The sequence below is a fragment of the Callorhinus ursinus genome, unplaced genomic scaffold (assembly GCF_003265705.2).
Source record: "Callorhinus ursinus isolate GAN/ISIS: 27379988/994484 unplaced genomic scaffold, GSC_fseal_2.0 scaffold34, whole genome shotgun sequence".
Lineage (NCBI taxonomy): Eukaryota > Metazoa > Chordata > Mammalia > Carnivora > Otariidae > Callorhinus > Callorhinus ursinus.
In genome coordinates, this window is record NW_027397096.1 from 2,638,545 (window position 1) to 2,694,798 (window position 56,254).

The 56,254-nt window shown below is 42.0% G+C and overlaps 1 protein-coding gene across 3 annotated transcripts; it reads left to right on the forward strand.

The window, feature by feature from the left end:
- Positions 1-27,727: 27,727 nt before the first annotated feature.
- Positions 27,728-42,166, forward strand: TMIGD1 (transmembrane and immunoglobulin domain containing 1). 3 transcript variants are annotated; one of them, XM_073879338.1, is made up of 7 exons: positions 27,728-27,813; positions 29,751-29,857; positions 31,919-32,197; positions 35,299-35,574; positions 39,702-39,805; positions 40,831-40,871; positions 41,616-42,166. In XM_073879338.1, exons 1-7 carry the CDS (start codon positions 27,737-27,739, stop codon positions 41,617-41,619), a joined length of 888 nt encoding a protein of 295 aa, XP_073735439.1. In that variant the 5' UTR covers positions 27,728-27,736; the 3' UTR covers positions 41,620-42,166. The 3 variants fall into 3 exon arrangements, with proteins under 3 accessions (XP_073735439.1, XP_073735440.1, XP_025706868.2); XM_025851083.2 differs by having other exon boundaries at positions 27,752-27,813; positions 29,754-29,857; XM_073879339.1 differs by lacking the exon at positions 39,702-39,805.
- Positions 42,167-56,254: the final 14,088 nt, after the last annotated feature.

A 56,254-nucleotide genomic window follows, 5' to 3' on the forward strand; every position in this document is an offset into this window, starting at 1 on the left:
AAGAAAGAAAGAAAGAAAGAAAGAAAGAAAGAAAGAAAGAAAGAAAGAAAAAGAAAGAAAGAAACAAGACTCAGAAAACTCAAGTAATTTTCCTAAGCTCCGTAACTAAATTAAGTGGCTCAGCTAGGAGTTAAACCTAGGTATGTCTGAATTACATATGCCAAAGGGTGACTTGTTGTGGAAGAGTTTTACCATAACCAGCCTCTCCATACTTTCCATGATATGCCCAAAGCCACCCAAATAAATACACAGTCTAAGGAAACACAATTTGTTAATGCTGTAAATGCAACACAAGACCTCCTTCCATCCTTGAGCTGCCCCAGTCTTATCCCAAAGGCGGGCTGGGAAGCATCAACAGGTCTGAGAGACAAGTGTAGACGTGATCTTGCACTGTCCTTTCTCCAACTTTGGACTGTGGACAAGTGACACGGAGAATTGGGAACTGGTTGTGATGGCTAGAGGCGCTGCAGTGGCAGAAACATCCACTTGCAGGGGCTACGGTTTTAGCAGTGAGGCAGTGTCCAGGGCCTCTGCGGAGCACGATCCAACCTGTGGAATTCAGTGGTTCCACAGTTGTAGTCACAGGATCTTCCCGGACTGATTTATAGTAATATTTAGGCTGTGGTCCTGGTTACTGCTGGAACATCCCTCATTCTGACGATTCTCAGAGTCTATTTCTCCATCAGTCCCAGCAAGATGGCTTTAGTAAATTTTCTTTCATGCTTAAATCACCTAGAGTTAGTTTCTGCTGCTTGCAACTAAGAACACTGACTGAACAATGATTAAATTTGCATTTTCATTGCCACTATCCTAGGGCACCATATTTCCAAAAAATTTTAAAAAAGAACTAGTAGCTCAGGCCTCCTCGCCACCGTCACTTGTCACTCACTAACGCCAGGGCCACCTCTAGCTTGCCAAGCCCAGCCCAAGGAGAAGGGGGGTAAGTAAGGAGGTCTTTGTACCATGGCTGGTACAAAGCGGACAGCCTGCAGATAGGACCTGTGGTAAAGCACGGAGGAAGCCACTGGCTGCAAAAGCCTCTTGCAAGAGTGTGCCCTCTACTGGAGGGGTGAAGAAACCTCATCGTTACAGGCCTGATCCTGTGGCACTCTGAAATTAGAGGTTATTAGAAGTCCATTGAACTACAGACCTGTACCCCTGAAATAAATAATACATTATATGTAGATTAAAAAAAAAGAAGTCCACTGAACTTCTGATCCACAAACTTCCTTTCCAAAGTCTGGTGTGAGAAATTGCTCAGGACTTCAAAACAGATCTGCACTTCCAGATTGTAGCAATTGGTGCTTTGCAGGAAGCAAGCGAGGCCTATTTGATGGGCCTCTTTGAAGACACCAATCTGTGTGCTATCCATGCCAAACATATAACAATTATGCCAAAAGACATCCAGCTTGCACCTAGCCTATGTGGAGAACGTGCTTAAGAATCCATTATGATGGGGGGGCAACCGGGTGGCTCAGTCAGTTAAGCGTCTTACTCTTGATTTCAGCTCAGATCATGATTTCAGGGTCGTGGGATCAAGCCCCACGTCGGGCTCTGCTCTCAGCACAGAGCCTGCTTGTCCCTCTCCCTCTGCTCCTCCCCCCACTCGTGCTCTCTCTCAAACAAATAAATAAAATCTTAAAAAAAAAAGATTCTACAATGATAGCGGTGCCTGGGTGGCTCAGTCAATTAAGCTTCCTACTTTTGGTTTCAGCTGGGGTCATGATCTCATGGGTCATGGAATAAAGCCCGGTGTCAGGCTCCAGTTGCTTGCTGGGGAGTCTGCTTAAAGCTTCTCTCCCTCTGCCCCTCCCTGCATGCTCTCTGTCTCTCAAATAAATAAATAAATAAATAAACAAATAAATCTAAAAAAAAAAAGAATCCACTATTATGGAAAACATTTCATTCTTTAAAAAAAATTCTCTTCTTCCTGTTATTGGTAATTCTGAATGTTAGATATTTTTTTTCCCATGGGATTAAAAGGTACCTAAGTATATGACTGCAAGTGGAAAAGTAGGGAGCAGAAATCAGGTATTGGCAGTTTTTCCATTTGTGTGTGTGTGTGTGTATGTGTGTGAATTTTTAATAGAAAGGCAGGGACATAAAGCATTAACGCAAGTCAAAATGTTTCAGTGAACATGTTGCAGCAGTTCAACTTTATAACAATTATAAGTAAACCTGTTAAGCAGCGCCTGGGTGGCTCAGTTGGTTGAATGTTTGCCTTCTGCTCTGGTTGTGGTCCCAGGGTCCTGGGATTGAGCCCTGATTCGGTCTCCTTGCTCAGTGGGGAGCCTGCTTCTCCCTCTCTCTCCATGCCCCCCCTTGCTCATGCTCTCTCTCTCTCAAAATAAATAAATAAAATCTTAAAAAAAAAACACAAACCTGTTAAATTTTTCTGGACAATGCCAGTATTTGGATTTTGGATTTAAAAAAAAAAACAAGTAAATTTCTTTTTTTTTTAAAGATTTTATTTATTTATTTGACAGAGAGGAGAGACTGAGAGTATAAACAGGGGGAGCAGCAGAGGGAGAGGAAGAAGTAAGCTCCCCGCTGAGCAGGAAGCCTGACACTGGGCTAGATCCCAGGACCCTGAGATCATGACCTGAGCCAAAGGCAGACACTTAACCAACTGAACCACCCAGGCGCCCAAAACAAGTAAATTTCTTCTTTTTATTTTTATTAACATATAATGTATTATTTGTTTCAGGGGTACAGGTCTGTGATTCATCAGTCTTACACAATTCACAGCGCTCACCATAGCACATACCCTCCCCAATGTCCATCACCCAGACTCCCCATCCCTCCCACCCCCCACCACTCCAGCAACCCTCAGTTTGTTTCCTGAGATTAAGAGTCTCTTATGGTTTGTCTCCCTCTCTGGCTTCATCTTGTTTCATTTTTCCCTCCCTTCCCCTATGATCCTCTGCCTTGTTTCTCAAATTCCACATATCAGTGAGATCATATGATAATTGTCTTTCTCTGATTGACTTATTTTACTTAGCATAATAAACAAGTAAATTTCTTATTGACAGCAAAACTAACTGGTGTTTATAGCATTTTTATAAGTAGTAGATTCCATCCATTCACTATACTTTTCTAACTGACTTGTTCTACGTGCGAGTACATGTTTTTAACGTTGTCTGTCTTCTGTGCTATTCCTGTAAGTTTGCTATTAAAATATATTAAACTATATGAAAAAAAGAACTAGCAGCTCAAAAGTAGTTCATTAAAATATGAATACAACACACATCTACTATTATACTTGATGGTAAAAGACTGAAAACTTTTCCTTAACAACAGGAATAAGCCAAGGATGTCTGCTTTCACCACTTCTATTCAACATTATACTGGAAGTTCCATTTGCAGCAATTAGACAAGAAAAAATAAATAAAAGGTATTCAGATAGGAAAGGAAGAAGTAAACTATATTTTTAGGTGATTTAATTTGATCTTATATACGGAATATCCTTAGTGGAGACTAATAACTATTAGAACTAATAAACAAGTTCAGCAAGGCTGTAGGACACAAGATCAGCATGCAAAAGTCAACTGCATTTCCATACACTAGCAATGAACAATTTGAAAATGAAATTAAGAAAACAATTTCAGGGGCACCTGGGTGGCTCAATCAGTTAAGCTGCTGCCTTCGGCTCAGGTCATGATCTTGGGGTTCTGGGATTGAGTCGCGCATTGGGCTCCCTGTTCAGCGGGGAGTCTGCCTGTCCCTCCCCCTCTGCCTACTCATCCTCTCTCTCTCTTTCTTTCTCTGTTTCATGCTCTCTCTCAAATAAATAAAATCTTAAAAAAAAGGAAAAAACAATTTCACTTATAATGGCATCAAAAAAGTTAAAATACTTAGGAATCAAGTTAACAACATGAGTGTAAGACTTGTAAACCAAAAACTACGAAACATTATTGAAAGACATTAAAGAATATCTAAATAACTGGAAAAACACCCCACGCTTATGAATCAAAAGACTTGATTTTGTTAAGATGACGACACTCCAAATTGCTACACAGATTCAGTAAAATTCCTATCAAAATACCAGCGTTCTCTTCTGCAGAAATTGATAACTTGATCCTCATGTTCATATGAAAATGAGAGGGACTTGGAATAGACAAAACCATCTTGAAAAAGAACAAAGTTGAAGGACTCAGACTTCCTAATTTCAAAACCTAGTAAAAAGGAATCAAAACAGGGGTGCTTGGGTCGCTCAGTAGGTTGAATATCTGCCTTCAGCTGGGGTCATGATCTAGGGTCGTGATCTGGGGTCGTGATCCCAGGGTCCTGGCATTGAGCCCCACATGGGGCCTTCTGCTCAGCGGGGAGTCTGCTTCTCCCTCTCCCTCTGCCCTTCCCCCAGCTTGTGCTCACTCTCTCTTACTCTCTCCACCTTTTTAAAAAAAGATTTTATTTATTCATTTGTCAGAGGGAGTACAAGCAGGGGGAGCGGCAGGCAGAGGGAGAAGCAGGCTCCCTGCTGAGCAAGGAGCCCAATGTGGGACTCGATTCCAGGACCCCGGGATCACAACCTGAGCCAAAGGCAGACACTTAACTGACCCAGGTGTCCAAATAAATAAAATCTTAAAAAAAAAAAGTAATAAAAACAGCGTGGTAATAGATCAATGGAATGGAATTGAGTATTCAGAAATAAATCTTCCTGTTTTTGGTCAATTGATTTTTGGCAAGGGTACCAAGATCATTCAATGAAGAAAAATTAGTCTTTTCAACAAATGCTGCCCAGGCAACTAGATATCCATATACAAACGAAGCAATGTGGACTCCTATCTCACACCATGTGTAAAAAATTAACTCAGAATGGATCTTCGACCTAAATGTTAGAGCTAAAACTGTAAAACTCTTAGAGGAAAACATAGGAGTAAATTTTTGTGATCTTGGATTAGGCAATGTTGTCTTGGATTAGGATTAGACAGGCAATAGGAAACATAAGTGACAGAAAAAAAAATAGGTAAATTAGGAGCAAGATGGTGGAGGAGTAGGAGACCTGGATTTTGTCTGGTCTCAGGAATTCAGCTGGATAGAGACCAAACCATTCTGAACACCTACGAACTCAACAGGAGATCGAAGAAAGGAATAGCAACAACTCTCTGAACAGAAAAGCAACCACTTTCTGGAAGGTAGGATGTGCGGAGAAGTGAATCCGAGGCGATATCCGGGAGGATAGACGGCGGGGGAGGGGGCCTCCGTCGGCCGCTTCTGGCAAGTGCTAGAGCCCCGTAGCACAAAATCGGAACTGTTAGAAGTCGGCTCCGCGGAGGGACGTCACTGCAGTGGCTAAGCGGGGGGTGGAACCCTCGTGGGACAGTGTGGTCTCAGGACCCTCGGGGTCACAGAAAGACCGGGGGTGCCTGAGTGCGGCAGAGCTCCCAGGGATCGAGCGGGGAAGCCGGCTGCAGAGACGGAGCCGAAGTGCGGGCTCTCAGCTGGGGGTTGCCATAAACTGTGATCGGCGGCCCAGTTGGGCCACTGCTCCTCCAGCAGGGACCCAACAAGCGGCAGAGCTGGGGAGACTCCCCTTCCTCCCCAGGGAGGAGCGGCGCGGGAGCGCACCGCAGGGATGTGCTGGGTTTGGAGACTCCACACGGAGTTGGGTGCCAGAGATAGAAATGCTCGGTCACAGGCCGGGTGAGCACAGACTGCGGCCGGAGGCTGGGGAGACGGGAGTGATTGACTGCTTTTCTCTGGGGGCGCACTGAGGAGCGGGGCCCCGAGTTCTCGGCTCCTCTGGGGCAGAGATTGGGAGGCCGCCATTTTCACTCTCTCCGCCAAAGCTGTACGGAAAGCTTGCAGGAAACAAAAACTCCCGAGAGCAAACCCGAGCAGCTTGCTTAGCCCGGACCGACATGGGCGGGGCAATTCCGCCTCCGCAAAGACATTTGGGAACCACGGCAACAGGCCCGCCCCCAGAAGATCAGCACGAACAGCCAGCAAGCCAAGACCAAGTTTACCTATCAAGGAGAAGGGCAGAACTCCAGCGCTAGGGGAATACTGCACACAGAATTCATGGCTTTTTTACCATGATTTTTTAGACTTTCAAACTTAATTTTTTTAACTATCTTTTTTTTTTAATTTTTCTTTTTCCCCTTTTCAACCAACATCTTATCAATCCCTTTTTTAATAATTTTTTATTGTTATGTTAATCACTATACATTACTGATTCTGAAACAAATAATGCAATATATGTTAAGAAAAAAAAGAAGAAGAAGATAGCAGGAGGGGAAGAATGAAGGAGAGTAAGTCGGAGGGGGAGACGAAACATTAGAGACAATGGACTCTGAAAAACAAACTGAGGGTTCTAGAGGGGAGGGGGGCGGGGGGATGGGTTAGCCTGGTGATGGGTATTAAAGAGGGCACATTCTGCGTGGAGCACTGGTTGTTATGCACAAACAATGAATCATGGAACACTACATCAAAAACTAATGATGTATGGTGATCAATCCCTTTTTTAAAAAACATTTTTATTTTTCATTTTTAGAGTCATATTCTATCCTTCAGAGTAGTTACCCTTATTTTTGGCATATATATATAAATTGTTCCCTCTTTAAAATTTTGAGATACAGTTTCTTCTAACAGATCAAAATATACCCTAAATCTCTAGTGTATGGCTTTGTTCTAGTCTCCTGCCTGATCACATTCTCTCCTCTTTTTTTTTTAATCCTCCTTTGTTTTTTCAAACAACTTCTTATCAATTCCTTTTATAAAATTTTCTATAATTTTCATCTTTACAGTCATATTCCATCCCTTCATTGTATCAACCCTTATTTTTGTACATATATAAGTTTTTCTTTCTTTAAAATTTTGGGAGACACTTTCTTCTAACAGACCAAATACACACAAAATCTAGTGTGTGGCACTGATCTATGCACCAGCCTGATCATATTTGATCATATTCTGTTTGTTTTGTTTTGTTCTGTTTTTGTTTGTTTTTATCTTTTTCTTTTTCTTTTTTTTCTCTTTCTTTTTTCTTTCTTTCCCTTTCATTTCCCCTGGTTTCAGGTCTTTTCTGATTTGTTTAGAGAATATTTTCTGGGGACGCTGTTACCCTGTTAGCATTTTGTTCTTTAATTCATCTATTCTCCTCTGGACAAAATGACTAAATGGAAAAAATCACCTCAACAAAAAGAGCAAGAGGTAATACCGACAGCCAGGGACCTAGTCAGTATGGACATTAGTACGATGTCTGACCTAGAGTTCAGAATCATGATTTTAAAGATACTAGCTGGGCTTGAAAAAAGCATGGAAGTTATTAGAGAAACCCTTTCTGGAGAAATAAAAGAACTAAAATCTAACCAAGTCAAAATCAAAAAGGCTATTAATGAGGTGCAATCAAAAATGGGGGCACTAACATCAAAAACTAATGATGTAATGTATGGTGATTAACATAACAATAAAAAATTATTTTAAAAAATGGGGGCACTAACTGCTAGGATAAATGAGGCAGAAGAGAGAATCAGCAATATAGAAGACCAAATGATGGAAAATAAAGAAGCTGAGAAAAAGAGAGATAAACAACTACAGGATCACAAGGGCAGAATTCGAGAGATAAGTGATACCATAAGACGAAACAACATTAGAATAATTGGGGGACGCCTGGGTGGCTCAGTCGGTTAAGCGTCTGCCTTCGGCTCAGGTCATGATCCCAGGGTCCTGGGATCGAGTCCCACATCGGGCTCCTTGCTCGGCAGGGAACCTGCTTCTCCCTCTGCCTCTGCCTCTCTCTCTATCTGTCTCTCATGAATAAATAAATAAAATCTTTAAAAAAAAAAAACATTAGAATAATTGGGATCCCAGAAGAAGAAGAAAGAGAGAGAGGGGCAGAAGGTATATTGGAGCAAATTATAACAGAGAACTTCCCTAATGTGGGGAAGGAAACAGGCATCAAAATCCAGGAGGCACAGAGAACCCCTCTCCAAATCAATGAAAATAGGTCAACACCCCGACATCTAACAGTAAAACTTACGAGTCTCAGAGACAAAGAGAAAATCCTGAAAGCAGCTCGGGAGAAGAGATATGTAACCTACAATGGTAGAAACATTAGATTGGCAACAGACCTATCCACAGAGACCTGGCAGGCCAGAAAGGACTGGCATGGTATCTTCAGAGCACTAAACGAGAAAAATATGCAGCCAAGAATACTATATCCAGCTAGGCTATCATTGAAAATAGAAGGAGAGATAAAAAGCTTCCAGGACAAACAAAAACTAAAGGAATTTGCAAACACGAAACCAGCCCTACAAGAAGTATTGAAAGAGGTCCTCTAAGCAAAAAGAGAGCCTAAAAGCAGCATAGACCAGAAAGGAACACAGACAATATACAGTAACAGTCACCTTACAGGCAATACGATGGCACTAAATTCCTATCTTTCAATAGTTACCCTGAATGTAAATGGGCTAAATGCCCCAATCAAAAGACACAGGCTATCAGATTGGATTAAAAAACAAGACCCATCGATATGCTGTCTGCAAGAGACTCATTTTAGACCCAAAGACACCCCCAGATTAAAGTGAGGGGGTGGAAAACCATTTACCATGCTAATCACACCAAAAGAAAGCTGGGGTGGCAATCCTTATATCAGACAAATTAGATTTTAAACCAAAGGCTGTAATAAGAGATGCGGAAGGACACTATCTGCTACTTAAAGGGTCTATCTAACAAGAAGATCTAACAATTGTAAATATCTATGTCCCTAACATGGGAGCAGCCAATTATATAAGGCAATTAATAACAAAAACAAAGAAACACATTGACAACAATACAATAATAGTGGGGGACTTTAACACCCCCCTGACGGAAATGGACAGATCATCTAAGCAAAAGGTCAACAAGGAAATAAAGACTTTAAATGACACACTGGACCAAATGGACTTCACAGACATATTCAGAACATTCTACCCCAAAGCAATGGAATACACATTCTTCTCTGGTGCCCATGGAACATTCTCCAGAATAGATCATATCCTAGGTCACAAATCAGGTCTCAACCGGTACCAAAAGATTGGGATTATTCCCTGCATATTTTCAGACCACAGGGCTTTGAAACTGGAACTCAATCACAAGAGGAAAGTCAGAAAGAACTCAAATACATGGAGGCTAAAGAGCACCCTACTAAAGAATGAATGGGTCAACCAGGAAATTAAAGAAGAATTAAAAAAATTCATGGAAACCAATGAAAATGAAAACACAACTGTTCAAAATCTTTGGGATGCAGCAAAGGCAGTCCTGAGAGGAAAGTATATAGCAATACAAGCCTTTCTCAAGAAACAAGAAAGGTCTCAAATACACAACCCAAACCTATACCTACAGGAGCCGGAAGAAGAATAGCAAATAAAGCCTAAACCCAGCAGGAGAAGAGAAATAATAAAGATCAGAGCAGAAATCAATGAACTAGAAACCAAAAGAACAGTAGAACAGATCAAGGAAACTAGGAGCTGGTTCTTTGAAAGAATTAACAAGATTGATAAAGCCCTGGCCAGACTTATCAAAAAGAAAAGAGAAATGACCCAAATCAACAAAATCATGAATGAAAGAGGAGAGATCACAACCAACACCAAAGAAATACAAACGATTATAAGAACATATTATGAGCAACTCTATGCCAGCAAATTAGATAACCTGGAAGAAATGGATGCATTCCTAGAGATGTATCAATTAGCAAAACTGAATAAGGAAGAAATAGAAAACCTGAACAGACCTATAACCCCTACGGAAATTGAAGCAGTCATCAAAAATCTCCCAACAAACAAAAGCACAGGGCCAGATGGCTTCCCAGGGGAATTCTACCAAACATTTCAAGAAGAATTAATACCTATTCTTCTGAAACTGTTCCAAAAAATAGAAATGGAAGGAAAACTTCCAAACTCGTTTTATGAGGCCACCATTAACTTGATCCCCAAACCAGGCAAAGATCCCATCAAAAAGGAGAATTACAGACCAATATCCCTGATGAACATGGATGCAAAAATTCTCACCAAAATACTAGCCAGTAGGATCCAACAGTACATTAAAAGGATTATTAACCACGACCAAGTGGGATTTATCCCCGGGCTGCAAGGTTGGTTCAAAATCCGCAAATCAATCAACATGATACAATACATTAACAAAAGAAAGAACAAGAATCATATGATCCTCTCAATAGATGCAGAAAAAGCATTTGACAAAGTACAGCATCCTTTCTTGATCAAAACTCTTCAGAGTATAGGGATAGAGGGTACATACCTCAATATCATAAAAGCCATCTATGAAAAACCTACAGCGAATATCATTCTCAATGGGGAAAAGCTGAGAGCTTTTCCCCTAAGGTCAGGAACGCGGCAGGGATGTCCACTCTCACCACTGCTATTCAACATAGTATTAGAAGTCCTAGCCACAGCAATCAGACAACAAAAAGAAATCAAAGGCATCCAAATCGGCAAAGAAGAAGTCTCACTGTTTGTAGATGATGTGATACTTTATGTGGAAAACCCAAAAGACTCCACCCCAAAACGGCTAGAACTCATACAGGAATTCAGTGAAGTGGCAGGATATAAAATCGATGCACAGAAATCAGTGGCATTCCTATACACCAACAACAAGACAGAAGAAAGAGAAATTAAGGAGTCAATCCCATTTACAGTCGCACCCAAAACCATAAGATACCTAGGAATAAATCTAACCAAAGAGGCAAAGGATCTGTACTCAGAAAACTATAAAATACTCATGAAAGAAATGGAAAAACGTTCCATGCTCATGGATTGGAAGAACAAATATTGTGAAGATGTCAGTGCTACCTAGAGCAATCTACACATTCAATGCAATCCCCATCAAAATACCATCCACTTTTTTCCAAGAAATGGAACAAATAATCCTAAAATTTGTATGGAACCAGAAAAGACCCCGAATAGCCAGAGGAATGTTGAAAAAGAAAAGCAAAGCTGGCGGCATCACAATTCTGGACTTCCAGCTCTATTACAAAGCTGTCATCATCAAGACAGTATGGTACTGGCACAAAAACAGACACATGGATCAATGGAACAGAATCGAGAGCCCAGAAATGGACCCTCAACTCTATGGTCAACTCATCTTTGACAAAGCAGGAAAGAATGTCCAGTGGAAAAAAGACAGTCTCTTCAACAAATGGTGTTGGGAAAATTGGACAGCCACATGCAGAAGAATGAAACTGGACCATTTCCTTACACCACACACAAAAATAGACTCCAAATGGTTGAAAGACCTAAATGTGAGACAGGAGTCCATCAAAATCCTAAAGGAGAACACAGGCAGCAACCTCTTCGACCTCAGTTTCTTCTTCCTAGAAACATCGCCAAAGGCAAGGGAAGCAAGGGCAAAAATGAACTATTGGGATTTCATCAAGATAAAAAGCTTTTGCACAGCCAAAGAAACAGTCAACAAAAGCAAAAGACAACCAACAGAATGGGAGAAGATATTTGCAAATGACATATCAGATAAAGGGCTAGTATCCAAAATCTATAAAGAACTTATCAAACTCAACACCCAAAGAACAAATAATCCAATCAAGAAATGGGCAGAAGACATGAACAGACATTTCTCTAAAGAAGACATCCAAATGGCCAACAGACACATGAAAAAGTGCTCAACATCGCTCGGCATCAGGGAAATCCAAATCAAAACCTCAATGAGATACCACCTCACACCAGTCAGAATGGCTAAAATTAACAAGTCAGGAAATGACAGATGTTGGCGGGGATGTGGAGAAAGGGGAACCCTCCTACACTGTTGGTGGGAATGCAAGCTGGTGCAACCGCTCTGGAAGACAGTATGGAGGTTCCTCAAAAAGTTGAAAATAGAGCTACCATACGACCCAGCAATTGCACTACTGGGTATTTACCCCAAAGATACAAATGTAAGGATCTGAAGGGGTATGTGCACCCCAATGTTTATAGCAGCAGTGTCTACAATAGATAAACTGTGGAAAGAGCCAAGATGTCCATCGACAGATGAATGGATAAAGAAGAAGTGGTATATATACACAATGGAATATTATGCAGCCATCAAAAGGAATGAGATCTTGCCATTTGCAATGACGTGGATGGAACTGGAGGGTGTTATGGTGAGTGAAATAAGTCAATGAGAGAAAGACCTGTATCATATGACCTCACTGATATGAGGAATTCTTAATCTCAGGAAACAAACTGAGGGTTGCTGGAGTGGGGGGTGGAGTGGGAGGGATGGGGTGGCTGGGTGATAGACATTGGGGAGGGTATGTGCTATGGTGAGCACTGTGATTTGTGCAAGACTGTTTAATCAGAGATCTGTACCTCTGAAACAAATAATGAAATATATGTTAAGAAAAAAAAAAGAGGATAGCAGGAGGGGAAGAATGAAGGGGGGGAAATCGGAGACAAACCATGAGAGACGATGGACTCTGAAAAACAAACGGAGGGTTCTAGAGGGGAGGGGGGTGGGGGGATAGTTTAGCCTGGTGATGGGTATTAAGGAGGGCACATTTTCCGTGGAGCACTGGGTGTTATGCACAAACAATGAATCATGAAACACTACATCAAAAACTAATGATGTAATGTATGGTGATTAACATAACAATAAAAATTTAAAGGAAAAAAAAATCCACCACAGACCCACGGGTTAGAAATAAATGTTTGTGGTACTAGGAAAAAAAAATAGGTAAATTATACTTCCTCAAAATTAAAAACACTTGTGCTTCAAAGGACACTATCAAGGAAGTAGAAGGACAACCCACAGAATGGGAGAAACTAGTTGCAAACCAGATACCTTAGAATATATAAAGAATCTTATAACTCAACAATAGAAAGAAAAATAACTCAATTGAAAATGGGCAAGGGGTGCCTGGGTGATTCAGTCAGTTGAGTGTCTGACTCTTGGTTTCGGCTCAGGTCATGATCTCAGAGTCGTGGGATGGAGCCCCATGCCCCATGTTGGGCTCTGAGCTCAGCAGGGAGTCTGCTTGAAGATTCTCTTCCTCTGCCCCCCCCACTCATGCTCTCTCTCTTTCTCTCTCAAATAAAAAAATCTTTAAAAAAACGAAAATGGGCAAAAGATTTGAGCAGACATTTTTCCAAAGACCATGTACAAATGTCCAATAAGCACATGAAAAGATGTTCAATATTATTACTCACAAGGGAAATGCAAATGAAAACCACAATGAGATTGCTAAAGGGCATGGAGTTTCTTTTGAGGATGGTGAAAGTGTTCTAAAACTGAATTTGCTGATGGTTGTGCAACTGTGAATGTATGAAAAACCACTGGAGGGTATGCTTTAAAAAAATATCTTATTTTTAACTAATCTCTACATCCAATGTGGGGCTTCAACCCACCACCCCGAGATCAAGAGTCACATGCTCCACCGACTGAGCCAGCCCGGTGCCCCTGGGTTGTACTCTTTAAGTGGATGAATTGTATGGAGGTGAATTATATCTCAATAAAGCTGTTAATAAAAAAATTCACAATGAGCTGCCACTTTAAGCTTATTAGGATGGCTAAAATAGAAAAGACAGACAATAACAAATGATGATGAATATGCAGAAAAATTGCAACCCTCATACATTGCTAGGGGGATTGTAAAATAGTGCAGCCAGTTTGGAAATTTCTCAAAATGTTAGACATAGAGTTACCATAAGACCCAGCAACTCCTCTCTTATGTATATACACAAGAGAAATAAAAACACACGTCCACACAAAAACCTGTACATGCATGTCCGTAGCAGTATTATTCATGATAGCTAAAAGTGGAAACAATCTAATTGTCCATGAACTGATGAAGAAACAAGCAAAATGTGTCATATCCATATAATGGAAAAATATTTGGCCATAAAAAGGAATGAAGTAATGATAGATGCCACAGCATGGATGAATCTTGAAAACAACATGCTAAGTGAAAGAAGTCAGACATAAAAGACCACATGTTGTGTGATTACAGTTATTGGAAATGTCCAGAATAAGCAAATCTGTGGAGACAGAAAGCAGATTAGTGGTTTTCAGGGTCTGGAGGGAAGGGGGGAATAGGGAGTGACTACTAATGGGGGGGAGGGTTTGTTTTGGGGGTGATGAAAATGTTCTAAAATTTGATAACAGTGATGGTTGCACAACTCTACGAATATTATGAAAACCACTGAGTTGCACACTTTCAAAGGGCAAATTTTATGTGAATTATATGTCAATCAACCTGTTATTAAAGCTTTTTTTAAAAAATCACGAATAAGGGTGTCTGGGTGGCTCAGTCGATTAAGCGTCCAACTCTTGATTTCGACTCAGGTCATGATCTCACCATTGTGAAATCGAGCCCCACATCAGGCTCCATGCTGGGCGTGGAGATGGCTTAAGATTCTCTCCCTCCCTCTCCCTCTACCCCTCCCCCTCCCTCTCTAAAAATAAAAATAAAATAAATAAAATAAAAATCACAAATATAGGGCGCCTGGGTGGCTCAGTTGGTTAAGCGACTGCCTTCGGCTCAGGTCATGATCCTGGAGTCCCGGGATCGAGTCCCACATCGGGCTCCCTGCTCAGCAGGGAGTCTGCTTCTCCCTCTGACCCTCTTCCCTCTCGTGCTCTCTATCTCTCATTCTCTCTCTCTCAAATAAATAAATAAAATCTTAAAAAAAAATCACAAATATAGTAACGTGAATACCACAAATCAAAATAACATTATAAAGTTAGTGAATAGGACTCTAGTGAAAATATAGAGCATGACTCTGTATGTTATAGGATAGACATCTGAAAATGTAATTATTTTGCACAAGTAGGCAAAAAATAATAGTGCAAATAGCAAAAAGGATAGTGGGTATCTGAAAATTAGATATTACTGGGCTAGCAATGTATTCATCTCTATTCCTTAGTCTATTGATTATTATGAACTCGTTCAGATATAAACATAAAGCCACCCATGACTTTTTATTGTCTTTTTCAAACAAAACAATAAAGAAATAAATTTTTTTCTAGAATAACAAATAATGCTTTCCAAATTGATGAATTTTGTTTCTAAAGGCAGACAGAAAATATCATAACTATAGCAACATTATTGAAATCTACACTTCTGCAGTAAAACAAGGCTATAAATCATTCTATTGCCAAAAAGGTCTAAATCCAATTATGCAGCTAATGACACATTTTATGCTTGAAGAGAAAGCAAACAAAAGTTGTTTATCTAGTGATGTTCTAGGCTGTTGCAAAAATTCAACAGCATACAATGTAAAAAAGCAATTACTATGTGTGCGCATCCTAAAAGATATTTCCCTTCACATAGGAATGAAAAGGCTGATGTTCTATGTACAAAACAGCCCTTGGTATATGTGCACTACATATAGGAGGCAAAAATGCTCCATGACATTTTTTTCTATTCATTGCTACAGATTCATGCTATGGGAGAAGAGAGTTTTCATCTATAATAATTATTTTGTGAAAAAATAGATGTTGGAGTCGATACTGATGGAAACCTGGCCATATGCTTGGCAAAGAAGAGTGTTATTCTAGGAATAAAAGGTTGCACTAGAATGCCAATCCACGCACTGCTTCACTCATGGAGAATAAAGCAAAGAACAGGTGCTCTGACCTTGACTCAGGGATGAAGGAAGGAGAGGAGATTGTAAATCTGCAATGCGACCAATGAGTGAATGCCTTTTCAGCATGTTGTGAGAAGAAACAAGACTCTGCTTCTCTAAGCAGAGGCATGTCGTCTGCTGCGGAAAGGCGCTCCCACACATTTTTTTAAATAAAGAAAGTGATTTATAGTATTTCTTCGTGACACTCACTCTGCTTGGAGAGAGATTTCTCTAATTTCAAGGGGATTATCTCAGCTCTGTGTTCACATTCTTGCATGGCCTGAACCTGGCACTTCAAGGTGAGATAGCAACAAGTTTTAAAAGTTGAGAATGGGAATAAATTCGCAGAATTTCTTAAGAAGATTTAAACAACCTATATTCATTATTTATTGCTGCCTAAATAATTATCCCAAGACTCCACAGTTTGCAACAATAGACATGCTCTCACAGTTTCTGCGGGGCAAGAATCTGGGTGCAACTTAGCTGGGTGACTCTGGTTCAGGGTTCCTCCCAAAACTGTGGTCAAGCTACTGGTGGGAGCTACAGTCATCTCAGGGCTAGACTGGAGAAGGATCCATTTCCAAGCTCACTCAGGTGGCTGTTGGCAGGCCTCAGATCATCCTTGGCTGTCAGCTGGAGACAGCAGTTCCTTGCCATGTGGACCTCCCCAAGGGCATACCACAAGGGCAACTGGATTCCTTCAGTGAGTGCTCAAACGGAGAACAAGACAGAAGCCATAGTCTTTTTGTAACCTATTCTCAGCAGTGATATCCCACAGCTTCTGCCATATTCTCTTTGTTAGCAATGAGGCAGTGAGTCCTGCCCACACACAAGGAGAAGCGACTACACACAGGTATGGATAACAGGAAGGAGGGATCATTGAGGTCCTCTCAGAGGCTGCCTGCCACAGTATCCATATACTTCCACGGGTGTGGCTTTACCTGGATCAGGGGTGCCCCATGATTGACCAGGTCTTGGTCAGTGAAGCTCTCTACTCCTCCATCTGGCATGGCCTGAATTCTCAGTGCTCTGTGATTCAGGAGGCATACCTTGACCGACCATGTTAGTCATTGGAGATAGGTGCAAGGTCTAAATCAAACCCTAATTTGGAGTCCAATGCCCTTGGGTACACCTCTAGTAGAGATGTTTCCCCCTGCTTCCCTCAGTTGGCATGGCTTTGTGTTGGGACAGGTCTAAGCCTATTGCTCTTCTTTCCCGTGGCAGGGACAAAGGTTATCTTTAGATAGCATACCTTCTTAGCCAGGATACACTGAGATACTAATTATCCCAACCCCTCAAATAGAGTTGGTCTGACCTGACCTGAGGGGTCAGTGGAGTGGGTGCAACCTGAGAGGATGTTTCATCTTTGTCCTTGGGAGTTGGCTCTCCAACATGTGTAATGTTTGTTTAGGCCAGTCAACCCCAAATAAGCAGATCTCTTATTGATCTGTTCCATCAAGGATTAGAGACAACTGGTTGTCCTTCAATCTCCATTTTCCTTTGTACTTAGTAACAAAATCCTGGATTATTAGCTGGGCACATGACTGCCTGGAGTGAAAACAACAATGATCAGTCTTCCTGCAGGGAGATGTGTTCACGTGACCAGGCTCTGGCCAATGACATATAAGCAGTAGTTGGTATGAGCAATATAAGTAGTTGATATGAGCTATTTCCAGGCAATAGCCTTAAGAAAGCAAAGCCCCGCTTTGCCTTTCTTCCCTTGTGGGGAAGACTATACTATGGACGCCATGACTAGAAGTCTAGCAGCCATGTTGAGATAACCTTGGGAATAGAAGCCAAGCAGGCTAAAGCAATATGCAAGAAAGATACCAGGGCATACCTTACCAATCCTGGGATGACTATCTCTGGACTTCTTAAAATATGAAAGAGACATAGATTTGCATATTTAAGTCATTTCTAGATTTTTCTATTACTCCTAACTGATTCTAGTCCTGATGATGTGGCTTTGTTCAAGTCCAGACCCTAAGTGTATACAATCAAATCTAGTCTTGCCATGACCTGCGCTCCCCCACTACTTCCTATGATATTCTTCTAGTAGGTAGTTATTGTCTCTAAATATAGGGCAAAGAGTTCAAGCAAACATTGCCAGGTTCCCACTGGCAACTCCGCAATCTGCAGAGAGGGGGACGTTCCTGCTGAACTGTAGGGATGAGGCTAGGTTAGGGCAGAGGCTGGTCCTTGGGGTTCTCTTTAGATAGCAGGACCAAGAGGTGCCTGTGGGGCTTGGAACTGAGCTCTCCTGCCATCTGTCCTGGGTGTTGCCCAAGCGTAGGTTCCAGATGTGTAGGTCAAGCCCTTGTCTAACTCAGCTATGCAGAGCCAGCAGGTACCTTTAAGAACAAGGAGTGGGACTTGCCAGGGACAAGGAAGTACAGATACAAGACAAGTGAAGCTGTCTTCTGGAAGAAGGCAGGGACTGGGCACAAACAAAAAGTCCGTATCAAGCACCAATGCGGACAGTGTTTGCGTTGTGTGTGTAATGTCAGCTAGAGGGCCCTGAGAAACAAAGGCCATGTCTGTTTTCCTTTCATGGCCTCTGTTTCTCGGTGTCAATTACTTTCTCTAATGAAACCCACACCCAGGCTTATGCCAGGGCTATGCTCAGCTCCCACTCTCTTTTTCACCACATGCCAAAGAAATAACTTGGCTCCAGGCACACATTGGCGGGGGGCATTTCTGGGGTATTTTGTGCTGATGATAGACCCCAGAGTATCTACCAGTTTCTTGGGTCCATCGCCTCCCTAATGTAAAATGCAAGTCCTGTTTTGTAGGAAGGGCAGGAATTCACCTTAGGCAATAGGAGAATTTCAGCAAATTATAACCGGCTATCAGAATTCTGGACTGTGCATATTTTTTAATGCTTCTGAACTACACTTTTCTTTAGCTTCATAAACTTCACTCCAGTATCTTCAGACCGTTCTCTGTTGGAAGATGCTGGCCCAAGAATACCTCTAGTTCAAAATCCATTTACCCAGTGCCTATTATTTTTTAAATATATTTTCCAAAATGAGGCAGAGGGACACTCACTGGCCCAGAAGCGGTCAGCAGGATGGAAAAGGTGTGCGTCCTCAAGTCAGGCAGGCCCGCCGTGAAACCAGGACCCTCACGCTGGAGTCCAAAGGTAGTATTTATAGTTGTGGAATAAGAAATAAAGGAGTATGTGCATGACTTGGAGTTACAAAGGTTACTAGCTGAGGAAGTAAACATATTGATAAAGCCTTAATGGGAAGCAGTGGGGGAGGTGAAAGGGAAATGTTTTTAGCACACCAGATCCTTATCTTAACATAGCAGGAAGCCGGGCGCCTGAATGGCTCAGTTGGTTGAGCGACTGCCTTTGGCTCAGGTCATGATCCCAGAGTCCTGGGATCGAGTCCCGCATCGGGCTCCCTACTCAGCGGTGAGTCTGCTTCTCCCTCGGACCCTCCCCCCCTCTCATGCTCTCTCTCTCTCTATTTCATTCTCTCTCTCAATAAATAAATGAAATCTTAAAAAAAAAACATAGCAGGAAGCCAACTGTTACATCAAATGATGGTATTTTTTCAACAAATCTTTACGATGTCCTAAAGCAATGAGGATACAGACATAAAACAAACTAAACAAAGTCACTACACTCATTCTACTTATAAGCCTATTGGTTAAAGATAGAGATATTAAGAAGGAATAGTAAAAGTCTAAAAAGAGTTGCCTTGGGGGCGCCCGGGTGGCTCAGTCGGTTGGTTGAGTGTGTCTGCCTTCGGCTCAGGTCATGATCCCGGGGTCCTGGGATGGAGCCCCATGTCAGGCATCCCGCTCAGCGGGAAGTCTGCTTCTCCCTCTCCCTTTGCCCCTCTCCACTTTGCTCTCTCATTCACTCACTTTCTCTCTCAAATAAATAAATAAAATCTTTAAAAAAAAACAAAAAGAGTTGCCTTGGGGAGCAGATTTAGAAGAGGCAGTGGGTGGAGAGATAGGACAAGGGATTGATTTTCCTGCAAGTTCTGCCACACTATGTATATATTAGATATGTTAAGTTACTACTAAAAAATTACACTACCTATTAGCTATATATCCTTAAATACATTACTTAAATTCCCTGGGCCTCCATTCTTTTGTCTGTAAACTGGGATAATAATGATCTCCTCAAAGACTATTTGTTACAGGAATATCTGCCTAAAGTAGACGCGAAGATGTCAATCCCCTCCTCATAGACACGAAGATGTCAATCCCCTCCTCATGTCTCCCATGCAATATTTTGCAGTTCAAGACTTTCAGCCTGAGAAGTGACATAACGTTCCTGGGTTCTGTCCATCCGACACAAAGATGCTCATCTGAAATTTCTCCAAGTGCTAGGGGAACAGGATGTACATTGGTGACAACCTGCATCTTGAAAGAACACTGACCAAATATTAACATGATTTCCACTTGGACAATACTATGCAAGTTGCTGTTATGGTCTGTACTTCTCACTTATGGCCAGCTCAGGTGATTTGCTGTTCTGACTATATTATTGCCTCAGAAGCTTCACAACTGGCTCCTTAATCCCTGAGGTAATGAAGGCCTCATGATGTAAGGGAGAGAACAACTGTGAATTCGAGAGAGAGAGAGAGAGAGAGAGAGATCACTGTCTGGGATCATCAGGATGTAAGTAGTAGAAAAATACTAAAAATGTCAACACAGAACCAGGAAGATTGCTGACATCCAAGCTGGCTACAAAGGGGAAGTGTACAGATGTGATCTTTTGTGTGTCTACCCATACACAAATACACACACACAGGTGGCATGCTTACAGGTTCTGCAATCTGTCAGTTGGGGGGGGGGAGGGACAGTGAGGGGAGGTTTTAAGGGTAAAGCAACGGCAGTGATGTGCTGGGAAATGTCTAACAACCAGTCCTGGTGGGGAGAGCCCTGAGTTGTAGCAGTTGCCAATTTCAATGGTGTAAATACTCCCAGCGTGGCTGATTTCAAGCTACCGGGTTGCAGTAGCTGAATGCAAAATGGAGAAGAAATGTGCAGAGTCAGCTCCTACCCGCGGGTATCAGTCAGTTCCAACACATTGCTGGCTGCAGGTTTCCAGCACTGTTCTCTTTCAGAAAAAACTCCCAGCTTCTAAACTCATCTGCTTCTAAAGTTGCAGATCTTGATTTAGTTTGGATTCCAGAATCCATCTATACCTCCCAAACAGCATTGTTCATTCAACCCTGATTAATTATTTACTCTTTTGTAAAGTTCATGGCCCCTCACAGCTCATAGGAATTCTGGGACTGAAGTATTTCCCCCCACCCCAAATCTACACAATGGTTGGCAAGACCATTTGTTTATTCAGAAAGCAGCCAACAGGATGCTACAGGCAGGTCAGTGAACCACCCTGCCCCTCAAGGTTTGGCAAGCTCTGGATGGCCACGGAAAGCTCCAGGCAGGCAAGAGGGAGCTCCCTCACTTCTGGTGCCCCCACAGTTACAGTTCTTTGGCAATTAAGTGGCTGCCTCGTTGTTTGACACATGTATGAACCTCTTCCTCATCCTACAGGAAACTCTCCCTCATTAGTCTCCAGGGCGGCCTCCCTTTGACACTGCCCCCAACCCCTTTCCTCTCTGAATCCTGTATCCTGGAGCCAGAGGAGCTACATCCAGGCCCTGGGAGACCTGATGTTTATAGACTTGGGGGATCACCTTCTTGAAAGAAAAGAATCCAACCTTATAACTATAAAGCTACTGGGGTCAGGGCCTTTAGAACAGGCAAATGAGGGTCTCCGGCAGAAGCTTCACTTGTTTCCAGTAAATGCGCCTCTGTAGCCAGACTATGTTCCAAAGAAAGCTGGACGTTTGCCTGGTGACGGTGAACGGGGAAATGTCCTGTGTATGTGTGTGTGTTTCTTTTTCTTTGTGGAGGAGAATGAAGCTCCAAACCCATGCTGCTTAAAAACTCTGCCTTTGAGCCTGATACCGGAAGACATCATCCAATGTCTAAGGAAGCCATTTTATGCTGTGCCACTCTTGCTGCGTCACATGGCTACTCCCCCCCACCCCCTGCTTGGCACAGAATACAACAGTAAGCCTGTAACAGGCTGTGACCTTCCCCAGTGGCCCAGGGAAACGTCTTCTCTAACCCCTAGCAGTCTAACTTCAAAACCACTGGGGATGAGAAGGACCTCTAGTGGTCAATCGCAAAGGTCACATCCCTGCCACCTTCTCCCTCGTCTCTGAAAGGTGTTCTGGTCTGTCAACCCTGGGTTGTCAGTTCCAAGAGGTAGAACAAGGAAAATGTAGACTAGATCAGAAGGATTTTTGGTTTTGATATAGATAGGTTGTGGAGGGTAGGATGACATCTCTGTATGGTGTGTAGATGACGGAGTGGATATTTGCAGACAAAATCTACTCATCTCCGAGGGACACTGGGCCCAGTGTTATGCCAAAGAGTGAAGGGATAGAGAGGAAGCAGAAATGGGACCTCAGCCAAGAGTAATAGATGTTTTGCATGAAAGAGTGGGCTTTAATCTCTTTTTTAAAATCTTGACTCCTTTGAGAAGCTAATTAAAAGCCAGAAACCATCTCCTCAGAAAATAACCATCCTCACATACATTTTTGCCTGAAATTCAGGAATGTCACTGATACTCTAAGGCACATCCACGGTGGTTCAAGAAGCCAAGTCAAACTCTGAAATAAGGCATTTGGATAAGAATGCAGTGGAGTGGCCAGGAATCTTGAATGGATTCTAACCCCTGTGTCACTTTGGACAAATCTCCTTACCTCTCTGAGCTTTATTCCCTCATCCATTAAAAAGAGGAAGGGTAGACAGATGTAGGATTTCCAGATAAAAGACAGGATACTTAGTTAAATCTGAATTTCAAATAAATACAGATTTTTTTTAGTACAACTATATCCCAAATATTGGCTTTGTTATGAATTAACAGATAGTAGTTGCACAGGACATACTTAGACTAAAAAAGTGTTCATTGTTTACCTGGATTTAAAACTTAACGGGGGGGGGGCGCCTGGGTGGCTCAGTTGGTTAAGCGACTGCCTTCGGCTCAGGTCATGATCCTGGAGTCCCCGGGATCGAGTCCCACATCGGGCTCCCTGCTCAGCAGGGAGTCTGCTTCTCCCTCTGACCTTTCCGCCTCTCATGTGTTCTCTCTCTCTCTCTCATTCTCGTTCTCTCAAATAATAAATAAAAAATCTTTAAAAAAAATAAAATAAATAAAACTTAACAGGGGTCCTGTATCTTTATTTGCTAAATCTGGCAACCCTAGACAGGTGGCCTCTGAGGTCTTGATTTAAGGTCTAAGATTTTCAGTGATGGAAGAATCCTAAAGGAGACTGGGAAGTTAGAGGATCATTAATCACTGTTTAAGCTAGAAATTCAGAAGTCCCATGACTGAGTGTAAGCAGTTTATTTTTTTTTATTTTTAAAAGATTATTACTTTTTTTTTTTTTTTTTAGTAATCTCTACAGCCAACGTGCGGCTTGAACCCATGACCCCAAGATCAAGATTCACATGTTCTTCTGACTGTGCCAGCCAGGCGCACCTGAGCTTAAGCGGTTGAGTGGACACTGTGTTGGGTTCTGGATGGAAAAGTCACCACCCTGGGTCTCTGCATTGCTCAAAGGACCACTCTATTGTTGCTAGGCTGTGACTGCCAGATTTCTAGCTTTTCTGTCACTTTAAAACCCTCAATGCATTCCCAGTGACCAGCTAGATGATCCTCCTGGCTTGCAACCCTCCAGCCATTTGCCAAGCTGCTGCCTCTGTTGCATAAAGCTTGGTGGCAGCAGATGTGAAGGCTGTGGCTTGAAGACCTTGGGGAGTGGCACTGGTTAAAAAAATGGCTTAAAACCTGTGCGTCTCAGGCCTTTCCTACATGCTGGTTGCTTGGTTCCCTCTCCTGTTCTTCATTCCCATACCACAGGAGGTACGGTGAGGCCCGTGCACCTGCAGAGTCCATCTCCCACAGACGGCCCTGTGTACACATTCTCTTCCAGGGGAGCACCCAACTTGCACCCCTAATTTATCTCCAAGTGGGTATCCTCATCATTTCTTTCTCCCTTCCTTTCTCTTCCCTCCATTCCTCCCTCCCACCCCTCCTTTTGCTAATGTTTCTGGAGTACCTGCAATGCAGTAGGCACTACGCACATTCCCCTTAGCTGAGGAGCTTCCATCTCCATCACTCTCACCAACACTTGGTCTATAGTCTGTGGTTCCCAAAATGAGAATGCTGAACACTGTGTCCATCACCTGGTAGGTTGTTAAAGATGAAAATCCTGAGTCTCATCAGAACTGATGAAGGAAAGGTGCCCAGGTGTTTCTTTCTTTCGTTTTATTTTTAAGGATTTTTTTTATTTATTTGACAGAGAGAGAGAGAGAGAGGGAGAGAACATGAGTGGGGGAGGGGCAAAGGGAGGGGGAGAAGCAGACTCCCTGTGAGCAGGGAGCCCAACACGAGACTCTATCCTAGGATCCTGGGATTGTGACCTGAGCTGAAGGCAGAGGTTTAACTGACTAAGCCACCCAGGAGCCCCTCCCCAGGTGTTTCTTATGCTCACCAAAATCAGCAGGCTCTGGCTGCCAGTTCTTGGACCCCCTTCTCTGTCCAGACGTGTACGGGGCCAGATGAGGAGCAGATTGGTGTCCACTCCCAGGAATTTCCAGATTCGAGGCTGCCTCTCTCCTCTCCCTCTGGGCCTGACCTACGTGGGGGGAAATGTCAAGTCCTAGACTACTTAGGCTTAATGGTTAACTACTAGGCTACACTATTTATGGCAGAATTGTTTCCCCTTTCTGTCAGTTTTAGGAAAGAGAAATGTTCCGGGAATGACTTTTATGACCTTGGACAAATCTCATCACTTCTTTGACTCTCCAGAAGGGGCGCCATGATATCAGTTTTGAAAAAATCTGAACTCTCTCTCAAGCACTGAGTGCACTCTACCCGGCTCCTACCCATTATTAACTTTCCCTTCTAGAACGTAAGGCCCTTCAAGACGAGGAGCTTTGTTTTGCAAATCTTTGTATCTCTCGGGGTACCCACTTAATTTTGTGGAATTCAGGGAGCACCATTCATCTTGTAGACATCATAGATTTGTGTAGTTAGTAAAGCAATTTTCCACAGATGTCAGGAGATGACTTGAGAAGCCAAGTCTTTTATTTATGCATGATAAAGACACCATATTGGCTTGGATGGCACTGGCCCTCCCAATGTTTAGAGTACTCAGCACATAGGGGATAAATATCTGCTAAATACTTTCCCTCAGATTTTAGTTATGAAAATGTCAGATATACAGAAAAATTGAAACTGGGTAACTATTTAACCCTATCTATATTCTAGATTCAGTAGGTGTGAATATTAGCTATTATTTGCTTTGTGTGTATGTGTGTGCGTGTGCATGTGTTTGCTGAATCATTTGAAAGTTAATTGCAATCCTCATGACACTTAACCCATAAATATTTCAGCAGGTATCTCCTAAGAATTAGGACATTCTCCTACATAACTGCAATTCTATCATCACACCTAAGAATAATTAACCATTATTTCCTAAAATCATTTAGAAACAGAAGTTGGTGTTGGTGCCCTGCCCACATGCCCTTGGCCTGCCTAGAGGTCATCTGCCAATAGTTCCTGTATAGCAAACAGGTGACTTCCTGAGTGTCTCCCCCTGAACCTTCATGGCTGGATCAAAACAGTGCATTCCACACTCATACGCTGAGCTAGAGATGCTGGGGAGTCAATACCCCAACAGTGTTCCTTAACCAGTGATGGAAAGAAGTTGGTGGGTAAACACCCGAGCTTCCTTCCTCTCATGAGGAAGAAGGAGTTGTGGAGCACAACTCATGACTCTGAGTTGTGCTCCACAGAGGGTGTCAAAGTGTCTACAGTGATGGTCGCCCACAGCACTAACCTGCTCAATAACACATCCTTTGTTGGTTGTCCTTCCTTCCCTACCTCACTTCCTTACTGTGCTTCCTGAGATCACCCTTAAATAACTACTTGCAGCCGAAGCTTCTGTCTTAGAGTCTGCTCTGGAGGGACCCAGAACCAAGACATTGGTTCATTGTGAAATTCACTTACAAATGATGATAGTAAAACACACTGCTCTTAGATCCACAGAGAAGCAAACTCCAAACCTGCTTAGATGGTGCTTGCAACTTAGCCACAGAAACCGCTCTTAGTTACGATTCTTACTGGAACAATGCTATATGCTGAGGCTGTGTTTATTATGTCCTGCCCAGCCTGTATTAGTAATATAATGATAGCTACTGCTAATTACGAGCTTACTGTGTGGGTGCTTCTCATACTTTACTTCACCTACTCCTCACAGTGACTTTGTAGGGAAGGCATTATTATTATTATATTATTGACAAAGAACTTGAGGCTCATGGAGGTTAAATAACTTGTTGAAGTCACATGACTAGAAAGAGGCAGATCTCTGGTATGCTTCACCACTGTGTTAAAATGTGCAGATAACCATAAATCTTCTTTTATTCTATTCTTGTATAAATAAGAACAGTAGTGCCGGCCAGATAACACCATATAGCACCATAAATGTACATAGTTTTTAACCAGTAAAAGAGTTCTCTTCAGGGGCACCTGAGTGGCTCAGTTGTTAAGCGCCTGTCTTCGACTCAGGTCATGATCCCAGGGTCCTGGGATCGAGCCCCACATCGGGCTCCCTGCTCAGCGGGGAGCCTGCTTCTCCCTCTTGCTCTCCCGCTGCTTGTGTTCCCTCTCTTGCTGTGTCTCTCTCTCTATATCAAATAAATAAATAAATAAAATCTTTAAAAAAAAAAAAGAGTTCTCTTCAATCGCTGATTCTTGAGAGTGTAACACAAGGATTCCCTAAACATGTGAGGGTCTCAAAGGGATAAAATTTTCCCTGCCTTATAGGATCTCATTAATCTTCAAAAACTTCCTTCCTTTCTGGCTTGAGATCTCCCTGGTTCACCTCGTACTTCTCCTGCCCCAGACCTGATATCAGCTGTTTCTTCAAGGAGTCCTAGTTCATTGCAGTGAGGAATGATATTAGAGCCCAGATTCTAGGTACTGGGGGGTTCTTTTCCACCGGATTGGCAGTGTTTCTAGCCATTCCAAGCTGTACACCTAGAAAAAAACTGCATTTTTAAAAATCGTTTTCAATTCTGTTTACCATTACAGTGTTTTACTTTGTTTTTTGATTTTCTGATTAGGTCTTTTTTTCTCTCTTATACTGAAATTCTTGATTTTTTTTAAGATTTATTTATTTATTTGTTAGAGAGAGAGAGTGAGAGAGAGCACAAGCCAGGGGGAGGGGTAGAGGGAGAGGGAGAAGCAGACTCCCCCGCTGAGCAGGGAGTCCAATGCGGGGCTTGATCCCAGGACCCTGGGATCACGACCTGAGCCGAAGGCAAACGCTTAACCGATTGAGCCACCCAGGCACCCCTAAAATTCTTGATTCTTAATGTTATTAACTCAAAATGTGTTTATCCTTCACTATAAGGAAAATAATTTCAAATAATAAAACCAATAATAATAATACTACCAAGAAAATGACTGAATGAAATTTAAAACGTCTTTTTAGTTCTTTTTGTCCTTGCAGGGCTCTGAACTGTGTTCTAAAGTCACTGGAAATAAATCGTTTCTAAGTGTTGTACAAAAAACCCCACAAAAAACAAACCCCCCCAAAAAAAACTTTTCCCTGTCATGCTTGGCTTAGTACAGCTTATGTACCAAGCATGAGTTACCAGTGGCAAATAATATTTTTCCAGCATGATTTAAGTTATGGAATCTTCCAATATTTTGGCTGCCATATTCAAGTTAGATAACTTTGATAATCTGACAGCCTGAAAATGGTAAGGGGTTGGTTTTCACAGCAGTTGAAATATTGGAAGATTCCACAACTTAAATAACGCTGGAAAAGTATTACTTGCCACTTGTAACCCAAGCCTGGTGATTTATCTAACTTGAACATGGCAATGTTCAGTGAAATATGTTACACATTTTTGCATAAGGTCAGGTTTTCCTGGAATAATTACATCCCTGTTAGCAATATCTGGCCCCACCTAGTAATTTAGGGACACATGAAAACTCAGATCTGAAGATGTCTTTCCTAGTTAGTGTCTTCTCTACGAATCCATAAAAAGAAACAGACTTTGAACCCAATTTATTTTGCTGACTTGACTCTACTGTCATAAAGTGTTTAAATTCAAGTAGTATAAAGATGGTAACAGGGAAGGATTCAGGGTTTCAGATGAAGGGACAATTGGCCAAGGAAGTCAGCTTTTCAGAGCTCAGCAGGTAAGCAGTAAAACTTTGTCTTGTATAGAAAGTTAAAAACAAGTCAAGTAAAGGAAATTCATTTTGAAAGGATGCTGTCTGGTATGGTGGAAGGGAAGGGTAGACATTAATCCTCCTCCTTAATTAACAGGGTCGGGTAGGGTCTGCCAAGGAGCCCACACTCTCAGTTCTTATTAGGCACCTACAGTGGACAGTGCTTGAGAAAACTCTATTAATGACCAAATTCTGAAATCATCACTGTTATAGTGTTATGATAGAAATCTGTTTGGCAAGGTTTTAAAATTACAGAAGAATTGATTTTTTTAAAAAAGATTTTATTTATTTATTTGAGAGAGAGATAGAGATAACAAGAGAGAGCACGAGCAGGGAGGAGAGGAAGAAGCAGTCTCCCTGCAGAACAGGGAGCCCGATGAGGGGCTCAATCCCAGGACGCTGGGATCATGACCTGAGCCAAAGGCAGACGCTGAACCAACTGAGCCACCGAGGCTTCCTGAAAGAGTTGATGTTAGTACTAAATGTATCTTATTGAAATATTGACATAGAGTTGCCAGTCAGAAAGGGTGAGTCTGGCAGGAATGAAGCTTGCTTCTGTCAGGACAGGCCTGGGATGGGGAGGAGCACAGCCTGTCTATGCAGGTTAATAGTCCTATGCAGGTTAATATTTTAATTATATTCCAGCTCTTGAAGGTTAATATTTGTATTAAGGGGACAAAACTTCAAGTCCCTAATGTCTGTGGAGAGGGCTCAGAAGGGATTAATGGCAGCTTCCTTTTTTTTTTTTTTAAGATTTTATTTATTTGAGAGAGAGAATGAGATAGAGATAGAGCACGAGAGGGAAGAGGGTCAGAGGGAGAAGCAGACCCCCTGCTGAGCAAGGAGCCCGATGCGGGACTCGATCCCGGGACTCCAGGATCATGACCTGAGCCGATGGCAGTCGCTTAACCAACTGAGCCACCCAGGCGCCCCAGTGGCAGCTTCTTAAAGGAGGAGAATATCAGTCTATGCAGTAGGGTGCTTAAGAGTCTGGCCTTGGGAGTCCAGGGTTCGAATCCTAGCCCTGACATTTCCTGTCTCCAGGATCTTGGGCAAATTATATAATCTCTCTAAACCTTTAGAAATGACCTCAAGAGTCTTGTTAGGGACTTCACTGAGATTGAAATAAGTATGTAGAGCGTTTAGCACAGTGCCTGTTGCATAGAAAGCATTCAACATGTGTTTCTACCATATTCGTGTGGTACTCTAGAAAGGCGGTAATACACACGTTTTTTCCAGATAGAATGGAAAGAATCTAGGGAGAGGGACAGCAGCAGCAAAAGCATAGAAGGAAAAAAAGGAGGACTTTATTATCCATTATTTTTCATCTCTAGGGGGTTAAGCAGAACACGTATCCCAAGGGGGAGGATGGTGGGGTAGGGGGAAAGCAGAGAGATTAACGTGATTTCAGACCAGAGACCGTGTTGCGACTGAGTCTTTTCTAAGGTATGAACCATTTGAGTCTATGGAATTTGGAGCAGAGAGCAACTTTTACAAAAATTGCCCAAGAGAGGCTTTCAAAATCCGAATTACTACAGCTCAGTAGAGACTGTCTATGAATGAAGCAAGTTGCTTCTCTCTTTCTGGTAAAATGACATTCTATCAATTTCTCCGGGGAAGACTGGCTCTCCTCTCCCCAGGGCTGCCCTATAGCTTCCCAATATCTTATAGCCTATTTCCTTGTGGTTTTCTTTTTCTTGCCTTAAAAAAAAAGTTCTTAATACTAAAAGTACTTTGAACTCAGTAATCAGAACAAGATTGTTTAATTAAAAACTAGGAAGAGTACTGTTACAGTTGGGATGACTCATCTGGGATTTTATTTTAAATGCATAAAAGACAAGAGGAAGGTTCATAAACTCAGTAAAGACCAAAGTACAGAAAAAACTACACCCTTTCTCCCCCAGCAGATCAGACGTAAATTTGTTAAAGATGGCGTGGAACATCAGTGGCCTAATGGGAATGTGCAGATTTCTTCTCTTAGTGATTTTGTTTCCGCCCTGTGAGGTGACAAGTAAGTTAATATTCCTTTGGTCTCTTTGTAAATAAACATTTCCTATTAAAACATGATACGTGGGCATTGGGAAAATCCAAAATCCAAATCTCCAAATACACAGTTGGTATGGCTCAGAGTAGAGGAGTCAGACAACATGATAACACGTTAAATGGAAAAATATTTTTATGGTTCTGATATTATAAGACAGAGTAAATATTCTATTCTCTCCAGAGCCACAGCCGGAGTTTTTCTACATTTTAATGCATTTCATTAGTAATGACATCCAAAATAAGCTCTTCTGTTTATGTGAGCATACCAGGTGCAGGAAAACCTTGCCTGCCTTTGTTCTCTTCCCCAACCTGGGAGTAGATCCCCTGCCCCACAAACCCCAATTTTAAAAGTAATACATAGTCCTTGTAAAAAAAAAAAATAGGAAATATATAAAAGGATAAAGAAGGCGTGCCTGGGTGGCTCAGTCAGTTGAGCATCTGATTCTTGATTTTGTGGGATCGGCCTGTGTCAGGCTCAGGCTCATAGGGAAGTCTGCTCGGGAGTCCCTCTCTCCCTCTCTCTCTCTCTGCCCTTCCCCACCCTGCTCACGTGTAAGCATGTTCTCTCTCTCCCTCCCTCTGTCCCCCCCCAAAAATAAATAAAATCTTTAATAAAAAAAAAGAATAAAGAAAACTAAATTCCATCATCCAGAGATAACCACTCAACATTTTGATATATATTCTTCCAGATTTTTAAAAAATACTAGGCAATAATCACATTGTTTTCACCAGTAGTTTATGCATTTTATTTTTTTTTTTTAAAGATTTTATTTATTTATTTATTTGACAGAGAGACACGGCGAGAGAGGGAACACGAGCAGGGGCAGTGGGAGAGGGAGAAGCAGGCTTCCCGCCGAGCAGGATGCGGAGCTCGATCCCAGGACCCTGGGATCATAACCTGAGCCGAGGGCAGATGTTTAACGACTGAGCCACCCAGGCGCCCCTAGTTTATGCATTTTAAAGGAAAAGTTCATATGTTTACAGACTGTATTAACAAATGTTATGACGGGGGCAAGTCTGTGGCAGCTAAAGGCAATTTTAGCTTCTGTTACTTGCTTCTGAACCAGGGAAGTAAGAACTGAAATTCAGGTATGTTACAGTGAATGGATCTCAGAAAATCAGAGATGAAAACCAACTGCTATACATTCTAATCATCCACTGTACAACAACTCATCTATGCTACAAACCACAGCTGTTTAAACATCAATTATTTTACTACACTGCACAAACAATATTCAAACATCAAAAATGCAAGACCAAATTTTCCACAATCCCATCACCTAATCAGAAATCTTTCCAAATCAGCTTTTGCCCATATTCAATTGCATATTCAATTTTTATATACTTATAGTAATTACTAGAGATGTAATTTACATTCTGCCTATTCACCTAATGTTGTGTCTTAAGTATTTTTCAATTTTGCTATTGTCCTTTTTCATTTGTATTTCCCCACTTCCACCCCCTTCCTTTGCTACTTTCAACCCCTTGAAGTAAACAATTTAAGTCTGGAAAGCATTTCTCTACTTTTTTCTCTATTTTTATCTACCCTATTCAGTGTACACACTGAGATTTTTCCCAAGACTTTTCCTCTTAAATGCATGTGTGCGTGCATGCATGCATGTGTGTGTTGGGGGGGGTAAACGGGGTGGTTCTGTGCATAGTAGTTCTCAAACTTCACTGCACATTAGAATCGCCTGAAGGCTTTTTGCAAATGCAATGCCCAGATTGCACTCATATCAATTAATCAGAATGTCTGGGGGTGGGAGCAAGCATCATTGTTTTTAAAGATCCCCAGGTGAGTCCAATGTGCAGCAAAATCTGGTAACCATCATTTTAACATTTTGCTTCTTTTAGTTAATAATACATTATGGAACTTTTCCCTTGTAAAATCATATGATGAATATGACTATTTTTAATTATTGCAGAGTATTTCATTGCACTGGTGTAATGTGATTTGTTTAACCTATTCCCTGTTTATACCATTTAGGATCATTCACTTTACTTTAATGGTGTCTTCCTGCCCTCCCAGGTTCTGTTTTAACTGTGAACGATAGAACTGAGAACTATATTCTGGACACTTGGCCTGGCTCCCAAGAATCTCTGAAATGTGCCGTTCAAAACCACACCAGGGAGGAAGAACTTCTCTGGTACCGAGAAGAGGGGACAGTGGACTTGAAATCTGGAAACAAAATCAACTCCAGCTCTGTCTGTGTCTCTTCCATCAGTGAAAATGACAACGGAGTCACCTTTACCTGCAAGCTGCAGAGCGACCAGTCGGTGTCTGTCTCGGTGGTGCTGAATGTCATTTGTGAGTGAGGGGGAAGAAACTGCTAGTCTGTGTTGTCTGCACTATATTAAGTGGTACTTGAAATCTGGGACTAAAGAGTGTGTGCATTTTCACATTTGCTTGGTGTTGCCTCATTGCCCTATTCATGCTCATACAAAAATGCCTGAGGGTGCCTATTTCCCCACACCCTCATGAGCGCTGAGTATCCTCAAACTCTAAGAATTTGCCAGCCTGATGTGGAATTTTATTTTCATTTTCTAAATTAAGAATGAGGGTGTCCATCCTTTCATAAACGTATTGGCTGTTCATGTTTCTTTTTTGTGAAATGCCTGCTCATGTCCTTTACCCATTTCTCTATTGGGTTATTTGCCTTTTTAAATTTGGTTTGGCTAGGGGTGCCTGGGTGGCTCAGTTGGTTAGGTGACTGACTCTTGATTTCGGCTCAGGTCATGATCTCAGGGTTGTGGGATTGAACCCCACCCCCACCCCCACCCCGACGAGGCCTGCATGGAACCCCATGTAGAGCTCTGTGATGGGTGTGGAGCCTGCTTAAGATTCTCTCTCTCCCTCTCCCTCTGGCCCTGCACCCACACACACTCTCTCTCTCTAAAAGAAGAAGAAGAAGAAGAAGGAGAAGAAGAAGAAGAAGAAGAAGAAGAAGAAGGAGGAGGAGGAGGAGGAGGAGGAGGAGGAGGAGGAGGAGGAGGAGGAGGAGGAGGAGGAAAGGAAGGAGGGAGGGAAGGAAGGAAGGAAGGAAGGAACGAAGGAAGGAACGAAGGAATGAAGGAAGGAAGAAAAGAATGCCCATCAAGTAAAATGATTAAAGAGTCCCATATTACACAGTATCAGTCTAAAATAATGAGCTAGATCTCTGTGGTTCAATGTGGACATGTCTCAAAAACATGCAAGAGAATAGAGTCTTTTATATAAGCCTCCTAAAACAATACAATGTATTTCCTATTGGTACATTATATGTATATAAAAAACTGGTTTTTAAAAAAAGATCTGCAAGGATTTACATCAAACTCATAGCAGTGAGCGTCTTTGGGGAGCCGGGAAGTGAACAAGATGGAGTCAAAGAGGATCTTAACTTTATCCAAAATGTACCAATTTTTGCAAAAGGGAATACTCACCTATAGCTGACAGACTTCAAAATTAACTTTAAGTAGTTAAATAAAAAGTAACAATAATAGGACATGTCCACAGGCCCTATGGTATATTTGGTAATTATGTTATCTATTCTAGCAGCTTCCCACATATCTGAATACCATATAACATCCTCGCTGGATATGGATACAGAATTTCAAGCTCATTCCAAAGAGCAACAAAATGTCATTTTTCTGAAAGAGTTATTAATAGCACAGCCTACCCAGGGTCTAATTATTCAGTGTGCAGATTATACAAGCTCCTTTTTTCCTCTTCTCCACCTCTTTCCTACTGCCCACTTTTCAAGCACTTTATTACTCTTCGGCACCTTGACCTTAAAATGCAAGGGGCATGGAGAAGAAAAAGAGTCAGCTCAGCCATTTCTCCTCCTAGATGTTGGAAAGCTCCGGTGGGGGTGAGAGCTGGAATTATTTGGTGAAGGTAAATGTGTTCAAGTATCTATGTCTCTTCGACTGCCCTTATCATAAAGGGAGTAAAGACTTGCTCACACAGCGGGATGAGGGAGACTCAGAAGGTCATACCTTCCATAGATGTCAGAGTTGCCATGACTGGAGCACCTTCTGGGAGGAGGACATTATTTCTAGAGGATCACGGAGGAAATGCAAGCAGGCACTGTAAATATGGCCAGGGCAAATGTGCTTTGATAAAATGCAAAAATAGAGGATGTAAGGACACCTCAAAACTACCATGGCCGCCGCCAGCACAATAATAGTAATTAGCACTGTGGTAAATGCCGTACAGGCATTATCTCATTTAATGTTTACAGCAGGTAAAGGTATTATCCCACTTTTTAGATGAGGAAATTGAGCGGTTACTTAGCAGTTCAGTAACTTTCTCGAGGTCACAGTAAGTGGTGTAGGTGGAATTAGGGACCTGCTGCAAGTCCTGCTTCCTTCACATCATACTGTTTTCTCCAGCATATTAGGGCAGCTTGGTTTCAGAGAGCAAAGACTCAAGGCTTATACTCTTATGTAGCATCATAAATCTTCCACTTGATACAGATTCATGATTTTATTTATTTTTAAGTTTTTTAAAAAAGATTTTATTTATTTGACAGAAAGAGATAGCCCAAGCAGGGGGAGCAGCAGAGGCAGAGGGAGAAGCAGACTCCCCGCCTGGCAAGGGAGCCCCATGCGGGGCTTGATCCCAGGACCCTGGGATCATGACCTGAGCCGAAGGCAGACGCTTAACTGATTGAGCCACCCAGGCGCCCTGATTCATTATTATTTATTATTTTTAATTATTTCTTTTTTCATATAGTTGCTTCTGGTTTCTTTTTTTTTTAAGATTTTGTTTATTTATTTATTTATTTATTTGAGAGAGAGAGAGAGGGAGAGAGAGAGAGCACAAGCAGGGGGAGAGGCAGAGGGAGAGGGAGAAGCAGACTCCCTACTGCACAAGGAGCCCCATGTGGGACTCAATCCCAGGACCCTGCAATCATGACCTGAGCCGAAGGCAGACACGTAACCAACTGAACCACCCAGGTGCCCCTCATTATTTTTCTTAAAGATTTATTTATTTGAGCGAGAGAGAGTGCTCATGCCTGCAAGTGGGGGAGGGTCAGAGGGAGAGAATCTTCAAGCAGACTCCTCACTGAGCGTAGAGCCAGACGTGGGGTTTGATCCCACAACCCATGAGATCATGACCTGAGCCGAAACCAAAGTTGGTCGCTTAAATGACTGATCCACCCAGGCGCCCCAGATTCATTATTATATACGTTTGTTTCATGGTTCATCTTCTCTACCACATAGAAGTTCTATGAGGTTTGGAACTGGATATATGTTATTTACCATTGGATCCCTGGGTCCTAGTCCAGTGCTTGGCATAGTAGATACTCAATAAATTTTTGTCAAATGAATGGATGACTACATGAGATAGACTGAAGGAAGGTCTTGAATGTTGACAGTAAACTACTGCCTATCAGCTAATTCAACCTAAATGCTTGAGTCTTGCAGTCCCCCCTATTCTAAGTGGAGATGACTTCCAAGCAGTTGAGGAAGGCAGTGATGTGAAGTTGGTTTGCAGTGTGAAATCCAACCCCCAGGCTCAAATGATGTGGTACAGAAACAGCAACATCCTGAATTTAGAGAAAACTTACCAAGTCCATCAGACAAGTGAGTCTCTTCAACTGTCAATCACCAAAGTCAAGAAATCTGACAATGGAACCTACAGCTGTGTTGCAAATTCATCTCTGCAAATGGAGACCAAGGACTTTCATCTTATCGTCAAAGGTAACTCTCTTTTTAAGTAATAGTAAGCAAAAGGTCAGAATAGGTTTTCCTAAATATTTCTGTGGCAACAAATGATGATGAGAGTTATGATTAGTGGCTATGATTTTCATCGGAGAGTCTTCCCTATCCAAGGAATTTCAATTCTTCCATTTAGGATCCCATTCCATATAAAACACCCCTTTTTTGAGCAAAAGTCCTTTTTAGAACCAAGGGGTGGAAGACAATTCCGGGTGGCTTTTAGGGAGGAGTACCTTTCATGAATCCTCTTGGGCAACAAGGTTCGTAGGAACTGGATTTCTGAGTTTACAGCCCTAATGACAAACAGAAAAAGAAGTCAGAAACACAGAGAGAAAGAAAGATAGATAAGGGGGCACCTGGGTGGCTCAGTTGGTTAAGCGACTGCCTTCGGCTCAGGTCATGATCCTGGAGTCCCGGGATCGAGTCACACATCGGGCTCCCTGCTCAGCAGGGAGTCTGCTTCTCCCTCTGACCCTCTTCCCTCTTGTGCTCTCTCTCTCTCTCATTCTGTCTCTCTCAAATAAATAAATAAATAAAATCTTTAAAAAAAAAAAGAAAGATAAGAAAATCAATCTCTAAAATCATTCCTAACTCTGAAATTGTGATCTAGAGGCTAAGCAGTAGTGAGGGAGGCGGTAGATGGTGCAAAAAGGTCTTTCTCTTGGCTTCATGCTTCACCTACCCAGATTTTTCATCCCTGCAGTAAATAACAGGGAACAAACGAAGTTCCAAGTGTTCTTCCCTCATACTTCTCATTCATACAAGAAGAGAAGGGGAACCTGAGCAGAGAAAGCAAGGAAGACCGTCGAAAGAAATGAGGTCAGGGAGCGAATGGAATGCAGGCCAATATTTCCACACCTCCACTTACCACAGGTGATTGTGGCAAAAACTGACCTTGAGGTGAGCAGCACAAAAAGAAATTTTCAAGAACACAACTGTGATAACTGGAATAGGAACGATCTTGGTAGCAGGATAAAGAAAGCCACTGTCTAAGCACAGCAGAAAAGACCTGTAGAGGATGTTGAGTCTTGAGGGCTTCTGTAGACAATACCCAAGCCCTGGAAGTTTTTGGATGTTGAAGCAGGACAGTATGAGATGGAAATTGGCAGCAATCAAGTCTGTCAATCATTCTTTGCTGCTATTAACTGAATCCAAGTTCAAGAATAACTTCCTTTTTGACACAGATGCCGAAAGTTTGGTTAACATAGTTTTCTTAGATAACATCTCTTTTAATTTGAAACAATCATTTATTAAGATCCTTAACTGTCAATCTTAGTTGCTGAATATACAGGCAAAAACATACTAAAAAAAAATCTTTGAAGTTTGCTTTTATGTTAAAACTGCAATTATGAAGTTGAGAGACATATCAGATCATGTCATCTGCAAACTCGGGCAAGCTAATTTAATGTTCTGCTTAGAAAGCCTTTAGTTTGGGTACATTTTAATAAGTCCCTTCTCTTTCTAATCGGATAATGTGGATCCGTTGATATAAAATTTACGTTTTCTGAAAAAAAAAAAGAAAGAAAAAGAGAAAGGCAAGATACCTGGGGAAGCAGATGCAGAAAATGCTCATGCACACATTTCCTGGTCCGAGGCCAATACGCTAAGAGCAGCCAAACAAGCTGAGGCTCCTATTTCTTGTTAGAACATTATTCACTTCGTCATTTGCTTCCCTGTGCCCACACATTGCCTTTCTTGCTAGTTCCTGGGAAGCCAGGAACCCCTGCCAGAAGTGTGGACGGTGTGACCCCAGGGCTCATTTCCTCCCCCTCGATGAGAGGTCTGGGATACCAACCCAGTTGAATGCCCATTACTGCGATTACTGGCGTGTTCAGTAATTTGTCCTAGAGCAGTGACGGTATGCCCAGGGGCTGCTTGCTTTCAAAACCAAACCCACAAATAACCCAAGTACTCATGGGATCTAGAAGTGGTGGAGGAGGCACCTTATTGAAGCCGTGTCTATTCACCTCCTCTCCAAAGCATGGGTGGTGGGGACCACCAGCCACACCATTCCAACCGGCGTGAAAATTATGCGCAGAGATTAGGAAATTTTATCATGCCTCTTGTTTAAGAAGGAATCACGAGTGCTCTGTGCCATAAAAAACAAAACAAAACATACAACTCGTGTGGCAAGCAGGATGCTAGCTTGGCAACTTGGCTTTTAGGTGGGCAGGATCCTGTTTTGGGTGGAGCTCTTCCAAACCAACTTGTTTTTCTGATTTCTTCCTGCTCTATTATTTCCTTGGCTGTGGGCTGCCTTCACAGCATTAAGTGCTCGGCTGCTGGTGCTCAGGCTAAATATGTTTGCCGTGAGCCTCTCCCAGCTTCGCCCCTCAGTGGGGTAGTTTCTAAATGAGGCCATGCAAAGCTAGAAGTGAAAGCATGGATCTTGAGCACACAAGAGCCTAGCCTGTGTGTTGGGATTATCTTGCCTAATAAATATGGAGGGGAAAAAATAACCAAGTCTGGTTGCAAATAAGAGAGTAAAACAGGACAGCAGGAGAGATGCAGCACACTTTTTATTTCCTATAAAGTCCTAAAATATTATCTTATCCAAGATTGGAGCCCTGCCCCCTTCCTAGGCTGAATCCAGGGGCTTAGACTGGGTCATTTAAATGTCTTTGTTGATTTTAATTAAGCACTCTTACTTTTGAAAGTTTCATCCCAGGCACCTGGGTGGCTCATTCGGTTAGGCGTCTGCCTTTGGCTCAGGTCATGATCCCAGGGTCCTGGGATCAAGTCCTGCATCGAGCTCCCTGCTCAGCAGGGAGTCTGCTTCTCCCTCTGCCGCTCATGAATAAATAAATAAATAAAAGTTTTTTAAAAAAGTTTCATCCCATATCATATGAAACATTAAAATGAAGCACATTAAGTATACTTTTTTGCTGTAAAAATTTTGGAAAGGATGTTTGTAACTTGCATACATTTGGGATTTTGTTATAAATAAGTTATTAATTTGGTTCTTAAAGTTTAAATATTATTATTATTATATAACAGTTGAGTTACAGTTGATACAAAGTTACATTTTATAGATGTTTAAACATTTATTAATTTTGCCACTTTATTTTCATATTTTGGAACCTATATATACATATTTTTAAAGATTTTATTTATTTATTTGAGAGAGAGAGACACAGCGAGAGAGGGAACACAAGCAGGGGGAGTGGGAGAGGGAGAAGCAGGCTTCCTGCTGGGCAGGGAGCCCGATGCGGGGCTCGATCCCAGGACCCCGGGACCATGACCTGAGCCGAAGGCAGACGCTTAACGACTGAGCCACCCGGCCGCCCCTGCTGATCTCTTTCTAGCCCAAGTTAGAAGTAGACCTTGTTTAAAAAAAAAAAAAAAAAAAAAAAAGAAGTAGACCTTGTTCTTCCATGTCATTTAGAAAGGTATGAACATCTTTGCCAAGGCTGGGAAGGCTGGTGCTTAGTCCTTCTTCCCTAGGAGCACCACGCAGCCACCCTGTATAATGTCTTGTCACCTGCTTGGGGTACTATCACAGTACCACTCCTCAGGCCCACAGGCCTCTCTCCCCTGAGTCCAGCAGGCTCTTCCACTTTTCTTCTTCTTTTTTTTTTTTTTTTTAAAGATTTTATTTTTAGGCAGTCTCTATACCCAACGTGGGGCTCGAACTCACAACCCTGAGATCGAGAGTTGCATGCTCTTCCGACTGAGCCAGCCAGACACCCCTCAATTTTTCTCTTCTTGCTTTTAAGTCCTTCCTCTTTTTTCTCCCTTGGAGATACCTCCGTATATCTTTGGGGCTTTTCAAAGTGCAGAAAAAAACATTGATTTCAGCCTATTTCTGCTTTCTGTGTGGCAAAAATTTTGGATGAAGAAAGCACAAAATGGTCTGACTACCTGCTTGGGGAGGGTTATTCATATTACAATAAATTATCCTTCCACAAAGGAATGGATCCAAAGCCTATCTCTGCTAGTTACTAGTTCTGTGACTTTGGATCAGTGGTTCCTCACCTGTAAAATGAGGGAATAATTCCTACCTTCTGGGTTGTTTGGAGGCTTTAATTAAGAGGATGATCTAGTAGAAGTATATAAACAAGACTCATATAAATGTTAGCTCTTGTTCCTTGTGTTTGCATTTCCAACAGATAGAACTGTGGCTGTACCAATAGAACCCATTATTGCTGCATGTATTGTGGTCTTTCTGACAGTGTGCTTTGGCCTGATTGCTAGAAGAAAAAGAATAATGAAGGTATCTAAGTATTCTAAGCTATTTAGGTTAAAAAAAATCACCTAAATACAGGCAGAGAACTGGCTGTCTAAGTGACTATGGAATTGGGAACCACACTTGGACACTCTGGTCTCTCTAAAGATCTAAAATGGAAGTTGCTCAAAGAAATAAAAATCATACAAATACTATAAGTACAGCTTTAACAAAGAATGGAAAGGCATCGGGACAAAACCTGGGTGAAAATAGCTGTGGTGTTAGGAGTAGGAGATTGGGGGCTGATTTTTCTTCCTTTTAAATTGCCCTTTATTGTTGCTATGATACCTTCGGGACAATAAATAAATATACAGAGAAACATCTGCTGTGGGTTCGGAGATCTGCATGAAAAAAAAGTGGCCCTTGCTGCTCACCTTCTGAATACAGCCACAGGCCCTGGTAGCCGTGGGCTGGAGTTTGAATTGTTGAATGGCTCACCTCGTTGGTTAGCTTGGTACAGAGTGTGTGTGTGCCTACGTTAATGCCATGCATTTGGCTTCTCCGGTTATTCCAGTGCCAAAGGGAGGCAAATGTGGCAAGAAGCCTCTAAGAAAAGGCCAGTATGGTCCAGGCTTGTTAGTTATGCAGCAAGAGGCATCTTCTTGAAACATATGGTAACTGGGTATGATTCAGGGCAACAACGTCTCCCAAGAAGAAATTCACCCACCCTCTGGTGCCAATCCAAAGCAAATTTTTGCCTGGGGAAAAAAAAAGGAAGAGAGAAAGAAAAGGAAAATAAAGTAAAAAATATTCAACTACCTAGCAATCCTGGAAGCATTTTGATTTAAGAATTACATCTCTGTAGGTTCAACAGAAATAATTAATATGGCCAAAGACAGACACCAGCGCAGAGGTGTCTGTATTTCCAGCCACCTCTGTATTGATGAGTATTTTTCTCGGTAGGAGATTAACAGACATTTGGGTTTCCTATCCCTTGAGCCACATTGATGCATTCTAAATGTTTACAGCCTTAGAAAAGCAGGCAAACTCATTGCCCTTGTGTTTGCTTTCAGCTGTGCATAAAGAATGAAGATCCTCAAAGAGACACAGCTTTGTAAGTACTCTGGGCTGGGGCCAGTGATTTCCCAGAAGCAGATGGGTAGCTGTGGTGTGTGTCATAAAGCCCATCCTGGGCAAACTCCTCCTGAGGTGGGAGGTGCCGGGAGGTGAAGAGGTTCAGACAAGAATGGAGGGTGGCGGAGAATCTGCCTCCACTTTAGAGGAAGACAGGTGAGGCTAGGTTGGAAGGTTGCCTAGGACTGAGAACACTACCGTTGGTCTTTTTTTTTTTAAGGTTTTATTTACTTATTTGTCAGAGAGAGAGCGCGCGTGCACACGCAGGGGGGAGCGGCAGGCAGAGGGAGAAGCAGACTCCCTGCGGAGCAAGGACCCTGGGATCATGACCTGAGCCAAAGGCAGACGCTCAACTGACTGAACCACCCAGGGGTCCCACTATCATTGGTCTTAAGCCTGCTCTCCACTTAGGAAGTTTTGGGCTAAATGCTAAGTGCCTGCATTGTATTGCCACGTGATGTAAATGGCTGAGAGGGCTTACCCCGGGGTGGGGAGCCACGTTGCCTTCTCCTTTCTCCTTCACAATGGGGTCTGTAGCCACAGCCCTCATTCTGAACACTGCCTTCTCTGTGGAGCTTCCTTCAGTCTGTCGGCTCCAGCCTCAGAGAAGTAAGCAGTGGGTAAAAAGAGCAAAGGTGTTCTTTCCAAGAGCGTGAATTTTGTTTTGATTTTTTTTTCTTATTGCCATGATCGTCATTATAATTGATTTCTTGGTTCATTTCAGATGAGCAAGCTGAGATGCGATCTCACACACCAAGAGTTTTGCATCAGGACTTCCTTGATTTATGTAGTCCCATCTGTATTTATTGCTATTATTAAATTCACTCCTGTCAAGTTGTCAGAGGTTATCAAGAAGTGTTTCATTAAGCACTGAACAGTAGTTGTTATGACTAATTTGATATCCTTGCAGAACATTTTTATGGAGAACGCTATTAAGAAGGAAAAGTAAGATTCTGTTAAGTCTTCTCCTTCAAGGGTATGTTAATTAATGGAGGTTTGTTCCAAAAAGGTTGGTCACTGTTTACCATTGAGTCTGTATTTTTCTAGGTAGGAGATGAACAGATATTTGGGTTTCACGAATCAGTGCCATACCAAAATGAAAAGGGGAGCTGAACCTAGAGTAATCAATTTCTAAGTTGCCAAGGAAGCACATAAATAATGTCAATTATCATGCATATTCACTGTTGTCTCATAAAAGAAATGTTTTAGGACTAAAAAAAGGACGGATATAATCTCAGAATATAAGGCATTCCTTTCAACAGAATAAATTTAGCATTGTGAAAAAGTCAGCATATGTCCTTATTTTTCTCATCTCATCCTAGTTTGGTGACACCGTCACAGACTTGGTGAGCTTTACGAGGGGATGGAGACAAAAACTGCAGGGGGCACGTGCTAGCCAGTGGCTCTGCTTACAGGTGGCCTTCACCCTTCTCCATTAATTATGAATCAGCCTGTACTCTTCTCATATATCTTCATTTTAAATTTTGGCTCTTGTGATTTATCATCAACCTTCCCCACTTCCATTCTTTCTTCATTTTTTTTCCCCTGAGAGTCTCTGCTTCGCTGCCCCACACAGGTGGGATGGGTTAGGGAGAGAGGTCGTCCTGGCCAGAATCACCTTTGATGTCTCTGCTCTGCTCACCCTCTTAGAAAACAACAACAACAATTTTTTGGCTTAATATTGCAGTAGCTGAAGGTGTCACAGCAAGAGAGAGAGAGATCTACTCTCAGCCTGGTGGTTCAAAGCTTCTTACTGATATGGAGGCAAAGAGAAGAAATGAGCAGATTGTAAGAAATCTCAACGGTCTTGTGTGTAAAAGGGACCCAGACACATCCTCCTGTGAGGTTTCTCTCTGCTTTCTTGGAAACTTCTGCATGGAATGCAGAGAGAGACCATTAAAGACTGTGATTTTCAGATTTCTGTGTCTGTTTGGAGGCCCCAGCAGGATTGTGTGGGGAAGCCTTCATATCTTGTTCCTCATTCAGGATTTCTCAAAGTAGAATTTGGGAGCCTTGTGAAACGGTGTAAGGACAAGGTAGGAGGATTGTGAAAATCTGGAAGTTTAGACAATGAAGGAGAAGCCTGGAGACTCTGTGGAAAAAAACACATACACACCTCAGGCAATGGGGGGTTGGAATAGTTTAAAGTGGAAGGGAAAATGGGAAAAACTTACCTATCTAATTGGACTTGGAATCGGAAGACCCGACTTCCAATCTTGGTTGTGTTACCTTGGGCAAGTCCTTTAAGCTCTCTTGGGCCTTTGGAATACGAGGAGGTTGGATTGGAAGAACTAATTTTCATGTTAAATTTCATGTTAACTCATGTGATTCTCAAAAGATTCCCAAATAGCTTAGTTAAATGCTGGAAGGAGTTGGCAAGAAAAACTGAAAACTTAATACCTTTGCCCTACCTAGCAGAATTATGAATCAGCTTTGTTCTAGGACATATAGCAATCCTTGAGTATTACAGGTCATCAGTAGGGGATTTCTTCACCCTTACAAACTCCAGTGACCTTGTACATTAGCACAGACAAGGAACATTAGTTTTAACAGAGCATAGCAATATCATAAATGGTCACAGCATTTCATTTTGCCTTAGTTTTGAAAAAAAAAGAGGCTTTATTAAAAACTGGGTCTGTTATTATTTTTTTGAGGGGGGAGGGGCAAAGGGAGAGGGAGAGGAAGAGACAGAATCTTAAGCAGGCTCCATGCCCAGCACAGAGCTCAAGGTGGGACTGGATCTTAGAACCCTGAGATCCATGACCTGAGCCGAAATCAAGAGCTGGATGCTTAACCGACTGAGCCACCCAATCTCTCCAAAACAGTGTCTCTTATTTAAAATTAGAAGTTCAGCCTAGAACCTGACTTAAAAGGACAAAATTCCAGAACTTAAAAGAAGCCCCCTTGGCCTTTCCCTAAATATCTTCTCTATCTACTAGGAGATACTTGAAATTCCAACATTAATAGTCTGTTTTTGACACTTTGGACTGCAAATACCAGTGAAGAAGAGACAGACAAAGCCAGTTGCTATCTTCTCAACCTTTCTACCAATAGGAACACCTTTTGTAATTATCATTTTTCTCATTTTTGGGCCCCATTTTTTGAAAATAAAAACCTGGTCTATCAAGCAACCTGTATTTATTATGTAATAATAATCTGCTTTCCCAATTTTCAAAACATCAGTGATACTGGGGCACCTGGGTGGCTCAACGAGTTAAGGTTCAACTCTTGATTTCAGCTCAGGTCTTGATCTCAGGGTGGTGAGTTCGAGTCCTGCAGTGGGCTCCGCATGGGGTATGGAGCCTACTTAAACAAACAAAAATAAATAAATAAATAAACCATCAGTGATTTCTACTTGCCAATCTGAACTTCTTTCATGATGACACAATTACCCAGTTGATGAAATTCCATTTCAAAGCAAAGAAATCTGGTGCTTTACTTAACCTGGGCAATCTTTTATAGGTTAACAATATAAACACTGCCGTTAGGTTTTTTGAATCACTGAAAATAGCTTACAAACTCCTTTGCTCACCAATTTTACCCCTGTTATCACCACCATCACCTGAACCTACTGGCCATGGGTCATAAAGTCAAATTCTTACAGGAGTCAAGCAGATCAGTGAAAAAGGCAAGTTGTTAAACAATAGGGAGCGGTGGGGACAAGGGCAAATAGAGAACACAGCTTTGTCTATAAGAGGGTGAATAGCTGCCATTGGGGACAGATCTTCTGATTCTTTAAGAGAAGTCAGAACTCTGAATTTTGATGTGTAATTTTCTTAATTAAAAAAACTTGGGGGGGGGCGCCTGGGTGACTCAGTCAGTTAAGCGTCCGATTCTTGGTTTTGGCTCAGGTCATGATCTCGCGGTCGTGGGATCGAGCCCCACGTCTGGCTCTGCACTCAGCGCAGAGACTGCTTGTCTCTCTCCCTCAGCTCCTCCCCTCCCTCACTCTTGCCCCCTCTCTTGCTCTCTCTTAAACAGATAAATAAAATCTTAAAAAAAATTTTACTCCTGATGTCTAGGAGTAGATGAATCCTCTCACCCCAATACCTGCTAATCTCTGTTAGTTAAGTTACAACCCAGCATTGTCTTGGGCTTTCATTATGTCATGGAGATTTTTATGAAACAGCTCTTGTAATTTTCACCCCTGTCCTGCTGTCCTCCAAAGCTTAGGCATGATCATGAAGAAGTAAGTCAGAGGGCAGTTATATTGTGCTGAGGACTTTATCTGCCTTATTCGGTCCTGTCAACAAGCCTTATGAAGTACTCATGACTGTCCCAACTTTGATGATGAGGACACTTGGGCTTAGATGCTTCACTCACTTATAGAGAGTGACTAAGCTGGGATTCATATTGGGCTGATCCTGGAGCAGAGAGGATATCACAGAAGGCACAAAGGTTGAATAATAAAGACAAACTTCACTTCTCTCGTATATTGCCAAGAAAGATGTCCAATCCTACTTTAGTGACCTATAGATCATTTAGTTTGAGGTCATAAAAAAAATTAACTTGTCTCATTAAAAAAATCCAAATAATATTTAACCTCATGTCAGTGACTATAGAACAAAGCCCATAATGAATCACAAATTCTTTAACACTCAGGTAATCTTTCCTCAAGAGCCTATCTCTGCAACATCAAGGTTATTCTAGAGCAAACAACTTAGAGCATGGGTAGCTCTAAGATTTACAACAATCTTTGAAGATGTGACAACACTGCCTGATATCATTCGAGATGTCCTGCAGTGTTGCAGTATGGGAGCTGAGAATTGCTGTCCTAGATATTTGCTTGTCCTGCTGATGATCATAATCAACGAGTATTACTCTTTGCCAAAGGGTTCGCCTAGATAATTTCTTATCATTGCAGCAACCCTAAAAGGTAGGTGTTGGAATCCTCATTTTGTAGATGAGGAAATTGAGGATTAGAGAAACAAAATAACTTGCTCCAACTCCCACAATTGGCATGGGGTGGAGCTGGGATTCACTGATCTCACACTGACCTCACAGTCCATGCTCCTTCCCTACACTGCACCCTCCTGGGGCAGGGGGACAGAGGTAAAGATACTGGAATGTGATTGACAGCATCTTACTTACTGGAGGCTTGGGGGTTGTGGCAGAGATATTTAGCATTAACTGAATATCTTTATGCTCTTCACACTTCCCTGCCCCCTTTGCCATTAGATGGTGCATGTAACTAGTCCTAGTCCTAGTCAAGGGGCTATGGATAGAATTAACAGTGTCACTTCTGGGCAAAGCAAAGCAGAATGGGTGCATGTTCTTTAGGTTCCTCCCCGCCCCCCCATATGGCCACTGTGGAGAGATGTTAAGAGCATCTGTCGGCCTGGGATTCTGAGTAACAATGTGGAACAGAGCTACCTGCTCGCAGGTAAGTGAGAAATAGACCCTTGTGTTAAACCACCGGATTTTTTTTTTTTAAAGATTTTATTTATTTATTTGACAGAGAGAAAGACAGCGAGAGAGGGAACACGAGCAGGGGGAGCTTCAGAGGGAGAAGCAGTCTTCCCGTGGAGCAGGGAGCCCGATGCGGGGCTCGATCCCAGGACCCTGGGATCATGACCTGAGCCGAAGGCAGACGCTTAACGACTGAGCCACCCAGGCGCCCCAAACCACTGGATTTTAGGATTAATTTGCTACTGCAGCATAACTTAGTCTATCTGGATTAATACAGGTATTTCATTATAATAAGAAATCAGGAAAAGGTTTAAGCTAGTTTAATGAAATGAGGCTTAATTTCAAGCACAAATTCATCATAATCCCCATCCCCTCCCACCAGGGACCCTGAGTCATTTTTAAATGCTGAAAACCCTGCAATAAAATCACGTTTTCCCCTTCGAGTAAACTCACATCTTTAAAGAAATAGGGCAGCAGTAGTGCAAGCCAGACAAAAAAATTAACTTGTCTCATTAAAAAATCCAAATAATATTTAATCTCATGCCAGTGACTATAGAACACAAAACCCATAATGAATCACAAATTCTTTAACACTCGGGTAATCTTTCCTCAAGAGCCTATCTCTGCAACACCAAGATTATTCTAGAGCAAGCAACTTAGAGCATGGGTAGCTTTCACTGACAGAAAACATGGAGGATGCTATTGCAAATTCCCCAAAACCTGAGTTCTCAGAGAATTGTGCACATGTAAAGAAAAAAATCGGAAATCTGGCATCCTTACCGGATTCCTACAGTAAAGTATTGCTGTGGAAACTCAGGAAATACCTGTCTTTATTTCTTCAGATGCTCTTGATAGCCACAACAATAGCTTCGGTTTAAATTATGGTTATTAGGAAGCCCGGGCAAAAATGAACTATTGGGATTTCATCAAGATAAAAAGCTTTTGCACAGCAAAAAAAACAGTCCACAAAACCAAAAGACAACCGACAGAATGGGAGAAAATATTTGCAAACGACATATCAGATAAAGGGCTAGTATCCAAAATCTATAAAGAACTTATCAAACTCAACACCCAAAGAACAAATAATCCAATCAAGAAATGGGCAGAAGACATGAACAGACATTTCTCCAAAGAAGACATCCAAATGGCCAACAGGCACATGAAAAAGTGCTCAACATCGCTCGGCATCAGGGAAATCCAAATCAAAACCTCAATGAGATACCACCTCACACCCGTCAGAATGGCTAAAATTAACAAGTCAGGGAACGACAGATGTTGGCGGGGATGTGGAGAAAGGGGAACCCTCCTACACTGTTGGTGGGAATGCAAGCTGGTGCAACCCCTCTGGAAAACAGTATGGAGGTTCCTCAAACAGTTGAAATTAGAGCTACCGTTCGATCCAGCAATTGCACTACTGGGTATTTACCACAAAGATACAAATGTAGGGACCCGAAGGGGTACGTGTACCCCAATGTTTATAGCAGCAATGTCCACAATAGCCAAACTGTGGAAAGAGCCAAGATGCCCATCGACAGATGAATGGATAAAGAAGAAGTGGTATATATACACAATGGAATATTATGCAGCCATCAAAAGGAATGAGATCTTGCCATTTGCAACGACGTGGATGGAACTGGAGGGTGTTATGCTGAGTGAAATAAGTCAATCAGAGAAAGACATGTATCACATGACCTCACTGATATGAGGAATTCTTAATCTCAGGAAACAAACTGAGTGTTACTGGAGTGGTTGGGGGTGGGAGGGATGGGGTGGCTGGGTGATAGACATTGGGGAGGGTATGTGCTACGGTGAGCGCTGTGAATTGTGCAAGACTGTTGAATCACAGATCTGTACTTCTGAAACAAATAACGCAACATATTTTAAGAAAAAAGAAAAAGAAGAAGATAACAGGAGAGGAAGAAAAGGGGAGTATGTCAGAGGGGGAGACGAACCATGAGAGATGATGGACTCTGAAAAACAAACTGAGGGTTCTAGAGGGGAGGGGGGGAGGGGGATGGGTTATCCTGGTGATGGGTATTGAGGGCACGTTCTGCATGGAGCACTGGGTGTTATGAACAAACAATGAATCACGGAACACTGCACCAAAAACTAATGATGTAATATATGGTGATTAACATAACAATAAAAAATTAAAAAATAAATTATGGTTATTAGGGGTGCCTGGGTGGCTCAGCTGTTAAGCGTCTGCCTTTGGCTCAGGTCATGATCCCGGGGTCCTGGGATCGAGCCCCGCATCGGGCTCCCTGCTCCACTGGGAGCCTGCCTCTCCCTCTGAAGCTCCCCCTGCTTGTGTTCCCTCTCTCGCTTTCTCTCTGTCAAATAAATAAATGAAATCTTAAATAAATTATGGTTATTAGTAACAATTTCTTACACATTCAAACTACCTTACAGTTTAGGAAACATTTTTACATATACCTTGTTTGATCCTCACAGCCACCCTGTGACCCAGGTAGGGCTGTCTTCCTGTACAATTTGCAACCGGAAATACTCAAGTTCTGAAGGTTGAAGTGATCTGTCCGAGGTCACACAGCTAGTAAGAAGAGTCACCCCTCCTATCACCTTGCCTTTGGGCTCTATAGAAGTGACACTCATTCAGCCCTTTTGCCTCAGAAGTGATCACTATATGCCAGGAAGAAGGGGGACAGAAGCTGAGACATTAAACTAGTGCACACAATCATTTGGAACTGTCAGAATTGAGTTCTCTGAGCGACCTGAAGGACAGGGATGTCACATAACTATAGTTACACTCCTATAAGTACTTGACTTGTTCTGGCTTAAGCACCTGAAATATATTACAATTCACTCAATCCTCATAACAATCACACAACAAGGGTTCTATCTTTATCATACCCGTTTTATAGGAGACGAAAGCTAGGACTCAGAGAATTTAAGTCATGTGTGTCCTGAGTCACACAGCTTCTTAGGGGCTGAACCAGACTTAGACCCAGGGCGTATGGTTTCTGAGTTTTTAACCACCAGGAAAAATTACCTTTACATTAACAACTGACTTACACGGTACTTCCTACATGGCAGGAACAAACATCTATAGACTGATTTAATCCCTATTAGCGACACACTTAACCTTTGAATTCAAGTTGAAGGTAGATGCAGAGAGCTGGGGGGCGGGGGGAGAATGGGCAAAAAACAAAAAAGGGCAGGGGTGAGGAAGAAGAGAGAGAGGGAGAGAGAACAAAGTAAAAGTACCATGAGAGGCAGGCCATTCAATTCAAAGAACACGTGCCCTGATGAGAGCAGAGGAATCAGCTCATTCCCTTATGGTTCCTAAAGCGTGAGCATCTCATGAGCGGAGGATGAGTCTAGTGTTCAAGGATGTGCACTTTTCTTACAACATGGCTCCTAAATGCAAGCCAACTACTTAATTTGGTTCTCAACCAAAGAAACAGCAATCTCTTCCCAATCCTGGAATGAAAACCTGCTCTGCTGTGCTTATTAAGAGGAGCTGTTTGGGCCTCTGAGGCAACACTTCCCCAGCGAATTTCCAAGGATGTTGATTATAATCAATGTTTGCCTGACTTTGGAACTTAATCCGTGAGTCTTAAAGCCACAACCCACTTGTATCATCCAACCTGATTGGTGCTAAAGGAGGTAATTGCATTCCTGTAGTTTGTAATGCAACTCTGCTGTGTATATTCAACGTTGCTCATGGAAAAGTTTGAGCTACCAGATGTAGATGAAGCTACCAGATGTATGAACATTTGCTTCAGAAAACAGGCCTCCCTTCTTGGCTCAGCCGCTAATGAGCTGCTCAGCTCCAGGATGTCCCATAATCTTCCAGAGATTTCAAACTGAAGTTTTAGACCAAAAGATAATCTTTAAGATCCTGTGAGTCATAATTTTAAAATGACCGATAATGAAACACCTCTTTGGAGGCCTTACTATTGTATGGTCTTCTATGGCATTTTGTAGGGCATTTTGCACACTGTATGTTTCTTTTGCAACAGATTCTCAGCCCCAAACAGGTCATTTTTCACTCTAGCTATCACTTGTAGGCTTTATAGGCTGCTCAAGGGCATAATTTAAAACATTCCACCAAAGAGGATATAAACTTTGCTTCTGCTAAAGCAACATAGCCTTGAATCCTGAATTTTATGGTTATGGTACTCATAAAAGTGTTTAATAACAAACTTGGCTCACTTGGCAATCACCAGTCTAAAGGACTTTGCCCCAATTTGAGTTGTGTATCATATTTGTTTTTAAGAAAATATTTACTGATTTCTTAACAAGTTTGGATTTCAGCTAAAGATTTCTGTACAATCTCTTTTGATTACTCTAAATGCAGGTATAATGCATTTTATGATTCCACAATGCTATTAATCATCTAACTAAGGCTTCTGTCATTGATCCTTTTTTGTCTTGTGTGGTCGTCATGATTTTCTACTTATATCAGACAAATTAAAATGGGCCAATGTGAAAACGTAACAGCTGCATATGTAAGTGCCTAAGCCAAACTTCCTGATTATATCCCATTTGTCAAAGCCTAGAATAAAAGCACCCATAAACCTAAACCATCCACAAATGGAATATCCACAATGGTGGCTTTGTTACAAATTGAAAAATGACGTACAACACATGACAATTTATAAATCCGCAAGTTTATTGTTTAGGCTGACATGTCTAAGGTACTTGAGTTTCAAAATGCTTTCACTTACATTATATCTCTCTCTCTTTTTTTAAAGATTTATTTATTTATTTATTTGAGAAAGAGAGCACAAGTAGGAGGCAGAGGAAGAGGGAGAGGGAGAAGCAAGCTTCCCCAAGCAGGGAGCCCAATGTGAGACTCGATCCCAGGACCCCGAGATCATGACCTGAGCCGAAGGCAGCCGCTTAACCGACTAAGCCACCCAGGCATCCCGAAATATATATATTTTTTAATCCTAAAAAGAGAGACCAATTTTTTTCACCCACTTTCAGGGTGAGAGGCATGTTGTCTTTTTTTAGTTTTTCATTTGCCCTGTGAATGTGTTCAGTTTTATTCTTATCTGATGAATTATTCTTCTTGGATTTAAGGAAGAAAGAAAATTAAATGAAAGAAAAATAAGATGAAGTGCAAAAATGAAAATTGAATGAAAATATATGATAAAGGATACACATTGGAAAGGGTGCTTTCGGGTCATCAACTCTTACATGTTAACTTTATTTCTGAGATTTTTAATGCTTTTCATTTGACGCTTTTTATGCATCTCAAGAAGGGCCTCTTAAAAGAGGCCAAAAATGCTGTAATTACTACACTTCAGCATTTCCTTCAGACAGTGAAGAATGCAGTTCATGAACAAAAGAAGAATTGCAGAAAGCTCTGGTTTTTTATTCTTCACAGGTTTAAGGGAAACCAGTCTAACAACATTCTTAAATGGAAACAAGGATCTATGGTCTTCAGTGGTATTTATGTATTTATTATTTTTTTAACATCAATTTTGTTTGTTTCAAGTATTTATTTAAATTCTAGTTAGTTAACATACAGTGTAATATTGGTTTCAGGAGTAGAATTTAGTGATTCATCATGTACATATAACACCCAGTACCCATCACCAGTACCGTCCTTAATCCCCATTACCCATTTAACATATCCCCACCCCACCTCTGCCCACCTCCCTCCAGCAACCCTCAGTTTGTTCTCTATAGTTAAGAGTCTGTTTTACAGTTTGCCTCTCTCTCTCTCTCTCCCCCCTTTGTCTTTCTCTGACTGACTTATTTTGCTTAGCATAAAACACTCTAGCTCCATCCACATCATTGATACCTAGTGTATTGCTAGGTCATAGGGTAGCTCTATTTTTAACTTTTTAAGGAACCTCCATACTGTTTTCCAGAGTAACTGCATCAGCTTGCATTCCCACCAACAGTGTAAGTGGGTTCCCCTTTCTCCGCAGCCTCATTAACACCTGTTGTTTCCAGTGTTGTTAATTTTAGCCAGTCTGACAGGAGTGAGGTGGTATCTCATTGTGGTTTTGATTTGTATTTCCCTGATGAGTGATATTGAGCATCTTTTCATGTGTGTGTTAGCCAGCTTTATTTCTTCTTCCAATGGTATTTATTTATTTTTTTTATTTTTTTTAAGATTTTATTTGTTTATTTGAGAGAGAGAGAATGAGAGATAGAGAGCACGAGAGGGAAGAGGGTCAGAGGGAGAAGCAGACTCCCTGCTGAGCAGGGAGCCCGATGTGGGACTCGATCCCGGGACTCCAAGGTGATGACCTGAGCTGAAGGCAGTTGCTTAACCAACTGAGCCACCCAGGCGCCCCTTCCAAAGGTATTTAATTATGTTCTCTCAGATCCAATTTCTTCTTCTTCATCTCTACCATTTTCTCTTCCATTTGCTTATTTTTTCTTTCATCTTCATTTCAATCTTTTTGTAATTCCACAAAATTTAGGTTTTGGTGATCATTTTATAAAAAATGATTAGTACAAAGAGAAGCATTTTCAGAGTAGCCCAATCAAGACCTCAGGGCAACTAGATTCTCTCAGAACATTGTATCAGTACCTTATTTTGTTGTTCACAGGGATATTCCTTTCTCCCTGGCAAAGGGAAAGAAAAATGGAGGCAATTTTCCTGCATTTTCAGAATAAGTTCTCAATCCCTCAGAGGGCATAGTTGGCCCTCCATGTTTGACTCCTGCCCTTTCTCTTAGTTCTAGCCATGCTCAATGTCCTCAGTTCCCAAGCAGCAACTTGTTGCCTTGAGATCTTTGTATAAGTCATTACTTCCACCTGGAATACCTTTCCTCAGTCATCACTTAAGGAACTCCTAATTGTCCCAAACTCAGATGATCTGTCATCTCTTCCAAGAAGCTTTTCCTAAAGCTCCCAGTCCGACTTAGATATTCCTCTTGCATGCCCTACCTTACATGGTACAAACCTCTACCAGAGCATAATGGTTAGGATCAGGCTTAGGGTTAGGGTGATTAGCCTCTGAAATATATCCCATATATAGCCACTTCTTTTTCTTCTCTATGGCTGGCCTTCTGAATCGAGGACCCCATTCACCTTTTGCCCGCACAAATTCTTGTCACCTAGCAGGTCTCCTGCTTACATTCCTGTCTCTCTTCAGTCCATCACTTACACTACAGCTAGAGTAATCTTTTTTTAAAGATTTTATTTATTTATTTGAGAGAAAGAGCATGAGCCAGGGAGGCACAATGGGAGAGGGACAAGCAGACTCCCTGCTGAGTGGGGACCACAACTCGGGGCTAGAAACCAGGACCCTGAGATCATTACCTGAGCCAAAGTAGGATGCTTAATGGACTGAGCCAGCCAGGTACCCCTAGAATAATCTTTTTTTAAGATTTTATTTATTTATTTGACAGAGAGAGACACAGCACGAGAGGGAACACAAGCAGAGGGAGTGGGAGAGGGAGAATCAGGCTTCCCGCAGAGCAGGGAGCTTGATGCGGGGCTTGATCCCAGGACCCTGGGATCATGACCTGAGCCGAAAGCAGATGTTTAACAACTTAGCCACACAGGCGCCCCTAAAATAATCTTTTTAAGAAGAAATATTTTGTATATACAAAAATATAGCTAATGCATAAACTTAAGTATATCGCATAAAGTGAACAGCTACCAGTTAAGAAATAACATACTGCCTATACCCTTGAAGCAGACTGTGTGTCTCTTTCCAAAAGGTAAACTCTACCCTGAATATGGTGTTTAATTTTCCCTTGGGGTTTTTACATTTTTTTAAAGATTTTATTTTAAGTAATCTCTACACCCAACAAACTCACAACCCCAAGATCAAGAGTCCCATGCTAGGGGCGCCTGGGTGGCTCCATCATTAAGTGTCTGCCTTCGGCTCAGGTCATGATCCCAGGATCCTGGGATCGAGCCCCGCACTGGGCTCCCTGCTCCGCGGGAAGCCTGCTTCTCCCTCTCCCATTCCCCCTGCTTGTGTTCCCTCTCTCGCTGTGTCTCTCTCTCTGTCAAATAAATAAATAAAATCTTAAAAAAAAAAAAAGAGTCCCATGCTCTACCAACTGAGACAGCCAGGCACCCCTTCCTTTGTTTTGTTTTGTTTTTTAATTTTTTTTACCATGTAGGCATCTCTAAACAATACATTATTTAAATTTGCTTGTTTTTGAATCTTTAGATTTACATGCCATTTGCTTTGCAATTTGCTTTTTGCACTCAACATTATGTTTCTGAAATTCATCCATGTTGATTTTCACTTCTGTGTAGTGTTCCATTTTATGAATGTGTCACAATTCGTGCAAATTCCTGTTGATGAACTATTGGAATTCTTCAAGGTGCTATGCAATCACCAACAATGTTCAGATAAATGGTCTTGATTATGACTTCTAGTGCACGTAGGCAAGAATTTCTCCAGGGCAGGGCTGTCCAATACAACTTACTGTGATGATGAAAATGTTCTGCATCTATACTGTCCTATATGATTGCATGTGTAGTTACTGACCACTCAGAATGTGACTACTACAATTGAGAAAGTAGATTTTAAATTTTATTTAATTGTAATTAAATTAAAATTAAACAGCCACAAGTAGCTAGTGGGTACCATACTAGATGGAGTAGCATTAGAATATACACCCAAGAATAAAGTTGCTGGGTTATAGAGTACGTGTGACTTCAACTTTATAAATATCGACAAATGTCTTCCAAAGTGGCAATATTAGTTTATACTTTCACAAACACTATGTAAGAATTATCAACAGTATTTTTTAATGTCTGCCTTTAAAATTTTTACCTGTCTACATATTAAGTGGCATCTTATCACAATTTTATTTTCCATTTCCATCATGACTGTTTATTTGCTGCTAGTCATGCTTCTTTTTTTGTGAAATGCCTATTTTGTCTTTTCTTTTTTTTAAGAAAGGGAAAGAGAGAGGGTGGGGGGAGGAGCAGAGGGAGAGGGAGAGAGAGAATCTTAAGCAGGCTCCACACCCAGCACAGAGCCCGACATGGGGCTACATTCAAGGCTGGACAGGAGGTTCCACGCAGGGCTTGGGGGCAGGGAGGGGCTCGATTTCACAACCCTGAGATCATTACCTGAGCCAAAATCAAGAGTCAGTCACTTTTTTTTAAAGATATTATTTATTTATTTGACACAGAGAGACACAGCGAGAGAGGAAACACAAGCAGGGGGAGTGGGAGAGGGAGAAGCAGGCTTCCCGCGGAGCAGGGAGCCCGATGCGGGGCTCGATCCCAGGACCCTGGGACCATGACCTGAGCTAAAGGCAGACACTTAACAACTGAGCCACCCAGGCGCCCCAAGAGTCAGTCACTTAACCAACTGAGCCACCCAGGTGACCCCAGCCAAACCAATTTTAAAAAGGCATATAACCCAATAGAGAAATGGGTAAAGGACATGAGCTGGCATTTCACAAAAAGGAAACATGAACAGCCAATACATTTATGAAAGGGTGGACACCCTCATTCTTAATTTAGAAAATGAAAATAAAATTTCACATCAGGCTGGCAAATTCTTAGAGGATACTCAGTGCTCATGAGGGTGTAAGGAAATAGGCACCCTCATGCATTGTTGTGGGAGCATAAATAGGGCAGTGAGGCAACACCAAACAAATGTGAAAATGCACACACTCTTTTAGTCCCAGGTTTCTTTTTTTAAAGATCTTATTTATTTATTTGAGAGAGAGACAGAGAAAGAGAGCACAAGCTGGGGGAGCGGCAGGCAGAAGGAGAGGGAGAAGCCGACTCCCCGCCGAGCAGGGAGCCTGATGTGGGGCCCGATCCCAGGATCCCGGGATCATGACCTAAGCCGAAGGCAGATGCTTAACCAACTGAGCCACCCAGGCACCCCTAGTCCCAGATTTCAAGTACCACTTAATATAGTGCAGACAACACAGACTAGCAGTTTCTTCCCCCTCACTCACAAATGACATTCAGCACCACCGAGACGGACACCGACTGGTCGCTCTGCAGCTTGCAGGTAAAGGTGACTCCGTTGTCATT

Coding starts and splice junctions, on each gene's coding strand:
- TMIGD1 (XM_073879338.1), top strand. CDS start 27,737: ATGGTAACAGGGAAGGATTCAGGGTTTCAGATGAAGGGACAATTGGCC. Junction 27,814..29,750: donor AGCTTTTCAGAGCTCAGCAG/GTAAGCAGTAAA, acceptor TTTCTCCCCCAG/CAGATCAGACGTAAATTTGT. Junction 29,858..31,918: donor TCCGCCCTGTGAGGTGACAA/GTAAGTTAATAT, acceptor CTGCCCTCCCAG/GTTCTGTTTTAACTGTGAAC.